General features: G+C 42.6%; 2 protein-coding genes across 2 annotated transcripts; one reads left to right on the top strand and one right to left on the bottom strand.

The window, feature by feature from the left end:
• Nucleotides 1–21,789: 21,789 nt before the first annotated feature.
• LOC127294751 (uncharacterized) lies at nt 21,790–22,451 on the top strand. Its single transcript, XM_051324631.2, has one exon. It carries the CDS (start codon nt 21,855–21,857, stop codon nt 22,266–22,268), a length of 414 nt encoding a protein of 137 aa, XP_051180591.1. The 5' UTR covers nt 21,790–21,854; the 3' UTR covers nt 22,269–22,451.
• Nucleotides 22,437–26,390, bottom strand: LOC127294750 (phosphatidylinositol 4-phosphate 5-kinase 4). The gene is made up of 8 exons (XM_051324630.1): nt 24,825–26,390; nt 24,537–24,704; nt 24,200–24,365; nt 23,984–24,100; nt 23,691–23,884; nt 23,435–23,520; nt 23,306–23,354; nt 22,437–22,992 (listed from the first exon to the last, which is right to left on the bottom strand). Exons 1-8 carry the CDS (start codon nt 26,195–26,197, stop codon nt 22,704–22,706), a joined length of 2,442 nt encoding a protein of 813 aa, XP_051180590.1. The 5' UTR covers nt 26,198–26,390; the 3' UTR covers nt 22,437–22,703.
• Nucleotides 26,391–72,089: the final 45,699 nt, after the last annotated feature.

Here is a 72,089-nt window from a genome sequence, read left to right as displayed (position 1 = left end):
TTTGCTACCTTAGGCGTCATGTGTTGCTACTGACGGAGTTGCTGCAACCTCAGACGTCGTTGCTGCCGGCTACAGGCGATGTCTCCGTTGATGCTTTAGAGGATTTGCAGCATATGAATAAAAAAAATTGCTACAATTTATTTGCGGTTTTGCTACATCTGCGTAATATGTTTGCTACGTGGTCTCCGGCGAGGTCTCCGGCGAGCCCATCCTTTTTATTTTCATTTCTGAACGAACCGTTTTTTGCTTCAGTCATTTGCTGCCGGGGATGATTTTTTACTGCCGGAGATGTTTTTTTGCTACATGCAAATCTAACCGTCAAAATGGTTGATCCGACGGCTGGAACCCGGGGGCTGGAAAATCAGATCCCGGGGGACGCGCAGCAGTTTCCAACAAAATAGTCTCGAACGCGTCAATCATAACGTGTTTCCGTCTCCATGTGACGTATCATTGTATCACTCTCCGCAAGTAGCCTTTCAGCTCAAATGTACCCCAGAAAAAAAAAATCAAAGCTAATGTAATTGTTGGGATTTGTATTTGAGTCTCTACGGCTAGCCAATATGGAAACGGAAATGTTGTTAAAATACTTTCTCTGCTGATATATAGAAATAGGAATATGATCAGGCAATCTTCTTGTCGATCTTTTTCCCAAAGTAGAAAAAAAATTCTTCTATTTTCATGCTAAGCTAACGACCGATTGCGAGATTAACATGGAGATTTTTTTTTTCTTTTCGAAATGGGGAGTTTAACCCCGACTTCTGCATCATGATGATGCACAGGACCTTTTATTAATCAAAAGTTTCATTCAGTCTTACATTCTAAAGAAAACAAACATCGCGTACAATTGATACAAGAATCAACCAGCGGAATAAAAAACTAGAAAAACTACACATCATTGTAGCCTTCTAGTATGACGACAACCAGCCTGGCACAAGATATCCTGAGCGACCGTCAGGAGACATGTGTGCAACAGAAACCATGGCATCCCTGAGCCCCTCCGGCGAAAGGAGAGCCCATAGCTGGACCCAGTGAGCCATCATGTGAATAACCTGCAAATAATGGAAAGAATGTTTTTTGTTAAAGATAAGATCATTGCGAACCCTCCAAATAGACCAACATAAAGCAGAATTCCCCACACGAACGAACGCTTTAGATTGTCTATCTACTCCATTTAACCAATTTCCAAACATATTTGTAACATTGGTTGGAGGTGAAACATGAAGATATAATAGAAGTATAATAAAATGGTCAAATGTGTAATGCTGTTACGTGCTCCCGTCTCCTTGTGACGTCTCACTCTCCCCAAGTGGCCTTTGAGCTCAAATATCTGCCCCGTGAAGGATTAAAGTTAAGTTGTCGATCGTGTTTTTGTTTGGAGTCTCTACATCTGGCCTACATAAAGTAGGAATATGTTTAAAACACTTGATCCATGGACATAATTTTTTTTTTAACAAAACACAGACACTCACAAATACTTTTGTACATACACTTACCCCTACGATCGCACGCATCACAGCATCACGCCCTATCTCTATGAGTACCTCTGAAAAACTGAGTCTAAATAACTGATTCAATGGATCTTGAAATTGACAAAGTCACGACAATCACCTTGCTGTCGACGAAAACGCCGACTTTCAATGAAAAATATTCCGATTTTGTGAGACACCGTATGTGTTAAACCTGGGTATAAAGTCACGCAATACACTTGTCTTTTTCAAAAAACAGTACTAAATGATTTTACTACCGATCTAACTAGCACGTGCCGAGTTAAGAGTTCAGAAAAAAATAGTCTCGACGGATCGACCGTAACTCATCTCATATATATACATTCCATTGACACTCTAATTCGCTCATCGGCATCACCGTCGATCTCATGAGATGTTTTTTGTCCGCAGGAGCCCGGGGCGAATCGAACTCGGCATGACCGTGATAGTGCCCGACTACGTGCTCGAGGAAGGGAGCTTGGAGGCTTTCATCGCCAGGGCGCGGCTGTATCTGGACACTGTCGCCGGCAGATTACTAGGCGGCGGCTTCTTCTCCGGCCTCGACCCAGCGTCGAGCGAGGCCATAGCTGGGCTTCACGTTCCGGCGGCAGGCGAGACGAGGGAGCAGGACTGCGCGGTATGCCTCGAGGACTTCGACGAGGATGGCGGCGACGCCGAGCTCAGGACAATGCGCTGCTCGCACTCCTTCCACCAGCGCTGCATCTTCCGGTGGCTCCGGGTCAGCCGGGTCTGCCCCTGCTGCCGCTTCTCGCTGTCCTCCGCCTACGACCAGCTCTTCCTGGCGGATCAGCAGCCAGCCAGCGACGGAGCTAGACTGCTGGACCTAGAACCAAGTGATGACTGATTCATTGATATTGCTACAGTTTGTTATATTGTAAAATTATAACCATGCTGGTTTGTACAAGGAAATTCAACTAGAATTTCTGTCGATGTTATCTGAAAGCGACGGAAGGATTATATTGGGCTAGCTGGTTTGGTTCAGTTCGAAGGCATGATGCGGTTTATTATACCGGTAATCCTGGACGTACGGAATTATTCCTACGGACGGACCTTACGGACAAACGTGTGATGAATTGGTTGGTGTAATTCCCGTCCCTCCCGTGATTATAGGGGCTGTAACCCCTTGGTTACCTTCCACGTCAGTCCGTAACACGGATTTCGTAGAAATGATTCCGTAACTGTAGCATTACTCGGAAATGCGATTATTATTCAGTTTCAAGTCAATGTTATCTCAGAACGATGGAATGATCAGCTTGGACTACAAATATAATACTATGGTGTGATGTGATACTTGGAAAGCTTCTTAGGTTGAGAGAAGTGACCCGCAAATTCAATTCGGCTCCCAGGTACACTACTAGAAAAAGGTGTAGCCGTATTAATACTAGCAGCGCACCATTTTACTGGTGTGCCATGCTTCACTGATAGATTTATTAGCAGTGGCTGATGAGCAGTGCGCCACCACTAAGGATTCGCCAAAGCTACCCCTCCCCCAGACTTACCAATTGCAGCATGCTTCCAATGTGTTGACATGATCATTGTAAAGGATAAATGTCCTATTCTCTAGTACACTAGCTCAAACAACCAAATTTTATATGTTAGCATTATACCACAGAAGAGAAAGTCCATCAGTCGCATATTTACCAAGTAAGCGCACATGAACCTTGCACAAACCATACATGCTATGTACAACCTGCTAATTAGGTAATCCATATCAGTGGAAGACTAGTTATCCATGTCATATCTATAAAAAAAAGACCCGTTCTCTCATCCAAGTACAATGTGTTCTGCTCAATTTTACGGAAGAAGGTGATGGATCTCAACACCGAAATCTTCCTCTGTTGATTTACATTGCGATGAATTGTACACATAGCTAGTTTTTCCCATAACCATAGCCTAGGGTTCAACTTTATGTGCATGCTGTTAGGATGATCTCCTCGCGTCCGAGCCCAACGGCTCGAACTCGGACCCTTGACCTAGTCTGCGCCCTGATCGGGGGCGCCCAACCGCATCTGGTTGGTGGGCCCCTGTCGCATGTGCTATAAATACAGTGGTGGGGGCGGTGGCACAGATCACGAGGTTGACCGGAGTGCCACTCGCCCCACCAACACACCTACCGATCTAGTTCTGCACAGTGCCGACGGGAAGCTCCACCGCCGCCGCCACTACATCACGCTCACTCCACCGCCGTCGCCATCAACGTCGGCGGGATCCTCCTTGCAGGGACAAGGTAAATGCTCACAGTACCACACAATATTTACAGAGATAGTCAGTACCCGTCACTTGATCTACCCTAGATGATCCTAGCATATTAACATTGGTATTAGAGCCACTAGGGCCTTAGATATTGTGACCGGGACAGTAAAGAAAAAGAAAAGGCAACCCTAATTCGTCCCCAAACCTATCCCTGGATCGAATCCGAGAGGGGAAAGGGAAATCCTTACAGGCCGGGGCCTTGGGCTCGCCGGCAAGAAAGAAAAGGGGCAGTGGGGTGCTGACGCGGGAGTTGACGTGGGATCAACGTCGCCAGAAAGTAGCTTCCTTGTGACGGTAAAGCACTCGTCCGTTGGGAACCCCAAGAGGAAGGTATGATGTGTACAGCAGCAAGTTTTCCCTCAGTAAGAAACCAAGGTTTATCGAACCAGTAGGAGTCAAGAAGCACGTTGAAGGTTGTTGGTGACGGAGTGTAGTGCGGCGCAACACCAGGGATTCCGGCGCCAACGTGGAACCTGCACAACACAACCAAAGTACTTTGTCCCAACGAAACAGTGAGGTTGTCAATCTCACCGGCTTGCTGTAGCAAAGGATTAGATGTATAGTGTGGATGATGATTGTTTGCAGAAAACAGTAAAACAAGTATTGCAGTAGATTGTATTCGATTAAAAGAATGGACCGGGGTCCACAGTTCACTAGAGGTGTCTCTCCCATAAGATAAATAGCATGTTGGGTGAATAAATTACAGTTGGGCAATTGACAAATAAAGAGAGCATGACAATGCACATACATGATATGATGAGTATTGTGAGATTCAATTGGGCATTACGACAAAGTACATAGACCGCTATCCAGCATGCATCTATGCCTAAAAAGTCCACCTTCAGGTTATCATCCGAACCCCTTCCAGTATTAAGTTGCGAACAACAGACAATTGCATTAAGTATGGTGCGTAATGTAATCAATAACTACATCCTCGGACATAGCATCAATGTTTTATCCCTAGTGGCAACAGCACATCCACAACCTTAGAACTTTCTGTCACTGTCCCAGATTTAATGGAGGCATGAACCCACTATCGAGCATAAATACTCCCTCTTGGAGTTAAGAGTAAAAACTTGGCCAGAGCCTCTACTAATAACGGAGAGCATGCAAGATCATAAACAACACATAGGTAATAGATTGATAATCAACATAACATAGTATTCTCTATCCATCGGATCCCAACAAACGCACATGTAGCTTTACAGATAGATGATCTTGATCATGATAGGCAGCTCACAAGATCAGACAATGATAGCACAATGGGGAGAAGACGACCATCTAGCTACTGCTATGGACCCATAGTCCAGGGGTGAACTACTCACTCATCAATCCGGAGGCGACCATGGCGGTGTAGAGTCCTCCGGGAGATGATTCCCCTCTCCGGCAGGGTGCCGGAGGCGATCTCCTGAATCCCCCGAGATGGGATTGGCGGCGGCAGCGTCTCTGGAAGGTTTTCCGTATCGTGGCTCTCGGTACTGGGGGTTTCGCGACGAAGGCTTTAAGTAGGCGGAAGGGCAACGCGGGGGGCCACACGAGGGCCCCACACGCCAGGGCCGCGCGGCCAAGGGCCAGGCCGCGCCGCCCTGTTGTGTCGGCGCCTCGTGGCCCCACTTCCTTTCCCCCTCGGTCTTCTGGAAGCTTCATGCAAAAATAGGCCCCTGGGCGTTGATTTCGTCCAATTCCGAGAATATTTCCTTACTAGGATTTCTGAAACCAAAAACAGCAGAAAACAAAGAATCGGCTCTTCGGCATCTCGTTAATAGGTTAGTGCCGGAAAATGCATAATAATGACATATAATGTGTATAAAACATGTGAGTATCATCATAAAAGTAGCATGGAACATAAGAAATTATAGATACGTTTGAGACGTATCAAACATCCCCAAGCTTAGTTCCTACTCGTCCCGAGTAGGTAAACGATAACAAAGATAATTTCTTAGTGACAATGCTACCAACATAATCTTGATCAATACTATTGTAAGCACATGTAATGAATGCAGCGATTTGAAACAATGGTAAATGACATGAGTAAACAATTGAATCATAAAGCAAAGACTTTTCATGAATAGTACTTCAAGACAAGCATCAATTAGTCTTGCATAAGAGTTAACTCATAAAGCAATAATTCAAAGTAAATGTATTGAAGCAACACAAAGGAAGATGAAGTTTCAGCGGTTGCTTTCAACTTGTAACATGTATATCTCATGGATATTGTAAATGTAAAGTAATATAACAAGTGCAATATGCAAGTATGTAGGAATCAATGCACAGTTCACACAAGTGTTTGCTTCTTGAGGTGGAGAGAGATAGGTGAACTGACTCAACATAAAAATAAAAGAAAGGTCCTTCAAAGAGGAAAGCATCGATTGCTATATTTGTGCTAGAGCTTTGGTTTTGAAAACAAGAAACAATTTTTTCAACGGTAGTAATAAAGCATATATATCATGTAAATTATATCCTACAAGTTGCAAGCCTCATGCATAGTATACTAATAGTACCCGCACCTTGTCCTAATTAGCTTGGATTACCGGGATTATCATCGCAATACACATGTTTTAACCAAGTGTCACAAAGGGGTACCTCTATGCCGCCTGTACAAAGGTCTAAGGAGAAAGTTCGCATTGGATTACTCCCTTTTGATTATTCTCAACTTAGACATCCATACCGGGACAACATAGACAACAGATAATGGACTCCTCTTTAATGCATAAGCATGTAGCAACAATTAATGTTCTCATATGAGATTGAGGATATATGTCCAAAACTGAAACTTCCACCATGATTCATGGCTTTAGTTACCGGTCCAATGTTCTTCTCTAACATTATGCATGCTCTAACCATTAAATGAGTGGTAAATCTCCCTTACTTCAGACAAGACGGACATGCATAGCAACTCACATGATATTCAAAAAAGAGTAGTTGATGGCGTCCCCAGAAACATGGTTATCGCACAACAAGCAACTTAATAAGAGATAAAGTGCATAAGTACATATTCAATACCACAATAGTTTTTAAGCTATTTGTCCCATGAGCTATATATTGTAAAGGTGAAGAATGGAAATTTTAAAGGTAGCACTCAAGCAATTTACTTTGGAATGACGGAGAAATACCATGTAGTAGGTAGGTATGGTGGACACAAATGGCATAGCGGTTGGCTCAAGGATTTTGGATGCATGAGAAGTATTCCCTCTCGATACAAGGCTTAGGCTAGCAAGGTTATTTGAAACAAACACAAGGATGAAGCGGTTCAGCAAAACTCACATAAAAGACATATTGTAAACATTATAAGACTCTATACCGTCTTCCTTGTTGTTCAAACTCAATACTAGAAATTATCTAGACCTTAGAGAGACCAAACATGCAAATCAGATTTTAGCATGCTCTATGTATTTCTTCATTAATAAGTGCAAAGTATATGATGCAAGAGTTTAAATATGAGCACAACAATTGCCAAGTATCACATTATTCAAGATATTATACCAATTACCACATATATCATTTTCCAATTCCAACCATATAACAATTTAACGAAGAAGAAACTTTCGCCATGAATACTATGAGTAAAGCCTAAGGACATATTTGTCCATATGCAACAGCGGAGCGTGTCTCTCTCCCACATATTGAATGCTAGGATCCATTTTATTCAAACAAAACAAAAACAAAAACAACAGACGCTCCAAGCAAAGTACATAAGATGTGATGGAATAAAAATATAGTTTCACTAGAGGAACCTGATAATGTTGTCGATGAAGAAGGGGATGCCCAAGGCATCCCCAAGCTTAGACGCTTGAGTCTTCTTGATATATGCAGGGGTGAACCACCGGGGCATCCCCAAGCTTAGAGCTTTCACTCTCCTTGATCATAGTGTATATCATCCTCCTCTCTTGATCCTTGAAAACTTCCTCCACACCAAACTCAAAACAAACTCATTAGAGGGTCAGTGCATAATCAAAATTCACATATTCAGAGGTGACACAATCATTCTTTATACTTCTGGACATTGCACAAAGCTACTGAAAGACAATGGAATCGAAAAATCCATCAAGCATGACAAAATAGGCAATGCGAAATAAAAGGCAGAATCTGTCAAAACAGAACAGTTCGTAAAGACGTATTTTTAACAGGCACCAGACTTGCTCAGATGAGAAAACTTAAAACTAATGAAAGTTGCGTACATATCTGAGGATCACTCACGTAAATTGGCATAATTTTCTGAGTTACCTACAGAGAATTAGACCCAGATTCGTGACAGCAAAGAAAACTGTTTCTGCGCAGTAATCCAAATCTAGTATCATCCTTCTATTAGAGACTTTACTTGGCACAACAATGCAATAAAACTAAGATAAGGAGAGGTTGCTACAGTAGTAAACAACTTCCAAGACTCAAATATAAAACAAAAAATACTGTAGTAAAAACATGGGTTGTCTCCCATAAGCGCTTTTCTTTAACGCCTTTCAGCTAGGCGCAGAAAGTGTGTATCAAGTATTATCAAGAGACGAAGTATCAACATCATAATTTGTTCTAATGATAGAATCAAAAGGTAACTTCATTCTCTTTCTAGGGAAGTGTTCCATACCTTTCTTGAGAGGAAATTGATATTTAATATTACCTTCCTTCATATCCATGATAGCACCAACAGTTCGAAGAAAAGGTCTTCCCAATATAATGGGACAAGATGCATTGCATTCAATATCCAAGATAACAAAATCAACGGGGACAAGGTTATTGTTAATGGTAATGCGAACATTATCAACTTTCCCCAAAGGTTTCTTCGTAGAATTATCAGCAAGATTAACATCCAAATAACAATTTTTCAATGGTGGCAAGTCAAGCATATTATAGATTTTCTTAGGCATAACGGAAATACTTGCACCAAGATCACATAAAGCATTACAATTAAAATCATTGACCCTCATATTAATGATGGGCTCCCAACCATCTTCCAACTTCCTAGGAATAGAAGTTTCGCGATTTAGTTTCTCTTCTCTAACTTTTATGAGAGCATTTGTAATATGTTTCGTGAAAGCCAAATTTATAGCACTAGCATTAGGACTCTTAGCAAGTTTTTGTAAGAACTTTATAACTTCAGAGATATGACAATCATCAAAATCCAAAACATTATAATCTAAAGCAATGGGATCATTATCCCCAATGTTGGAAAAAATTTCAGCAGTTTTATCACGAGCTTTAAGTAGTTTTAGCAGTTTCAGGCAGTTTTTCGCGCTTTGCATTAGAAGTGGAAACATTGCCAACACCAATTCTTTTAACATTATTAGTAGGAGGTGCATCAACATGTGTAGCATTAGCATTGCTAGTGGTAGTAATAGTCCAAACTTTAGCTATATTATTCTCCTTAGCTAGTTTTTCATTTTCTTCTCTTTCCCACCTAGCATGCAGTTCAGCCATTAATCTTATATTCTCATTAATTCTAACTTGGATGGCATTTTCTGTAGTAATAATTTTATTTTCATTATCCCTATTAGGCATAACTTTCGATTTCAAAAGATCAACATCAGCAGCAAGACTATCAACTTTAGAAGCAAGTATATCAATTTTCCCAAGCTTTTCTTCAACATATTTGTTAAAAGCAGTTTGTGTACTAATAAATTCTTTAAGCATAGCTTCAAGTCCAGGGGGTGTGTTCCTATTATTGTTGTAGGAATTCCCATAAGAATTACCATAGCCGTTGCCATTATTATAAGGATATGGCCTATAGTTGTTACTAGAATTGTTCCGGTAAGCATTGTTGTTGAAATTATTATTTTTAATGTAGTTTACATCAACATGTTCTTCTTGTGCAACCAATGAAGCTAACGGAACATTATTAGGATCAATATTTGTCCTATCATTCACAAGCATAGACATAATAGTATCAATCTTATCACTCAAGGAAGAGGTTTCTTCGACAGAATTTACCTTCTTACCTTGTGGAGCTCTTTCCGTGTGCCATTCAGAGTAATTAATCATCATATTATCAAGAAACTTTGTTGCTTCACCAAGAGTGATGGACATAAAGGTACCTCCAGCAGCTGAATCCAATAGGTTCCATGAAGAAAAATTCAGTCCTGCATAAAAGGTTTGGATGATCATCCAAGTAGTCAGTCCATGGGTTGGGCAATTTTTAACCAAAGATTTCATTCTTTCCCATGCTTGTGCAACATGCTCAGTATCCAATTGTTTAAAATTCATTATGCTACTCCTCAAAGATATAATTTTAGCAGGGGGATAATATCTACCAATAAAAGCATCATTGCATTTAGTCCATGAATCAATACTATTCTTAGGCAGAGATAGCAACCAATCTTTAGCTCTTCCTCTTAGTGAGAAAGGGAACAATTTTAATTTTATTATGTCACCATCTACATCTTTATACTTTTGCATTTCACAAAGTTCAACAAAATTATTGAGATGGGCAGCAGCATCATCAGAACTAACACCAGAAAATTGCTCTCGCATAACAAGATTCGATACGTTGAGGTTTAATTTCAAAGAATTCTGCTGTAGTAGCAGGTGGAGCAATAGGTGTGCATAAGAAATCATTATTATTTGTGGTTGTGAAGTCACACAACTTAGTATTTTCAGGAGTACCCATTTTAGCAATAGTAAATAAAGTAAACTAGATAAAGTAAATACAAGTAACTAATTTTTTGTGTTTTTGATATAGCAAACAAGATAGTAAATAAAGTAAAACTAGCAACTAATTTTTTTGTGTTTTGTTTTAGTGCAGCAAACAAAGTAGTAAATAAAATAAAGCAAGACAAAAACAAAGTAAAGAGATTGGATTGTGAAGACTCCCCTTGCAGCGTGTCTTGATCTCCCCGGCAACGGCGCCGAAAAGAGCTGCGACGTGGGAGTTGACGTGGGATCAACGTCGCCAGAAAGTAGCTTCCTTGTGACGGTAAAGCACTCGTCCGTTGGGAACCCCAAGAGGAAGGTATGATGTGTACAGCAGCAAGTTTTCCCTCAGTAAGAAACCAAGGTTTATCGAACCAGTAGGAGTCAAGAAGCACGTTAAAGGTTGTTGGTGACGGAGTGTAGTGCGGCGCAACACCAGGGATTCCGGCGCCAACGTGGAACCTGCACAACACAACCAAAGTACTTTGTCCCAACGAAACAGTGAGGTTGTCAATCTCACCGGCTTGCTGTAGCAAATGATTAGATGTATAGTGTGGATGATGATTGTTTGCAGAAAACAGTAAAACAAGTATTGCAGTAGATTGTATTCGATTAAAAGAATGGACCGGGGTCCACAGTTCACTAGAGGTGTCTCTCCCATAAGATAAATAGCATGTTGGGTGAACAAATTACAGTTGGGCAATTGACAAATAAAGAGAGCATGACAATGCACATACATGATATGATGAGTATTGTGAGATTCAATTGGGCATTATGACAAAGTACATAGACCGCTATCCAGCATGCATCTATGCCTAAAAAGTCCACCTTCAGGTTATCATCCGAACCCCTTCCAGTATTAAGTTGCGAACAACAGACAATTGCATTAAGTATGGTGCCTAATGTAATCAATAACTACATCCTCGGACATAGCATCAATGTTTTATCCCTAGTGGCAACAGCACATCCACAACCTTAGAACTTTCTGTCACTGTCCCAGATTTAATGGAGGCATGAACCCACTATCGAGCATAAATACTCCCTCTTGGAGTTAAGAGTAAAAACTTGGCCAGAGCCTCTACTAATAACGGAGAGCATGCAAGATCATAAACAACATATAGGTAATAGATTGATAATCAACATAACATAGTATTCTCTATCCATCGGATCCCAACAAACGCACATGTAGCTTTACAGATAGATGATCTTGATCATGATAGGCAGCTCACAAGATCAGACAATGATAGCACAATGGGGAGAAGACGACCATCTAGCTACTGCTATGGACCCATAGTCCAGGGGTGAACTACTCACTCATCAATCCGGAGGCGACCATGGCGGTGTAGAGTCCTCCGGGAGATGATTCCCCTCTCCGGCAGGGTGCCGGAGGCGATCTCCTGAATCCCCCGAGATGGGATTGGCGGCGGCGGCGTCTCTGGAAGGTTTTCCGTATCGTGGCTCTCGATGCGGGGGTTTCGCGACGAAGGCTTTAAGTAGGCGGAAGGGCAACGCGGGGGGCCACACGAGGGCCCCACACGCCAGGGCCGCGCGGCCAAGGGCCAGGCCGCGCCGCCCTGTTGTGTCGGCGCCTCGTGGCCCCACTTCCTTTCCCCCTCGGTCTTCTGGAAGCTTCATGCAAAAATAGGCCCCTGGGCATTGATTTCGTCCAATTCCGAGAATATTTCCTTACTAGGATTTCTGAAACCAAAAACAGCAGAAAACAGCAACTGGCTCTTCGGCATCTCGTTAATAGGTTAGTGCCGGAAAATGCATAATAATGACATATAATGTGTATAAAACATGTGAGTATCATCATAAAAGTAGCATGGAACATAAGAAATTATAGATACATTTGAGACGTATCATGGGGCCACAGCGCCACCACCGCCGAAAGTATATCGGCTGCTGCTGCTATTCCGCACGGCCGCCGGCAAAGAAAAGCGCCGCCTCTGCGCCGCTTGACGGCAACGCGCCCACCCTCGGGTGCACGCGCTGCCGCCAAGAGGTACAGGGGGGCGCCGCCGTTGCTTGTCTCCGACGCTCCTCCTCGCAGCTCGAGAAGCCGGGCTGCTGCTGCGTGGGGCCGCGGGACAGAGGTTGCTGCGGGAGGGGGGCGCGGGGCGCGGCTGCTGGCATGCCGTCACCGGCGAGCCGCCGGGCCACGCGCGCGGGCGGGAGGAGCAGCCTTCGCGCCGCCGCCAGATAGCCAGAGAGAAAGAAAGAGGACAGGTGTTGGAAGGCGGCCGTGGTGCCATGCTGCCGTGCTGAACTCGCCGGTCGCTGGCGGGAGGGCGCCGGCCGCCGCCACAGAGAGGAGAAGATACAGGTTAGGGAAAGAAATGAGCTAGGGTTAGGGTTCTGGCCAAAATGGCTCTTTATATGTGGGGCGAGATGGGTGCGTGACCGTCCGATGCAGATCAGACGGCCAGCGCGAGAAGCCACTCGCGGGGCGGGCCTGAGGCTGGTGGGCCGCGCTGGCAGGCCACTGGCAGGCCGTGAATAGGTCATCACGGGCTGAAATCTTAACGCGCCCGAGCGGCGTGTAAGGTTTTCCGCACGCGCGGGCTGTGGGCCGCACAGTATTTTTCGGCCAGAATAGTATTTAACAGCTTTTGTTGTTTTATTATTTTCCAGAGGCAGTTTTTAGGCATTTGGGGCTGTTTTTTAGCCTAATTTTGTCTAGATTTTTTCTGAATAAATAGAACCAACGTGATATTTGTTTAGGAATTAAAAGTGAAAGATATTCCTCTGGAGCAAAGGTTTCCGCTGCAATAGTAAAAGAAGCATTTTTGTCAAGTTTTTTCGGGAGCAAATTGAACCAACGAGATATTTGTTTTAGGAAATTAAAAAGTAACAGAGATGCTTCTGAAAGTTTTAAAGTTTAAAGTTTGACTTCAAAGTTTCCGCTGCAGATAGTTAAGATGCATTTTCAATTTGGAGAAAATGCAAAAGTGATGATTAAAATTTAAAAAGTTGCTTAAAAGTGATTGTTGAAACAATTATGATATGTCATTTTATGACCAGTGTTATTGATGGCATGATCATGTTTTGTAGTAATAACATGTGCAAAAGTGATAATCAAAGTGATTATTGTGACAATTATGGTTTTTAACCAACGTTATTAATGACATGATCATGATTTGTTGCAATAAGGTTTGCATTTATCTCTATTTTCTGCCCAACGGTGATATAGATTTAATTGCACAAACAGTTGTATGTTCTAATTTTGACCAACGTTGGATTATTGCATGCAATTGTTGTTATGATCTTATTTCATTATGGTTTAAAGGAGGGTACTACTTGATGAGCTGCATCAAGGATGTTCCAACCCTCAAAGGTGACAACTACACTGAATGGAGAAAAGAAGGTCGATTTATGCTGAGGTGGACTGGGTTCCCACAGCCGGTCAGACCAAAAGATCCAGTCAGAAATGACAAGGATGATGATGCTGCATGGTAGTATAAAAGGTGGCTAAGTGCCATTTATAAAGAATATAATTGAGAACGCTATTGTGAGCTCAATTGCAGAGTATACTTCCATAAGGGAGTATCTTGAAAGAATAAAGAGCCAGTTCACTGGTTCTTCAAAGATATGTGCGACCCAGCTGCTGAAGCAACTGGTGACAGAAAAGTACACATGGACATGAAGGACACGGCAAGTGTGCCATATGTTGTAATAATGCTTATGTGGGTCTTGTATGTGTGTAATGTGAGTGAAAGCATGTTGTTCGCGTCGGACGAAGAACAAAAGAAAAGAAAAGAAAAAGAACTGATGAATCATCGAAATTATGGCACTGTCGCTTAGGCCATATTTCGAGGGGGAGAATAGAAAGACTCTTTAAAAATGATTTTCTTCCTCCATTAGAATTCTCAGACATAGAACAGTGCATCGATTGCATTAAAGGAAAATTTGTAAAGCAAATTAAAAAGGGTACAGCTCGAAGCGCAACAACACTAGAAATAATTCACACCGATATATGTGGACCATTTCTTGTGAAAAGTGTGGATGGCTATGATTCGTTCATAACATTCACGGATGATTACTCCCAATATGGTTATATTTATCCAATAAAAGAAAGAACAGAAGCGTTGGATAAATTCAAAATATTCAAAGCTGAAGTTGAAAATCAGCATGATAAAAGAATAAAGATAGTCAGGTCTGATCGTGGAGGGGAGTACTACGGTCGACATACTCCATATGGCCAAGTCCCTAGACCTTTTGCAAGGTTCCTACAGGAGACTGGAATAGTCGCCCAGTACTCGATGTCGGGCGAACCTCAGCAGAATGGGGTAGCTGAAAGGCGCAACCGCACCCTTATGGATATGGTGCGCAGTATGATGAGCTATTCCACCCTACCATTGGGATTGTGGATTGAGGCGTTAAAAACCTCTATTCACATTCTAAACAGAGTTCCAAGCAAATCGGTGCCCAAAACGCCGTATGAGCTATGGACAGAGAGAGTGCCTTCTCTAAACCACCTGAAAGTGTGGGGGAGCCCTGCTGAGGCCAAAGTATTCAATCCAAATATCGCAAAGTTAGATACCAAAACAGTCAGTTGCCATTTTATTGGCTATCCTGAAAAGTCAAAAGGTTATCGTTTCTACTATCCAGAGAAATACATAAAGTTAGTGGAAACGAGACATGTTGTCTTCTTAGAGGACGAAATGATGAGGGGGAGCATGGTAGCTCAGAAAATTGATCTTGAGGAGAAGAGGGTGCATGCACCTAATCCGATGACCCAGGAGCCATTTTTTGCGCTACCATGTGCACCTGTACCAAAGATCCCTGCGATTATGGTGCAAGCGCCTGTTGTGACTCCACCCATGACAACGATGAGTGAAAATTCGGAACCTGTCCGTCAGGAGCCGAATGAACCATTTGTTGATCATGAAAGGGAGCAACAACAGCCACCTCCTGAAAAGTACAAAGCACGACTTGTGGCAAAGGGATTTACACAAAGAGAAGGGATAGATTACAATGAGACATTTTCTCATGTCTCATGTAAGGATTCCTTCAGAATCATCATGGCACTAGTTGCACATTTTGATTTAGAGTTGCATCAAATGGATGTAAAGACGGCATTTCTAAACGGGGATTTAGAAGAAAATGTCTATATCAAACAACCCAAGGGTTTTATCATGGATGGCAAGGAAGAAATGGGATGCCGACTAAAGAAATCCATTTATGGATTAAAGCAAGCCTCCAGACAGTGGTATCTAAAGTTCAATGAGACAATTAAGAGATTTGGATTTAAAGAAAATATTGAGGACAATTGCGTTTATGCAAAGTTTAAAAGTGGGAGATATATTTTCCTGATCTTGTATGTGGATGATATTCTGCTTGCCTGCAGTGATATTAGTCTACTGCAAGAGAAAAAGAAGTTCTTGTCCTCAAATTTTGATATGAAAGATCTTGGTGAAGTGTCATATGTTTTGGGCATAGAAATTCACCGAGATAGAAACAATGGAGTATTAGGACTATCGCAAAAGGCTTATTTAGAAAAGATTCTAAGTAAGTATAATATGCATAAGTGCAGTGCCACACCTGCCCCTATAGTCAAGGGCGACAATTTTGGGAAACATCAAAATCCCCAAAATCAATACGAACTCGATCAAATGAAAGCGGTTCCATATGCTTCGGCCATTGGAAGCCTACAGTATGCACAAGTGTGCACTCGCCCTGACTTAGCATTTATCACTCGGTAGATATCAAGAAAATCCAGGTTTTGAACACTGGAAAATGGTAAAGAAGGCATTGCGTTATGTGAAAGGCACAAAAAATTACATGCTAACATACAGAAGATCTGATTCCCTAGAAATAAGAGGGTATTCAGATGCTGATTTTGCGGGGGATAAAGATGATAGAAAATCCACATCTGGATATGTATTCACCCTCGCAGGGGGAGCTATTTCGTGGAGAATCTCCAAACAGACGATAGTTGCATCATCCACGATGTATGCAGAATTTATAGCATGTTATGAAGCCACGGGGCAGGCATTATGGTTAAAGAAATTTATACCCGACTTGAAAGTGGTAGATTGTATTGACAAACCACTAAAGATGTACTGCGACAATGAGCCTGCAGTATTTTATGCTCACAACAACAAGTCGAGTACAACTACGAAACCGATTGAGGTTAAGTATTATGTTGTGAAACACAAGGTCCAGGATCAAACAATAAGTCTCGAGCATATAAGGACAAAAGATATGCTCGCGGATCCGCTAACGAAAGGCTTACCACCCAGCGTGTTCAAGGAACACGTAGCCGGCATGGGTTTAAGGGAAAGTCTTACCTATCCTGGATCATAAGAGGCCCAAAAGTAAAAGAATTTTTTTCAAAACAGAGAAGTGCATTGTGGCTGTCCGATTCTATCGGCAATAGAGCTGTGACGTAGAAACATGCCCTATCTACTGATCCAAAATGAAACGAATAAAATGAAAGTATAAAGTTAAAAGAAAAGTTGAGATCAAGGGGGAGAATGTTAGGATGATCTCCTCGCGTCCGAGCCCAACGGTTCGAACTCGGACCCTTGACCTCGTCCGCGCCCTGATCGGGGGCATCCAACCGCATCTGGTTGGTGGCCCCTGTCGCCTGTGCTATAAATACAGTGGTGGAGGCCGTGGCACAGATCACGAGGTTGACCGGAGTGCCACTCGCCCCACCAACACACCTACCGATCTAGGTCTGCACAGTGCCGACGGGAAGCTCCACCGCCACCGCCACTACATCACGCTCACTCCACCACCGTTGCCATCAACGTTGGCGGGATCCTCCTCGCAGGGACAAGGTAAATGCTCACAGTACCATACATTATTTACAGAGATAGTCAGTACCCGTCACTTGATCTACCCTAGATGATCCTAGCATATTAACACATGCGACACAAGCCACATCACATTGCAATGGTGGCTTTAATTGTGAGGATGTGGGGACCACTGATATTAGTTATGTGACTTATAGGAACGTTTCACTAGTTAATGGAATACAATATACATTTTTATGTGTTTGAGAAATGCAATATACATTTTGGATGTGTTTATTACCAATGGTGTCTAAGTGTCTTTTACTCATAGATGATTAAATAGTGTAATACTTTGTGACACATCCGAGATTTTTCCTTATGCTGGAACTCCTCTCACATACTAATTATCCCTTTTTATTTGTTAGTCTTGTTCATCCTGCTTATTTTCTCCCTCTCTTATCACTCTACATTGCTCATTCTCTAAGGATGGTACCACGACCGTTGACATGCTTAGCCAACACCATTTGATGTGGTCGACATCGGCCATCCCTATGGGCTTGAGGATCATTGATTTCACGAGTCAGATGCATGTGATCTCCGTCTTTCTTCATCTTTCTTTCCGGTTCTTCTTATTTGCCTAAAATTTCTTTTCATCCATCTGTTTCCTCCTCGCCGTGCACTTCGATCAAACACATTCAACAACATGCTAAATTCTTGAACCATGTAAGTTAACAAATTTCGGTCGAAATTATTGACCATAGCTTGGGGACTAACCAACCAAGTTAAAGTTGACCATGTGTCACATAGTGCCAAAATAATAACATATATATGTCCTATTGCATGTGAGAAGGAATATCCAATCACATGCAACCAAGCCAATTCACTAGCCTTTTAACATATGAATTTATATCCTACCAAAGAGAGAGTAACATGCAACTACATTAAGATTCTTCTAATAAAAACATATATACATATAATGATTAAAAAAATGAAAACAACAATCAACATGCTTCGCGTTTGGTCAGATCGGTCGGCCATACAATGATGGTCATATCATAAACTTTCCCATATTAGTAGATCATCTCAAGAATCATCCTAGCACATTATATGTTCAATTCCAAGAACTCCAATCCCATCTCGAAGAGTGGCTGATACCTTTGATCTGGATTACGGGTCCAGTATAGTAGCGTTTTTCCTACAAGACCTAGGTTTGTCGAACCATGGGAAGCACTACATGCTATTGGTTAAGGAGTGTCTACATGACTTTCTTATTTTTTTTTTGAAGAGCCTTTCTTATTAATTTCACCTTCCGTTTACCGGACATTTCCAAATTATTTTGTATCTTGGGTTGTATCGATGGATGGAGATATGTCAGGGTTAAAGTTTCTCTGCAGCTATGCATACATATGTGATAAAGATAAATTTAAGCACATTAATTTGTAAATGATCTAACATGGTAGGATTTTTGGGGAGCAAGTCCTTAAATACTATAGCCCCTGCGACCTACATACATAGGATATAGTATCTTGGTCCAACCGTTATACCACGAAGCGTCGGGATATCAATGATTATTAAGTAAATACAGACCAAATCATTAAGATAAATGATGTTGATGTTGTTACCAAGTGGATCACTAATTGAATACTATACTCCCCTTCTTGTCACTTGGTTTCACGCGCACGCACCGTTTACCACACATCTCATCTCGAAACTTGATCAATCCTCAGGATCTTGGGTACCTGAAAAGTCCTCAGATTGAGGTAATAGACAATGATACAAATAAAAATCTCATATTGAAATCACCACACAATATTCCCATGTAATTAGATGCACATAATTAATGCGAGGGTAATCCTTAACCCGCAGCCCGTGAGGCCAATCGCGAGGAGATCTCAATTACAAGCTATGTCTATGGGAATGAGATGTGATGGAGATGGAGATGATGAACTATGGTGACGGTGAAGTGGTGGATCTTCTTTCGGGTGTGTTTCTGATGCAATCTTAGAATGGCAGCTCTATGTGCAGAGGATGAATTCTCTAAGTATATAGGCTTCTTCATGAAAGTTGCTCCATTTGACAAGTCCCAGTCAGTGCCAGGCGTTACGGGCATACAATACGTGCGAGCCCCGTCTGTACTAGTGCTGATTAAAACTTATGGAGGCGTCTTTTCAACCTAGTTGACTTTGTGAGTATTGACTGATACATTCGATCTGGATTATGGATTGTAGTATTGTAAGCTTTTTTTAGAAGACCTAGATTTAATCAAACCATGGGAAACACAGGAAACGTCTACAAGACTAGCTAATTAGTTTTATCTTATGTTTACTAAATCTTTCCAGTTTACTTTGTTTGGTGATGTGTTCAATGGATGGAAGATAGGCTAGGGTCAAAGATTCTCCTGCAGCTATGCATGCACAATATTATATAGCAAATACAATAGTGATAAGAGATTTGTGAGCAACACATCCGTAAATACTATTTCCCCTGAAAGCAGAGGTGACAATAGCCTCTTGATTCAACCATTGTCCCCACAACCGCGAGTAACAACAATTATTAAGTAAAACAGACCAAAGCATTAAGATAGATGATTATGCCATTTATTCCAAGCGAATCACTAAACATGTACCGTTACTTTCCCATTTCTGTCACTGAGGTTTTGAGATAGCACGCTGTTCTCCAGTCATCCGACCTCTTCCCTTGATCGATCCCGAGAGGTTTGGATACCTGCAAGTCCTAGAATCGAGGCAAATAGATAAGGATACAAGATTACAAATCTTCTATTCAATTTCTGCATAAAACTCATATGTAGATGCAGATAAGCGCTGCGAGGATTCACCCCAACCCGCAGTCCGTGAGGACTACTCACTCATGATAACAAGATCGAAGATAGAATCATTGTGGCAAATACTTAGATTGAATCAAATATTCTTACAATGGTTATCAATTCTCAAGGAGATCTCTATTACATGGTGATGGCTATGACTATGGAGGGGATTGAAGAGGAAATTGATGAACCTGGTGGTGAATCTCCTCCGGTGAGTTGCAGATAGATCTGGTGCATGGCGGCTCTGTTTAGCGATGAATGGCTCTCCTTCTAGACTGGCTCCCTTCATGAAAGTTATATGGTTTGACCTTGGAAATGCTCTGGCACCCAGTACGGGCGGACGGTACGGGAGGAGCTTACCCGTACCGGTTACCCACCCCAAAGTGGAGGTTGTAGTGTCCTATAGTTGTAAAATGGAGGACCATACTACTGTTTTTCTTTCAAAGGGACGCATAACACTATTACCTGGCCCGAAGTGGAGGTTGTAGTGTCCTATATTTGGTATATGGTGTTTTTTTGATACAGATTTGGTGCACATGAGTATTAGTGCTCTCGAATTTAAAATATTCAAAAGCTCTATTTTTGTATTTTAAAAAATCATAAAATTTATTCCATAAATACATACATATGTCATGAATACTCGTGCAAAGTTTCAGTAGAAATTATGTTTTATTTTGAGCTACAAAAAAAAACAAATTTGTGGTTGTGTATAGGGATAATTTTTATTATAAATTTGTCTTTTTATATAGTTCATAATACAACATATTTTCTTCCAAAATTTCTACAATACATTCATAAGATTTCTATGTACGTGCAGATTTAAGCCCAGATTTTTGGAAATCCTAGAAATATGTTTTTTTTTAAAAAAAACGGGAACAGTAGTGTTCACGTGCCAAAGTTGCTTTTCGGTTTTTTTTTTGTTGCTTTGTTTGATAATAAATGGCAGCGTCCGGAGGGAGTACATCGGGCGGGTTCTGCTTCTAGGGTTTGTAGCAGCGCTGGAGCAGCCCGCACGAGCCGCCCGAGTGCGTTTTTAACCGACGTACAACTAACCAAATCTCAGATGTCCTCTGCTTATATAGTCTGATCAGGCAATCATCTTGTCGTACAAATGAATTTTCTTCCCAAGAATTGTTGTACCGAGATCAAATCACTTTCTGGCTAAGCTAACGAACAATTGGGCAATTCAGAGATAAAACAAAATGGAGAATGCGTACTACTGTTTTTTTCTTTCAAAGGGACGCGTAACATTTGTTACCTGCCCCAAAGTGGAGGTTGTAGTGTCTATATTCGGTATAAATGGTGTTTTGTTTTGCTTTGTTTGATAACTTACAAAAAACTCATCGGTCATCTCGTATTTCTGTTTGTTCAAGTACTCTCCACACGAACTTTTCTTGTTGTTCGACGCTAAAGTTTTCAGTCTCTTGAAGTTATTATCTCCCTTCCAAAATGTAATATTTTAGAAAGCTAATTTAGTTTTCTAAAAAAACCGAAACAGAGGTAGTAGTACGCACCGGTACGGAAATGGTAATGCGTTTATAGCACTTCCTCTGCTTATATAGTCTGATCAGGCAATCCTCTTGTCGTTTTTCCAAACATAAAAAAGAAAGAATTTTCTTTCTAAGAATTGTGGCACCGAGATCAAATCACTTTCTGGCTTAGCTAACGAACAGTTGCGCAATTCAGAGATAAAACAAAATGGAGGACGCGTAATACTTTCGAAGAGACGCGTAATACTGTTACGTGCTCCCTTCTTCGTCTGACGTCTCACTCTGCCCCAGGTGGCACTTGAGCTCAAATATATACCCCATGAACGATCAAAGCTAATTCTCTCATCGGCATCGATCGCCATCGCCATCACTTTCGCCTGATCGCCTTCGTCCTCCGGGGCTAGCTAGCTCTTGGGGCAAAATGGCGTTCCCCCTGACCGTGATAGTGCCCAACTACGTGCCCGACGAGCGGAGCTTCCAAGACCACACCCGCCGGGACAGCACTAGACGTGGGTTCTTCGACAGGGTGCGGCCGGAGCGGGACGCTGCCGCCCAGGACGTGAGGGCTGGCGGCTGCTTCTCTTGCTTTGACCCGGCGTCGAGCGAGGCCATAGCTGGCCTGCGCGTGCCGGTGGCCGGCGAGACGAGGGAGGAGTGCTGCGCAGTGTGCCTTGAGGACTTCGAGGAGGAAGGCGGCGACGTCCACCTCAGGACAATGCCCTGCTCGCACTCCTTCCACGAGGGCTGCATCTTCCGGTGGCTCCGGGTCAGCCGGGTATGTCCCTGCTGCCGCTTCCCGCTGCCCTCCGCCGACGAGGAGTGCCTCCAGGACTAGCCGGCGCCGGCCGGAGCTGGAGATAGAACCAACTGACGAATGATTCATTGATCCTCTGCTATCGTTTGTTTGTTTGTTCTACTGTGTAATTCTAGTCATGCTGTTCTGAATTCCCTGTCGATTTTATCTGACGAACGACGATGTAATGCTCTGCTTGGACTGGTTCAGTTCAGCGATATGATGCGGTTTATTAAGAAATGAAGCAATGGTTACATGAATAACACTCTCTGTTCTACATCCTTTCCATGCCAATCTCAGCATGATCGCGGTTACGCTAGCTCTAATTAAATGAGGATATCATTTGTGAAATGTACAGAACCTATGAACAATTTCCAGCTGAACCAAAATTTGCCGTGCCGACACGTCGCCCGCCCATCTATGGTCGGAAGAATCAGATCTTTTTTTCCTTTTCTCAATGGAGCAAATGAGAAATCACTACACATCTTCAGTGAAAGCCCTGTATATGAAGTCTCTGAACCGCTTGCAGTACTGCTTGGGGTCGACGGCAGATATAGAGTTGGGGTCATAGAGTTGGGACTTGTAGGCGTGCTCCAGCTTCTTGCTGATGTCGTAGTCCTGCAGGATGTCAATGATGCCGAAGAAGAGGACCACCTCCCGAAATTCTCCGGTGGGATCGCCGATGAGAGGCGACTCGCTCTCGGGGTTCCGCACAACGTTCTCCACCCTCGACTGCATGGCGATCCCCAGTTTCAGTGGTAATTTCCTGCAAAGATCATACTATGTTGTGAGGCCTGCAAGTGTCTTCAGTTGAGAGTAGTGATCTTTCAGTTGGTAGTTTTTGTTTTGTTTGACAGCATGTTTGAGTTGGTAGTTAGTAAGCAGTTAAGCACTGCCTATTTCTTCAGGAACAGGGCGATACCATGTTCCACTGAAGAAGTGGATCACATTACTTGACCTTTCCAATGCAAGTCTAATTGTGTTGCATCGATAAGAAGTTAAGAACTGAAAACAGTATTGTCATGCATATTCTACAAATATTTGGTAGCGAATTGCTGTAAATTGCATTTGTGATATACCTATTTTGTTCAGAATCTTCAGCAGCACCGTTGTCAGCATTAGTACAATCTGTAACAGGAAAGGAGAGATTATTTTTCAGGGCATCTGAATTCAAAATACTATATTTTATGAGGTAATCATATGTTTACGTCGATCTTTGAAGTGAATGCCGACTAAAAGACTATAATCCATGATCCTCTCCTGCTCTAGCAACTCGCAATCTTTGTCCACTTGCCTGGTAATTAAGAAACATAAACGATAATACAAGGATGGTTAAGTGACTTTTAAACACACTTTTTTAGGAGTACCCGTTTTGGGTGATTAATTTAGGACATTTAGTACTAGCATTACAGCGTAACCAGATAAAATAAATCTTTTGCACACAATTGGCGGATGTAAACATACCTGCAGAAGTCCTGGAACCAAGTTCCTCCTAACCGGAAAATAAAATTGAGATCAAGATCCTTCAGAGTGGTGTGCTCATCAATTTGATCAAGGGGTTTGTCGGTCATGCGACCTTGCGAAGATCCTTTCAAATCAAAACGCCGATGAATCGCATAGTGAGAGCAGAAGAGGTTCCCCATTATGACAAACCGAACCTGAATGAAATAGCAACAAAACCTGAGCATATACTCAGGCGTATATCTTCCCTGATGGTCATTTTCAACGAACACACCAACTGTTCAACGCATCCTAACCTTTTTCTGAATACCTCCTGTGATTTTAACACAGTGCAGGCCAAAGAACTTGGTCACTAGAGTATGTTCGTAATTGCGTACATGTTTATAATAGGCTGGAAGCATCCTAAGAAGCACCTGTTCATAACACCAAAAACCACAAAATCAGATCTTGCAATGCCATATTTAATTTCTTTCAATAAAGGGAATATATTTATTTGTATCTTAATAGCTTACCTTAACTTCTGCTTTCTTCATTGTCTTGATCATGTACTTGTCATCGTTGGTGAGGTAGAAGAAGCTTCCACTTTTGCCAGGCGATGATAGCTCCCGGAGCGCATCATCGCCGCAAATGGAGATCATGTAGTCTGCTGGGTCAACGTCGAAGAGCTTGCGCAATGTCCTGGAGTAAGATCACACAAGATCAGTCATTTCAGTAGGTAGTGCAATATTCGCATTTTGCTCTTCAATTTTGGGTGATACATGAACTGTAGTCAATCAATAACTTTTATCAAATTTCTTCAGTTTTTGAAGGGACTGGTTCAATCCAAATAATGCAAAAAATATTTCGGACCTGAAGACCAAGGGGCAGTAGTCCTTCCACCGGAAATCGCAGGATTGGTGAGGCGGTGTGTGCTTTGATCCTTCAGGAGGAAACCTCGTCCACACCTTCTCATTGGGATCAAACGCCCTTGATTTCAGATCCAGCGTGTTTGGCGCAGAATGCCTCCCCACAGCATGCCTGCTCGAGCTCCAAACAAATTGAGTTCATGGTGATCGTTTCGTGTCAGTGCAATGGCAGCTGCCGGCAGAGACAGAGACAGATTCAAATTCATGGCAATTGTTTGGCCGGCGCGCGCACCTGATGCCAAGCTGGAGGTTGAGCATGAGCTCGTAGTTCTTGTGCCCCTTGGATATGGTCTCCCCCTGCTTCTTCGCCGGCTTCGGCGGGGCGCGCATGCACGACGTCGCTCGCAGCCACGCCCTCTCCACTGACGCCGCCCTGGCCTGCGCATCCTCGCTGCCGCCGGCCAGGAACTGGCCGGACTGCGTCTGGGCCGGGGCCGGGGCCTCCTCCGCTTCGGGAATGTTGTCCATGTCCGACACACTGCTCATCCTGTGCACGCTGGACCTCCTCCCTTGGATTTGCTCGGGCTCCGGCGGCCGCCACACCGGCTTCTTGAGCACGGCCTCTACCCCGGGCCACGTGACTATCTTCTGCGACGGCAGCAGCGACGCCACCTTCCCCTCCGTCACCTCCAGCTCCTCCAGCAGTTTGGTGATCGCCTCCCTGGGCTCCCGCGGCGGCATGGGCACGGCCGGCCCACCGGAAGGAGGGTAGTAGACGCCGCTCTTGGCGTTGGTCTCGCCAGACTCCTGCTCCTGCCACCAGACCCCGATGTACATGCTGCCGTCAGCCCACCGGAACGTGCCCTGGCCCTTTGGCTTGGCGTCCTCCCACGCGCCGTCGTACCGGTCGCCGTCCGCCCATATCACGGTGCCGCAGCCGTGCATCTCGCCGGCCTTCCACGTGCCGATGTACTCGTGCCCGTACCGCCAAATATAGCGGCCGTGCCCGTCCTGCCGCCCGTCGCGCCAGTGTCCGTCGTAGACGTCGCCGTTGGCGTACGCCTGCGTGCCGCGGCCGTGCCGGAAGTTGTTGGCCCAGTGTCCCGCGAACGTGTCCCCGAACTCGCCGATGTAGGTGCCGTGTCCGTGCATGTAGCCGCCGGCGAGGTCGCCCTCGTAGGTTGCGCCGGAGGGCCAGGAGAACTTGCCACGCCCGGACGCGCGCCCCCGGCGCCACGAGCCCTCGTACATGCTGCCGTCGGTCCACAAAAACTTGCCGGAGCCGTGCGGGAGGTCCTCGCTGACGCCACCCTGGTAGAAGTCGCCGCTGGGGAGCAGCTGCTCCGAGTGGGTGACCGAGACCGCTGACTCGTCGTCTTCCTCCTCGTCCTCGTCCTCCTCATCCTCGTCGTCCTCGTCTTCGTCATTCTCCTCGGTGGCAGCGCTGTCGGCGTCGTTTTCGACAACGTCATAGCCGTAGATGGTGTTGGAAGAGGCAACCACGGAGAGGGCGATGGCTGGGTCGCCGTCGATCACGGCGGGTCCGGTGGCTGGAAATACGGAGCTACCTCGGCGGATGGCCATGGTGGTGTTGAGCTTGCGGATCCCCGCCTCCCACAGCCGGCTGGCCGGAGCCGGGATCTGGTTCATCTTGCCCCCCGTCATGGTGGCGTGACGTGAACGTGATGGAGGCTGTCAGATAGATCGGTTAAAGAAAGAATGCCCGCGCGAGGCAACAAGCTAGGGGAGAAGGACGTCGACGGAGGAAGCCATGGCGTTGCGTTGCATGGCGCGCGAGAGTTTTGGGTGAGGACGCTGGAGAGGGAAATAAATGTTGGAGGATGAGAGGAGTTGTCGGGGAAGGAGCCCGCATGGAGGAGAGCTCGACATTTGGAGGGAGCCAGGGCGGTCGAATTTTCAAGCCTCTTGCACCCGTAGTCCCGTACCACCTTTCCCCCCGAACTTGCAAAAACCTTTTCTTTTCTTTTGGCAGCCACAATAACATTCAACTACCTCTCTAGCCCGAAATATTTGACGCAGCCCATTCACAAATTAAAATTGAAACAGGTTAAATCCAGCAATTATACAATATGCTGATGGTACAATTTTCATATTCGAAGATTGTTTAGAAAGTGCTAGGAATTTAAAATTTATCTTATGTATTTTTTAGCAACTTATGGGCTTGATTAAAATTTATCTTATGTATTTTTCCCGTCTAAGTATTTTGGGGTGCCTATGCATTACATGTGTTTGCGAGGAAAAGCACCGAGGATAAGATAGAGAATAATATTGCTAGGTGGAAAGGCAGTCTTACTTCGATAGGATCTAGGTTGATTTTAATTGAATCTTCTCTCAGCAATGTATCTAGTTTTATGATTTTGTTTTTCATTATGCCAAAAGGGTTCTTGAAAAGATATGACTTTGGGCTCGCATGCTTTGGCAAAATAAGCAAAACGTAAAGAAATACCGTTTAGTTAAACGGGTTGATGTATGTCGGCCAAAAAAAACACCAAGGAGGACTTGGGGTTATAAATTTGCGTCTTAAGAATATTAGTCTTCTCGATAAGTGGATTTAGAGGTTTGAGAATGAAGAGGGTATATGGCGGGATTTTGTTAGGGCAAAGTACCTCAGAAAAGGGACTTTTACTCAATGCAAGCCAAGCGATGCTCATTCACACTTTTGGTCAGGTTTGGTGTTCGTAAAAGATGTTTTGTATAGTTGTTGTAAAAGAGTAATCGGTGATGGCATCAAGACTCGATTTTGGGAGGATAGTTGAGTTCGACATAGGCCATTATGCCAAAGTTTCCCACGGTTGTATAATTTGTGCTGTAGACATAATGTTACTATTAATACGGTTTTCACTACACGGTTTGAGGTTTTTTGAGAAGTCATAAGGTTCTTACACAATGAAACTTAAGAGATGTGGTTACAACTTTTGGAAACTTGCATTCATGTTAGTTTGACTGAAGAGCGGGATAGGCTAGTGTGGTTATTGACTAAATCGGATGTTTTTATGTGAAATCAACATATTCCTTTCTAATTGCTACGAGAGTTAATTTTCCATATAAAGTTATGTGGACCCTTAAATTACCTTTGAGGATCGAAGCTTTTTTTTTTTGCTAAGACAATTTTTTTTACTCTTGAAAGTGCATGCTCTCATGTTGTTTTCAAGTATCTTAAGGTTATACTTAAGAAAAATCTATGACGTCCTTTACATGACAGAGTGAGTATAATTTTAAGGTTTGTGCCTCCTCATGCGGCGGCGTGCCGCACCAGGACGCCTAGCCGCCTGTGTCTTGGGCCACCCGTCTCCCCCTCCCCATCCCGCCGCCGTTGGCAACGTTGCCGGGCAAAGCCCGTGTGGCGGCGTCGGTGGATCTTCCTCGCCCGCGATCTGGAGGTTGGCGACGGACATCCGCTCCATCCTCAACGATGGTGATGCGGGCTGGCGGCGACCGGTCTTTGGCGTACTGTACGGTGGCAGGCGACTCAGGTTGTGTGGTGGCGTTGGGCCAATCTGGGCCCAAGGGTTTCGGATTGGACACTCCTCCCCCTGCACCACGACGTCTCCGTCGATGGCCCCTAGAGGCTAGGCTAGTCCCGCAACACAAGGATACCAAGGCGGTGGCGCCCTCCTTCTCCGCCGAAGGCGGTCGGCCTGGATGGTTTGTGGTGTTCATCCCACATTTGGCAGGTCGCCGGCGGGTGGCGTGGGGGCTGCTCGCACGACATGAATAAAGGTGGTGGTCCTAGGATCTCTGTCACGACATTAAGATGATCTGCTTGATGCATGTCTCCATTGATCTAGTCAGAGTGTCGAGTTTCGGAAGACTCAGCCGACGAACTTCAAATGGACAACATGCCTAGAGATTGTTGGATGGGATGGTATTCGGTCATGTGCAACCATGTTTTTCTGGCCATTTGGTTTCAGCGGGAGCGATTCGAAGCTCTGCAGGTTGTTTCCATCATGGGAACATGTCTTTAGTTCCAATCCATGGTGAAGTAGATCACGGAGAATGACACGGAAGCTGAGTTCTGAGGATTAGTAATGGTGGTTCAAGTACCGGTGGTGATGAGGAATTGTCTTTGGTGATTTGTGACTTGGAGAAGTGGTAATGGCAAGTGTGGCCGACAATACGGGAGAATTCAGATTCTAAACTTGCAGGGTGTAAATCTAAGGTCTGGCCTTAACTGGATGTACCTAGCAATAGCCTTGTTGGAGGCATTGTTTTGTGAGCGCGGACTTTCTCCAGGGTCAATAGCGACGGCGGCTCTTGTGTACTATTTCCTTCTTGGAGGCGTCGCTTTTGGAGAAGATGGAGTTCTGGTAGTGTACCCATGGTGTTTGGGTCGCTGCTACAAGGAATAGATCTCTGTACCGGGGTTTTCTAATATGTAATTTTTTTTGCTGTGTGCATCTATATTGTTATTAGGGCACTGTGTTGTTTTAGAGGATGGGTGTAATTAATATCTTTAAAAAAACACAGTACAAACATAGACGCTTACATACACGTGCATACACTCACCCCTATGAACGCGCACACACACTCTACCCCTATGAGCACCTCCGGTAGACTGAGCCGATGAATTGGATCTTGAAATTGACGAACCACCAATTAGTATCTTTTTTAATTAATATATATTTTTTTATAGAAAAATGGACCACCAAATCTCAAAACATTGTAAACCACCCCCAAGGGGTATCGTTTAATCTCAGCTATCCTACCAATAATCCCGAACATGTATCGATCAATCTCAGTCGTCCTTGTGTTTCACTCAGAAAACGTTTCGATATTTGAAATCTATGGAAGCACAAGCCATAATTTTAAAATTTCGATGTTGATAATCAGTGTACTAGCAGTATTTTCTATATGAATAGTCCATGTATCTGTGGCTAAATAAAGAACAATGAATATACTGCATACAATGATATTTCTAGTCCTGGGATAGCAACACGTGTCCTCCGATTTCTCAAAAGGACGTGTTTCCTGTTTGAAAGGCCGGCTCGTCCGATTTTGCAGCGACTTCTGATCAGAGAAGCGGACAAAGAATGCAAACATCCAAATAAGGTAACCATGCATGCATGCAGAACCGGCCAAAATGAGAAACCGTGCCAAATCGAGACTTTGACAACACATAGCGCCTGGTGGTGAACGATGTAGAAAGGTCTCGTTCTTGGACCCATTCTATCACAAGTTGAGAAAAGGGGACAAAATATTTATGTCGGTCTTGAGAGAGTATGATCTATGGAAGAGGCTATATTTTAACATATTTATATTTATATTTACTATATATCAAAGCTGAAGGTGTTTGTTGTTACCACAACGATTGAGCAACTGTTCACCTATAAGTTTTTTCCAATTAGCGTTTGACACGTTAACCTTATTACCACTGTAGATATCATGGTTTTGTTTGTAGTTTTTTTTTCTTGAGTGCCTATGCCCTGCCAGCCACTCTATTTATCCCTTCCTGCGGTCAAAACGGTGGAGGATAGCATTGGTAATTGGTCAAAGCGGTGCTGCAATGAACGTGGGCCCATAGAACAATCCAGGCAGCCCACGTCCCCTTTTCCCTATCTCACCTTTTTCTGTTCCAAGCGGCGATTTTGTAATAACTCAGAACATAGGAACAACGAATGGTAGATTTAGAAATGGGATGTGCATTTCATCGCAAAACGGGGGAAATTTTCGCGCCTTATTGCAACTAAACCTAAGAGGGATCGAGGTTCTCTCTCATTTTGCACTTAGGGTTAGGTAATGTGAGTTAGGGAAATTTCGACATGATCTCTTTTGTAACTTGTTACTTTGGGGAATGATTGCATTTGATAAGTGTTAAGCATTTAACTATACACATCACACAATATAAACAATGAATTTAAAATTCAAACACAAGATATAAATTCAAATCACTTTGAATTTCAAAGTGAATGTCAAATACAATATTTAATCAAGATTATAAACATTACATTATACAAAGCTCATAAACCAAAACTTGAGCTTTATTGATATACAACACAAATACAAAGTCTTTACAATATTCTTGATACAAGAATTGAGACATAATGATCAGAATAAAAGAAAAGGAAAATTACAAGCTTATTCCAAACTAAACCTAAACTAAGTGGCTTGAGGATGATCTTCTGGCCATAGTTCAAACCTGCCAAACAAAGAACAAATACTAGACAGAATATCAGTGTTAGCAAAGTTCAGTTTGGACAGTTAGTAAAAAATCACAGGAAATTCAGTTTGGACAGTGCAAACTGTCACAGCACACTTGTGCTTGTCCAAATTCCTGGACACCACAAGATAGACACAGGCAGACCAACACTGAGCGAGGCACAGGGGCTCAAGTTTCACCATATGAAGGCTGTTGCTAGCCAAGCAACAGCAAGGCAATGCAAGGGGTGAGTCATAAAGTAACCAAGCTTGTGTGTCATGGCCAGTGAAGAAGTAGAGGCCATATAAATAGCACACAAACCCTAGAACCATGACAGTCGACCAGATATGCAAATCATCAGGTAAGGGTGAAGCAAGAACCAGCACCAGTTCATCCAGTTCATAACCAAGAACAGAAACCAACACAACCACTTAGCTCCAGGAATCATGGTGACCTGAGAAGCTCAACCAGAAACTGGAGGTGAAGGGCTGTGCACAAAAACCCCAAGTCTGCATCAACCAAATATTTCACACTAGGAGCTGGAACAAGGTATACCAAGTTCCTGGACAGATCCAATGGATCTGATCCATCATATATGCATGAAATAAGCATGGGAATGAGCAGATGCTCATATGGGTAGATCATCACTTGGTTTTCACCAAGGATTACTGCCAGTCAAAAAGCTACTAAAAATAGAAAAGCATCTAGGTACAGATCTTGTACACAGAAACTAGCACACATGCACAAATGCACACAATAGCCAGATCAGATGCACAGATATCACCAGTAGATGAATTGCAAGGATTAGCAGCTAATAAGACTACACAGTAAATCCTAAGCTATGAACCATCAGTAAACCCTAGATTTTCATCAGGTAAACATATTGGCATTCATATCAAGTATGATTCCCAAATATGCAAGCAAAGGTTGAGTAGCCAGAAGATCCAATTAGATAGGTGAGCAACCAATCAGTAGCAAGGCCACTGAGGTCACATCACACTTAGCACCAATTAAAAGAAAGCCAAATATAGCACATCATTATCCAGGAATGGATTCAGATTCAATTGCTTGCTAGACAATCAAGAATAGCCAAATCATTTGCAAGCAAGTCATTTAAATCATTACTGCATAAGCAGTTCATCATAATTTAATTAATTCAAGCATGAATTTATCACAGATCCATGCTTAATACTGACAGCAACATAATATAAGGCAACACAGTTTAATCACTGCATCATAGCCACTGGAGCAAGTCCAGTAGCTTGAATAAGCAACAGCATAGTGATGCTGAGCATCAGCATCACAAGGAATTGAATCATTTGACCACAGAATTAATCAGTAAGCCATCACTGACATTGAATTGATCAAATGGATCAATTAAAGCAAGCCAAGCTACACAGGGAAGCTAGCCAACAAGCAAAGAATGATCCAATGGATCACTAGCTTGCATAGGAAGCACAGAGGCATATCATAGGCACCACTGGCACACACACAGGTGTCACTGATGCATCACAAGTACACCTAGACAAGCAAGCATGATATACCAGTAAGCACAAGCAAGCCATAATCAAGCATAGCATGGCATAGCAAGCTTTTGAGCAAGCACAATAGAGCATGGCAAGTACAGGGCATGCTAGGAACAGCAAGGTAAGCAAGCACAGCATGAATAGCAAGCAAAGCAACATTGGTCAGTACCAGTAACTGGTAATTTGGCCATGAGCTTGCAGTAACTAGAAGCATAGGAAGATTGAGAAGCTATGGCATAGCTCTGCGTGATCACAGGATCACCAGAGAGCAACAGAGCATGAGGAGGAAGAAGAACAGTAGCAAGGGAGGCGCACAGAAGAGAAGGAGGAGGTGAAGTACTTACTTGCGCACAGAGCGAAGCTAGGGCATGGCGAGGCAGTGCTCGCGCGGCCCTAACAGCTGCAAGTCCAGGGTAGGCGCCGACGTTACGCCGGCGAACCCAACACCACCGTAGCGAGCACCTGAGGCGACGGCACGAGTACTGCGAGCAGCACCCGCACCAAGTCAACCCCAGGAGCGCACCCATCGTCGGCGAGGACGAGAACTCGCCGGAGTTCGTCGAGGCGATTCTCCACGAGATCCAGAACGGAGGCGATTCGCCAGGAGAGGAAGAGAAGGGGAAAACCACGCGGACAGATCGATAGATCTGCACACGGCGGTTCTGGTTCGGTAGGTGGCTACGGCGGGGGAGCACGGAGCTGGCCGGAGCGAGGCGGCGGCCATGGCGGCAACGCCATCGCCACGGCGTCGCAGGAGGTTAGGGTTAGAGGTGAACGAGAGAGAGAGAGGGCCGAGTGAGTGAGAGAGAGGTGGGCCGTTCGGCGCCACTGACCCAAAAGGGAATAGCCTTATTGGGCTGTCCCTGGGCTTTAGGTAATTGGGCTGGGCCCAATAGGGGCCAGAGGGTTATTTTGGTCTTTTGACATTTAATAAAAGGCCAGAACTTTACCAATTTTTAATAAATCAAATACAACTCTAAAAATCCACTAAAAATTGGATTAATGAATGAAAAATAAATCTTAACAAGAATAAATTATGAAATGAAATTTATGAAACAAATTCAAAATTATGAATTTTAAGAATTTAAATAATAACTTGGAATTCTAAACTATTATTTCCTTGTATTTAAAATTCAAGGAAAAAATCTCAAATAAGTTCAAAGACTTATTTTCAAACATTTCAAAATGAAATTCTACTATTCCAAGTCATTTCTATTGGAAAAGGGTATTTTTCCAAGAAGAATACTATATTCCTTTTTATTCCAAAAACTATAGAGGTAATTCTATAATTTCAAATTATTTTTGGAATGATTAAGGGAATCATCAAGTAAAATAGTTTTACTTTGAATTGTTGTACTTTGTGTGAATTAAAATGATTTATACTTTTAAATCAATTGCAAGTTACTGTCAAAGACATAAATCTTAAACGCAACCCTAAATTGATACTACCTCCGATTCAAGGATTAAGGCACCCTCGTTTTACGTGATTTTTGTTTGACCAAGATTTGCTTTAAATATATAAAGATTGTTTGTATGAAATTAGCATCATTAGAAAGTGATTTTCAATACGAATCTAGCGATACTAATTACATAAAATATAATTAAGATTTTGCTGCTCAATTTTTATGGTCAAAGTTCGTCTTGGAACACGCGTGCGCCTTATTCCTTGGGACGGAGGTAGTATAACTCAACGGGGTAAAGGGATCCAACATAAAATAATACATCCATGATTGCATTATTTGGATTTTATAACATTGTCCTTACCGGACAATGATGCTTCTTATAGAACCCGAGGTCCAGGTTCCATCAACTGCATTGAACTGCACTATCTCGCAGTCCACAGGCAAGTTCACCCTTGCTCATGTCAACTTGAGTATTTTCTACTACTTTAATGCAAAGCTATATACTTATCATTCCTGCATCGCAAATGAAATGTTACTTTCCAACTATGAATATGACTATGTGGCTGGCAATGGAACCATGGTATGTGTTGATATGGTGGAGGTTCCATTGCAATGGGTTATATCACCCTAGGATTAATTACCAATGCCGTCCAGTGATTCTAGCGCGTACAAATCGCGTTGACCATTGATACGTCTCTGATGTATCGATAATTTCTTATGTTCCATGCCACATTATTGATGATATCTACATGTTTTATGCATACTTTATGTCATATTTATGCATTTTCCGGCACTAACCTATTAACGAGATGCCGAAGAGCCAGTTGCTGTTTTCTGCTGTTTTTGGTTTCAGAAATCCTAGTAAGGAAATATTCTCGGAATTGGACGAAATCAACGCCTAGAGTCTTAAAATTGGACGAAGCTTCCAGAACACCCGAGAGCCACTAGAGGGGGGCCACAGGCCCACCAGACACTAGGCTGGTGCGGCCAGGGGGTGGGCCGCGCCCCCCTGTTGTGTCACCGCCTCGTCGACCTTCCGACTCCGCCTCTTCGCCTATTTAAAGGTCCCTGACCTAAATCTTCGAGACGGAAAAGCCACGGTACGAGAAACCTTCCAGAGCCGCCGCCATCGCGAAGCCAAGATCTGGGGGACAGGAGTCTCTGTTCCGGCACGCCGCCGGGACGGGGAAGTGCCCCCGGAAGGCTTCTCCATCGACACCGCTGCCATCTCCACCGCCATCTTCATCACCGCTGCTGTCTCCCATGAGGAGGGAGTAGTTCTCCATCGAGGCTAAGGGCTGTACCGGTAGCTATGTGGTTCATCTCTCTCCTATGTACTTCAATACAATAATCTCATGAGCTGCCTTACATGATTGAGATTCATATGATGATGCTTGTAATCTAGATGTCATTATGCTAGTCAAGTGGATTTTACTTATGTGATCTCCGGAGACTCCTTGTCCCACGTGTGTAAAGGTGACAGTGTGTGCACCGTGTGGGTCTCTTAGGCTATATTTCACAGAATACTTATTCACTGTTATGAATGGCATAGTGAAGTGCTTATTTATATCTCTTTATGATTGCAATGTGTTTTGTATCACAATATATCTGTATGCTACTCTAGTGATGTTATTAAAGTAGTTTATTCCTCCTGCACGGTGTAATGGTGACAGTGTGTGCATCGCGTTAGTACTTGGCGTAGGCTATGATTGTGATCTCTTGTAGATTATGAAGTTAACTATTGCTATGATAGTATTGATGTGATCTATGACTCCTTTCGTAGCGTGAAGGTGACAGTGTGCATGCTATGTTAGTACTTGGTTTGGTTATGTTGATCTGTCATGCACTCTAAGGTTATTTAAATATGAACATCGAATATTGTGGAGCTTGTTAACTCCGGCATTGAGGGTTCGTGTAATCCTACACAGTTAGTGGTGTTCATCATCCAACAAGAGGGTGTAGAGTCTAGCATCTATCTATTTATTCTATTATGTGATCAATGTTGAGAGTGTCCACTAGTGAAAGTATGATCCCTAGGCCCTGTTCGCAAATACTGCTATCGCTGCTTGTTTACTGTTTTACCGCGTTTCTACTGTCTGCAATATTACCACCATCAACTACACGCCATCAAGCACTTTTCTGGTGCCGTTACTACTGCTCATACTTATTCATACCACCTGTATTTCACTATCTCTTCGCCGAACTAGTGCACCTATACATCTGACAAGTGTATTAGGTGTGTTGGGGACACAAGAGACTTCTTGCTTTGTGGTTGCAGGGTTGCATGAGAGGGATATCTTTGACCTCTTCCTCCCTAAGTTCGATAAACCTTGGGTGATCCACTTAAGGGAAAACTTGCTGTTGTTCTACAAACCTCTGCTCTTGGAGGCCCAACACTGTCTACAGGAAAAGGAGTGTGCGTAGACATCAAGCACTTTTCTGGCGCCGTTGCCGGGGAACGAAGGAAAGCTACACCATTTCCTCCCTCATCAACCACGCGCCAGTCCTGGGCATCAAGCACTTTTCTGGCGTCGTTGCCGGGGAGGCATAGCTCTACTCATAAGTTCACCTGGGGAGTACACTCTACCTCTCTCTCTGTTTTTATTTTGTTTTATTTTGTTTTGCTTAGTTTAATTTTGTCTAGTTTATTTGTGCTTAGTTTATTTCTGTCTAGTATTATTTTGCTTAGTTTACTTTTGCTTAATTTCTTTTTTTCTTGTTTTATTTTATACCCAAAAATCCATAAAAATTTGAAAAACCTAAAAATTAAAAACTGCTATTATGGGAGAACCTACAACCTACTTGGAGCTTATAGAATGTTATAATAATTATAGAGAATCAAGAACTGGTAAAGTAATGAGTGCTGTGATAGAAAAATTGAATACAATTGCTAAAATGTTGCTTAAACGCCATGATATAAACTGTTGCTCTCAACAGGATACTAAACATCTTAAATTTCAATGTGGCTTTAGTAAGGAATTTTTAATTAAGAGCTATAATCGGAATTGCTATATTCATTATGGGTTCGAAGAGGTAGAACAATTTGTCGTATTTATGGGAGCCTCTGAGATAGAATCCTTCATGGTTAAGAATTATGAAACTTGTGCTGTTTGTAAGGACCTTAAAGATTATGTCTCTTCTATCCTTAATTTTTTCAATGAAAGTTACAGTGATAATCCTTATATCATTGATTATAAAGAGAGACTCATTAATGCACAAGAATGCACTCACAATTTGCAGGAACCTGTGGAAGAAGAAATTGATGAAACTGAAAGCGCATTGGATGAAAAAGAGGAGGAAATTGATGAACCTGAGAGCTCATTGGATGAAAAAGAAGAGGAGAGTGATGAACAAAAGGAGGAAGAATGGATTAGCTACCCATGCCAACCTTCTAATGAGAGTAACTCTTTATCTCTTACACTATTTGATTGTCCTCCATGCTTACCGAAAGAGGTTGAATGTTATGTTCCTGTGGATTCTCTTGAAATATTACCTATGAGTAAAACTTGTGAGAATAATTATGCTACTGTTATTTATGATAATCCATGCTACTTTGATAAATCTTGTGATAATGCTTTGTTTGTGCCTGATGTCGAAATGCATTGTACTAAAGAATTTTGCTTAGCAAATGTTTATGATAAATCTTTAGATGATGGTCCTATGTTACTTGATAATATTAATTGTACTACTAATGAAAATGGGATTGGAGAGTTCTTGACTTTATCTATGAGTCCCATATCTCTTGAGATTGATCAATCGTCTTGTCATATTATTGATAAAAGTGAGTTTGAAAGTTTTAATTCCACTATTTTTGAGCTTGATAAAAATTATATGTTTGTGGATCATGAAAAGTATGCTGCATGTGATAGTTGTATTGTTGAGTTTATTCATGAAGCTACTGAAAATTATTATGAGAGAGGGAAATATGGTTGTAGAAATTTTCATGGTACTAATACACCTCTCTATATGCTAAAATTGTTGAAGTTACACTTGTTCTATCTTCCTATGCTTGTTACTTTGCTTCTCATGAACTTGTTTATTTACAAGATTCTTATGCATAGGAAGAGGGTTAGACTTAAATATGTTTTGGATTTGCTTCTTGATGCTCTCTTTTTCTTCAAATACTCTTTCTTGCGAGTGCATCATTAAAACTGCTAAGCCCATCTTAATGGCTATAAAGAAAGAACTTCTTGGGAGATAACCCATGTGTTATTTTGCTACAGTACTTTGTTTTATATTTGTGTCTTGGAAGTTGTTTACTACTGTAGCAACCTCTCCTTATCTTAGTTTTGTGTTTTGTTGTGCCAAGTGAAGCCTCTAATCGAAGGTTGATACTAGATTTGGATTTCTGCGCAGAAACAGATTTCTATCTGTCACGAATCTGGGCTATTTTCTCTGTAGGTAACTCATAAAAATATGCCAATTTACGTGCGTGTTCCTCAGATATGTACGCAACTTTCATTAGTTTTGAGTTTTCTGATTTGAGCAACAGAAGTATTTATTTAAAATTCGTCTTTACTAGCTGTTCTGTTTTGGCAGATTCTGTCTCTGTTTTTTTGCATTGTCTCTCGTGGACTTTAAGCAAGGCTTTCTACACGTGGAGAGCTGTAGCTAATGTTTTATTGAGTTCTTGCAATATGTCACTACAGGACCAAGGTGGATTCAAATTTTTTGAGTACTAACCCCTCTAATGAAGTTTATGAGAAGTTTGGTGTGAAGGAAGTTTTCAAGGGTCAAGAGAGGAGGATGATATATGATCGAGAAGAGTGAAAAGTCTAAGCTTGGGGATGCCCCCGTGGTTCATCCCTGCATATTTCAAGAAGACTCAAGCGTCTAAGCTTGGGGATGCCCAAGGCATCCCCTTCTTCATCGACAAATTATCAGGTTCCTCCCTTGAAACTATATTTTTATTCGGTCACATCTTATGTACTTTACTTGGAGCGTCTGTTTGTTTTGTTTTTGTTTTTGTTTGAATAAATGCTTGTGTGGGAGAGAGACACGCTCCGCTGGTTTGTATGAACATATGTGTTCTTAGCTTTTAATTTTCATGGCGAAGGTTGAAACTGCTTCGTTAATTGTTGTATGGTTGGAAACGGGAAATGCTACATGTAGTAATTGGTATGATGTCTTGAATAATGTGATACTTGGCAATTGTTGTGCTCATGATTAAGCTCTTGCATCATATACTTTGCACCTATTAGTGCAGAAATACATAGAGCTGGTTAAAATTTGGTTTGCATGATTGGTCTCTCTAAGGTCTAGATATTTTCTGGTAAAGGTGTTTGAACAACAAGGAAGACGGTGTAGAGTCTTATAATGCTTGCAATATGTCTTTTATGTGAGTTTTGCTGTACCGGTTCATACTTGTGTTTGCTTCAAATAACCTTGCTAGCCTAAGCCTTGTATTGAGAGGGATTACTTCTCATGCATCCAAAATCCTTGAGCCAAACACTATGCCATTTGTGTCCACCATACCTACCTACTACATGGTATTTCTCCGCCATTCCAAAGTAAATTGCTTGAGTGCTACATTTAAAACTTCCATTCTTCATCTTTACAATATATAGCTCATGGGACAAATAGCCTAAAAACTATTGTGGTATTGAATATGTACTTATGCACTTTATCTCTTATTAAGTTGCTTGTTGTGCGATAACCATGTTCCTGGGGACGCCATCAACTACTCTTTGTTGAATATCATGTGAGTTGCTATGCATGTCCGTCTTGTCTGAAGTAAGGGCGATTTACCATGAGTTGAATGGTTTGAGCATGCATACTGTTAGAGAAGAACATTGGGCCACTAACTAAAGCCATGATCCATGGTGGAAGTTTCAGTTTTGGACAAATATCCTCAATCTCATATGAGAAAATTAATAATTGTTGAATGCTTCTGCATTAAAGAGGAGTCCATTATCTGTTGTCTATGTTGTTCCGGTATGGATGTCTAAGTTGAGAATAATCAAAAGCGAGAAATCCAATGCGAGCTTTCTCCTTAGACCTTTGTACAGGCGGCATAGAGGTGAAGGAGATATGCCCTAGAGGCAATAATAAAGTGGTTATTATTTATATCTTTATGTTTATGATAAATGTTTATATATCATGCTATAATTGTATTAACCGAAACATTAGTACATGTGTGATATGTAGACAACAAGAAGTCCCTAGTATGCCTCTTAAACTAGCTTGTTGATTAATGGATGATTAGTTTCATAATCATGAACATTGGATGTTACTAATAACAAGGTTATATCATTATATGAATGATGTAATGGACACACCCAATTAAGCGTAGAATAAGATCTCGTCATTAAGTTATTTGCTATAAGCTTTCGATACATACTTACCTAGTCCTTATGACCATGAGATCATGTAAATCACTTATACCGGAAAGGTACTTTGATTACATCAAACGCCACTGCGTAAATGGGTGGTTATAAAGGTGGGATTAAGTATCCGGAAAGTATGAGTTGAGGCATATGGATCAATAGTGGGATTTGTCCATCCCGATGACAGATAGATATACTCTGGGCCCTCTCGGTGGAATGTTGTCTAATGTCTTGCAAGCATATGAATAAGTTCATAAGAGACCACATACCACAGTACGAGTAAAGAGTACTTGTCAGGAGACGAGGTTGAACAAGGTATGGAGTGATACCGAAGATCAAACCTTGGACAAGTAAAATATCGCGTGACAAAGGGAATTGGTATTGTATGTGAATGGTTCATTCGATCACTAAAGTCATCGTTGAATATGTGGGAGCCATTATGGATCTCCAGATCCCGCTATTGGTTATTGGTCGGAGTAAGTACTCAACCATGTCCGCATAGTTCACGAACCGTAGGGTGACACACTTAAAGTTGGATGTTGAAATGGTAGAACTTGAATATGGAATGGAGTTTGAATATTTGTTCGGAGTCCCGGATGAGATCCCGGACATCACGAGGAGTTCCGGAATGGTCCGGAGAATAAGATTCATATATAGGATGTCATTTTATGTGAATTAAAATGACGCGGAAGGTTCTATGGAAGGTTCTAGAAGGTTCTAGAAAAGTCCGGAAGAAACCACCAAGGAAGGTGGAGTCCACATGGGACTCCACCTCCATGGCCGGCCAACCCTAGTGGGGGTGGAGTCCCAAGTGGACTCCCCCTTAGGGGGCCGGCCACCCCCCATATGGGAGGTGGAACTCCCACCTCTAGTGGGAGTCCTAGCTTGGGTAGGTTTCCCCACCATATGGAAGGTTTTTGGTTCGGGTCTTATTCGAAGACTTGGAGACCAACACTTGGGGTTCCACCTATATAATGAGGGGCCAAGGGGAGGGGGCCGGCCACCTCAAGCACCACCAAGGTGGCCGCACCCCATAGTGGTCGGCGCCCCCCTCTCCCCATACCCTAGCCGCCCCGCTCCTCCACTTCCCGCACGCTTAGCGAAGCTCCACCGGACTTCTCCACCACCACCGACACCACGCCGTCGTGCTGTCGGATTCAAGAGGAGCTACTACTTCCGCTGCCCGCTGGAACGGGGAGGTGGACGTCGTCTTCATCAACAACCGAACGTGTGACCGAGTACGGAGGTGCTGCCCGTTCGTGGCGCCGGAAGCGATCGTGATCAAGATCTTCTACGCGCTTTTGCAAGCGGCAAGTGAACATCTACCGCAGCAACAAGAGCCTCATCTTGTAGGCTTTGGAATCTCTTCAAGGGTGAGACTCGATACCCCCTCGTTGCTACCGTCTTCTAGATTGCATCTTGGCTTGGATTGCGTGTTCGCGGTAGGAAATTTTTTGTTTTCTATGCAACGTTATCCTACAGTGGTATCAGAGCCGTGTCTATGCATAGATGGTTGCACGAGTAGAACACAATGGTTTTGTGGGCGTTGATGCTCTTGTTATCTTTAGTTTGAGTACTTTGCATCTTCGTGGCATAGTGGGATGAAGCGGCTCGGACTAACTTTACATGACCGCGTTCATGAGACTTGTTCCTCGTTCGACATGCAACTTGTATTGCATAAGAGGCTTTGTGGGTGTCTGTCTCTCCTACTATAGTGAAGATTCAATTTACTCTTCTATTGACAACACTAGTATCACCGTTGTGGTTCATGTTCGTAGGTAGATTAGATCTTACTCGAAAACCCTAAACCACGTAAAATATGCAAACCAAATTAGAGACGTCTAACTTGTTTTTGCAGGGTTTGGTGATGTGATATGGCCATAATGTGATGATGAATATGTATGAGATGATCATTATTGTATTGTGGCAACCGGCAGGAGCCTTATGGTTGTCTTTAAATTTCATGTTGAGTAGTATTTCAAAGTAGTTGTAATAGTTGCTACATGGAGGACAATCATGAAGACGGCGCCATTGACCTTGACGCTACGCCGACGATGATGGAGATCATGCCCGAAGATGATGGAGATCATGTCCGTGCTTTGGAGATGAAGATCAAAGGCGCAAAGACAAAAGGGCCATATCATATCACATATGAACTGCATGTGATGTTAATCCTTTTATGCATCTTATTTTGCTTAGATCGCGACGGTAGCATTATAAGATGATCCCTCACTAAAATCTCAAGATAATAAAGTGTTCATCCTTAGTAGCACCGTTGCCAAGACTTGTCGTTTCGAAGCATCTCGTGATGATCGGGTGTGATAGAATCAACAAGTTCATACAACGGGTGCAAGACAGTTTTTGCACATGCGGATACTAAGGTGGCCTTGACGAGCCTAGCATGTACAGACATGGTCTCGGAACACGTGATACCAAAAGGTAGAGCATGAATCATATGGTTGATATGATGAACACTTTGAGTGTTCGCCATTGAAATCACACCTTGTCTTCTGATGATCGGACATAGGTGCGGTGGATTTGGTTCGTGTGATCACTAAGACAATGCGAGGGATATTGTTTTGAGTGGGAGTTCACCTAGATTTTTAATTATGTTGAATTAAAATTTGAACTCAATTTGTCATAAACTTAGTCTAAACTTTTGCAAATATATGTTGTAGAGATGGCGTCCCCAATCAATTTTAACCAGTTCCTAGAGAAAGAAAAACTTAAGAGCAACGGTAGCAACTTCACCGACTGGTTCCGTCATGTGAGGATCTTCCTCTCTGGCGGAAATCTGCAATATGTGCTTGATGCACCGCTAGGTGACCCTCCTGCAGAAACTGAAACCGATGAAGTAAAAGCTGTTTACGAGACTCGGAAAACTCGGTACTCTCAAGTTCAGTGTGCCATCCTGTGCAGTCTGGAATCCGATCTTCAAAAACGTTTTGAGCACCATGATCCTCATGAGTTGATGAATGAGCTGAAAGCTATATTCGAGACTCATGCGGCCGTGGAATGCTATGAAGCATCGAAACATTTCTTCAGCTGTATGATGGAAGAAGGCAGCTCCGTTAGTGAGCACATGCTCGCCATGACCGGGCATGCGAAGAAACTCGATGACTTGGGAATAGTGATTCCTAAACAGACCGGGATTAATCGTGTCCTTCAATCACCGCCACCAAGTTACAAGAACTTTGTGATGAACTACAATATGCGTAACATGAACAAGGAGTTACCTGAACTTTTTGGCATGCTAAAAGCTGCTGAGATTGAGATCAAGAAAGAGCACCAAGTGTTGATGGTCAACAAGACCACCAGTTTCAAGAAACAGGGCAAGTCTAAGGGAAAATTCAAGAAGGGTGGCAAGAAAGCTGCCACGCCTCCTATGAAACCTAAGAACGGCCCTAAGCCTGATGCTGAGTGCTATTACTGCAAGGAGAAGGGACAACTGGAAGCGTAATTGCTCCAAGTATCCGGCTGATCTCGAAGAGCGGCCTTGTCAAGAAGAAGAAAGAAGGTATATCTGATATACATGTTATAGATGTTTATCTCACCGGTTCTCGTTCTAGTACACTGGTATTTGATACTGGTTCGGTTGCTCATATCTGTAACTCGAAACAGGAACTAAAGAATAAACGAAGACTACTGAAAGATGAAGTGACGATGCACGTTGGAAATGGATCCAAAGTCGATGTGATCGCTGTCGGCACACTTCCTCTACATCTACCTTCGGGATTAGTTTTAAGCCTAAATAATTGTTATTTTGTACCCGCATTGAGCATGAACATTATATCTGGATCTTGTTTAATGCAAGACGGTTATTCATTCAAGTATGAGAATAATGGTTGTTCTATTTTTATGAATAATATCTTTTATGGTCGAGCACCACAAAAGAATGGCTTATTTCTGTTAGATCTCGATAGTAGTGATACGCATATACATAACATTGATGCTAAGCGAATTAAATTGAATGATAATTCTACTTATATGTGGCACTGTCGTCTTGGTCATATTGGAGTGAAACGCATGAAGAAACTCCATACTAATGGATTACTTGAATCACTTGACTTTGAGTCACTTGATAGATGCGAAGCATGTTTAATGGGAAAAATGACTAAGACTCCATTTTCTGGTATGATGGAGCGAGCTACTGACTTATTGGAAATCATACATACTGATGTGTGCTGACCAATGAGCGTAGCATCGTGCGGTGGTTATCGTTATGTTCTAACCTTCACAGATGATCTGAGTAGATATGGGTATATCTATTTCATGAAACATAAATCCGAAACTTTCGAGAAGTTTAAGGAATTCCAAAGTGAAGTAGAAAATCAACTTAACAAGAAGATCAAATTTCTACGATCTGATCGTGGAGGTGAATATCTGAGTTATGAGTTTGGCATGCATTTAAAGAAATGCGGAATACTTTCACAATTGACACCGCCGGGAACACCTCAACGAAACGGTGTGTCCGAACGTCGTAATCGAACTCTCTTAGATATGGTTCGTTCTATGATGTCTCTTACTGATTTGCCGTTATCATTTTGGAGTTATGCATTAGAGACAGCCGCATTCACTTTAAATAGAGCACTGATGGCGTGTATTTCACACGTTCGTTGGGCAACCCCAAGAGGAAGGTATGATGCGCACAGCAGCAAGTTTTCCCTCAGAAAGAAACCAAGGTTTATCGAACCAGGAGGAGCCAAGAAGCACGTTGAAGGTTGATGGCGGCGAGATGTAGTGCGGCGCAACACCAGGGATTCCGGCGCCAACGTGGAACCTGCACAACACAACCAAAGTACTTTGCCCCAACGAAACAGTGAGGTTGTCAATCTCACCGGCTTGCTGTAACAAAGGATTAACCGTATTGTGTGGAAGATGATTGTTTGCGAGAAACAAGAGAACAAGTATTGCAGTAGATTGTATTTCAGTAAAGAGAATTGGACCGGGGTCCACAGTTCACTAGAGGTGTCTCTCCCATAAGATAAACAGCATGTTGGGTGAACAAATTACAGTTGGGCAATTGACAAATAAAGAGAGCATGACAATGCACATACATATCATGATGAGTATAGTGAGATTTAATTGGGCATTACGACAAAGTACATAGACCGCCATCCAACTGCATCTATGCCTAAAAAGTCCACCTTCGGGTTATCATCCGAACCCCTCCGTATTAAGTTGCAAAGCAACAGACAATTGCATTAAGTATGGTGCGTAATGTAATCAACAACTACATCCTTAGACATAGCATCAATGTTTTATCCCTAGTGGCAACAGCACAACACAACCTTAGAACTTTCTGTCACATCGTCCCAGTGTCAATGTAGGCATGAACCCACTATCGAGCATAAGTACTCCCTCTTGGAGTTACAAGCATCTACTTGGCCAGAGCATCTACTAGTAACGGAAAGCATGCAAGATCATAAACAACACATAAGCATAACTTTGATAATCAACATAACAAGTATTCTCTATTCATCGGATCCCAACAAACGCAACATATAGAATTACAGATAGATGATCTTGATCATGATAGGCAGCTCACAAGATCCGACAATGATAGCACAATGGGGAGAAGACAACCCTCTAGCTACTGCTATGGACCCATAGTCCAGGGGTAGACTACTCACACATCACACCGGAGGCGACCATGGCGGCGTAGAGTCCTCCGGAGATGATTCCCCTCTCCGGCAGGTGCCGGAGAGGCGATCTCTGGATCCCCCGAGATGGGATCGGCGGCGGCGGCGTCTCGGAAGGTTTTCCGTATCGTGGTTCTCGGTGCGGGGTTTTCGTCACGGAGGCTATTTGTAGGCGGAAGGGCGAGTCGGGGCCGCACGAGGGGGCCACACCATAGGCGGCGCGGGCCCCCTGGCCGCGCCGCCTTGTGGTGTCGCCACCTCGTGGCCCCACTTCGTGTGTTCTTCGGTCTTCTGGAAGCTCCGTGGAAAAATAGGCCCCTGGGCTTTGATTTCGTCCAATTCCGAGAATATTTCCTTACTAGGATTTCTGAAACCAAAAACAGCAGAAAATAGCAAGCGGCACTTCGGCATCTTGTTAATAGGTTAGTTCCGTAAAATGCACGAATATGACATAAAGTGTGCATAAAACATGTAGATAACATCAATAATGTGGCATGGAACATAAGAAATTATCGATACGTCGGAGACGTATCAGCATCCCCAAGCTTAGTTCTGCTCGTCCCGAGCAGGTAAAACGAAAACACAGATAATTAATGAATTTACATGCCAAAATAATCTTGATAATACTATTTGTAAAGCATATGTAGTGAATGCAGCGATCAAAACAATGTGTATGACATGAGTAAACAAGTGAATCATATAGCAAAGACTTTTCATGAATAGCACTTCAAGACAAGCATCAATAAGTCTTGCATAAGAGTTAACTCATAAAGCAATAATTCAAAGTAAAGGCATTGAAGCAACACAAAAGAAGATTAAGTTTCAGCGGTTGCTTTCAACTTGTAACATGCATATCTCATGGATATTGTCAACATAGAGTAATATAATAAGTGCAATAAGCAAGTATGTAGGAATCAATGCACAGTTCACACAAGTGTTTGCTTCTTGAGGTGGAGAGAAATAGGTGAACTGACTCAACATTGAAAGTAAAAGAATGGTCCTTCATAGAGGAAAAGCATCGATTGCTATATTTGTGCTAGAGCTTTGATTTTGAAAACATGAAACAATTTTGTCAACGGTAGTAATAAAGCATATGCATCATGTAAATTATATCTTATAAGTTGCAAGCCTCATGCATAGTGTACTAATAGTGCCCGCACCTTGTCCTAATTAGCTTGGACTACCTGGATTATCACCGCAATACATATGCTTTAACCAAGTATCACAAAGGGGTACCTCTATGCACTTTGTACAAAGGTCTAAGGAGAAAGCTCGCATTTGGATTTCTCGCTTTTGATTATTCTCAACTTAGACATCCATACCGGGACAACATAGACAACAGATAATGGACTCCTCTTTTAATGCTTTAAGCATTCAACAACAATTAATTCTTTTCTCATTAGAGATTTGAGGATGTTTGTCCAAAACTGAAACTTCCACCATGGAGCATGGCTTTAGTTAGCGGCCCAATGTTCTTCTCTCACAATATGCATGCTCAAACCATTCAACTCAGTGTAGATCGCCCTTACTTCAGACAAGACGAACATGCATAGCAACTCACATGAAATTCAACAATGAAAAGTTGATGGCGTTCCCCAGTAAACATGGTTATCGCACAACAAGCAACTTAATAAGAGATAAAGTGCATAATTACATATTCAATACCACAATAGTTTTTAAGCTATTTGTCCCATGAGCTATATATTGCAAAGGTGAATGACGGAATTTTAAAGGTAGCACTCAAGCAATTTACTTTGGAATGGCTGGAAAATACCATGTAGTAGGTAGGTATGGTGGACACAAATGGCATAGTGGTTGGCTCAAGTATTTTGGATGCATGAGAAGTATTCCCTCTCGATACAAGGTTTAGGCTAGCAAGGCTTATTTGAAACAAACACAAGGATGAACCGGTGCAGCAAAACTCACATAAAAGACATATTGAAAACATTATAAGACTCTACACCGTCTTCCTTGTTGTTCAAACTCAATACTAGAAATTATCTAGACCTTAGAGAAACCAAATATGCAAACCAAATTTTAGCATGCTCTATGTATTTCTTCATTAATGGGTGCAAAGCATATGATGCAAGAGCTTAAACATGAGCACAACAATTGCCAAGTATCACATTACCCAAGACATTAATAGCAATTACTACATGTATCATTTTCCAATTCCAACCGTATAACAATTTAACGAAGGAGAAACTTCGCCTTGAATACTATGAGTAGAAACCAAGGACATACTTGTCCATATGCTACAGCGGAGCGTGTATCTCTCCCATAAAGTGAATGCTAGGATCCATTTTATTCAAACAAAACAAAAAACAAAAACAAACCGACGCTCCAAGAAAAAGCACATAAGATGTGATGGAATAAAAATATAGTTTCAGGGGAGGAACCTGATAATGTTGTTGATGAAGAAGGGGATGCCTTGGGCATCCCCAAGCTTAGACGCTTGAGTCTTCTTGATATATGCAGGGGTGAACCACCGGGTGCATCCCCAAGCTTAGAGCTTTCACTCTCCTTGATCATGTTGCATCATACTCCTCTCTTGATCCTTGAAAACTTCCTCCACACCAAACTCGAAACAACTCATTAGAGGGTTAGTGCACAATATAAATTGACATATTCAGAGGTGACACAATCATTCTTAACACTTCTGGACATTGCATAATGCTACTGGACATTAATGGATCAAAGAAATTCATCCAACATAGCGAAAGAGGCAATGCGAAATAAAAGGCAGAATCTGTCAAAACAGAACAGTTCGTATTGACGAATTTTAAAATGGCACCAGACTTGCTCAAATGAAAATGCTCAAATTGAATGAAAGTTGCATACATATCTGAGGATCATGCACGTAAATTGGCTTAATTTTCTGAGCTACCTACAGGGAGGTGGACCCAGATTCGTGACAGCAAAGAAATCTGGAACTGTGCAGTAATCCAAATCTAGTACTTACTTTTCTATCAACGGCTTAACTTGGCACAACAAAACACAAAACTAAGATAAGGAGAGGTTGCTACAGTAGTAAACAACTTCCAAGACACAAAATAAAAACAAAGTACTGTAGGTAAAAACATGGGTTGTCTCCCATAAGCGCTTTTCTTTAACGCCTTTCAGCTAGGCGCAGAAAGTGTGTATCAAGTATTATCAAGAGACGAAGTGTCAACATCATAATTTGTTCTCATAATAGAATCAAAAGGTACCTTCATTCTCTTTCTAGGGAAGTGTTCCATACCTTTCTTGAGAGGAAATTGATATTTTATATTACCTTCCTTCATATCAATGATAGCACCAACAGTTCGAAGAAAAGGTCTTCCCAATATAATGGGACAAGATGCATTGCATTCAATATCCAAGACAACAAAATCAACGGGAATCAGGTTATTGTTAACGGTAATGCGAACATTATCAACTTTACCCAAAGGTTTCTTTGTAGAATGATCAGCAAGATTAACATCCAAATAACAATTTTTCAGCGGTGGCAAGTCAAGCATATTATAAATTTTCTTAGGCATAACAGAAATACTTGCACCAAGATCACATAAAGCATTACAATCAAAATCTTTAACCTTCATCTTAATGATGGGCTCCCAACCATCCTCTAACTTTTTAGGAATAGAGGCTTCACGCTCTAGTTTCTCTTCTCTAGCTTTTATGAGAGCATTTGTAATATGATGCGTGAAAGCCAAATTTATAGCACTAGCATTAGGACTTTTAGCAAGTTTTTGCAAGAACTTTATAACTTCAGAGATGTGGCAATCATCAAAATTCAAACCATTATAATCTAAAGCAATGGGATCATCATCCCCAATGTTGGAAAAATTTCAGCAGCTTTATCACAAGCAGTTTCAAGCAGTTTTAGCATTTCAGCAGTTTTTCGCTTTGCATTCGAAGTGGAAACATTGCTAACACCAATTCTTTTATTAGTATGAGTAGAAGGTGCAGCAACATGTGTAGCATTAGCATTACTAGTGGTGGTAATAGTCCAAACTTTAGCTATATTCTTCTCTTTAGCTAGTTTTTCATTTTCTTCTCTATCCCACCTAGCACGCAGCTCAGCCATTAATCTTATATTCTCATTAATTCTAACTTGAATGGCATTTGCTGTAGTAACAATCTTATTATGATGATTTTCATTAGGCAAAACTTTCGATTTCAAAAGATCAACATCAGCGACAAGACTATCGACTTTAGAAGCAAGTATATCAATTTTCCCAAGCTTTTCTTCAACAGATTTGTTAAAAGCAGTTTGTGTACTAATAAATTCTTTAAGCATGGCTTCAAGTCCAGGGGTGAACTCCTATTATTGTTGTAAGAATTTCCATAAGAATTACCATAGCCGTTGCCATTATTATAAGGATATGGCCTATAGTTGTTACTAGAATTGTTCCGGTAAGCATTGTTGTTGAAATTATTATTTTTAATGAAGTTTACATCAACATGTTCTTCTTGTGTAACCAATGAAGCTAATGGAACATTATTAGGATCAATATTAGTCCTATCATTCACAAGCATAGACATAATAGCATCAATCTTATCACTCAAGGTAGAGGTTTCTTCGACGATTTACCTTCTTACCTTGTGGAGCTCTTTCCGTGTGCCATTCAGAGTAGTTGATCATCATATTATCAAGAAGCTTTGTTGCTTCACCAAGAGTGATGGACATAAAGGTACCTCCAGCAGCTGAATCCAATAAATTCCGTGAAGAAAAATTTAGTCCTGCATAGAAGGTTTGGATGATCATCCAAGTAGTCAGTCCATGGGTTGGGCAATTTTTAACCAAAGATTTCATTCTTTCCCAAGCTTGAGCAACATGTTCAGTATCTAATTGTTTAAAATTCATTATGCTACTCCTCAAAGATATAATTTTAGCAGGGGGATAATATCTACCAATAAAAGCATCCTTGCATTTAGTCCATGAATCAATACTATTCTTAGGCGAGAGATAGCAACCAATCTTTAGCTCTTCCTCTTAATGAGAAAGGGAACAATTTTAGTTTAATAATATCACCATCTACATCTTTATATTTTTGCATTTCACATAGTTCAACAAAATTATTAAGATGGGCAGCAGCATCATCAGAACTAATTCCAGAAAATTGATCTTTCATGACAAGATTCAGTAAAGCAGGTTTAATTTCAAAGAATTCTGCTGTAGTAGCAGGTGGAGCAATAGGTGTGCATAAGAAATCATTATTATTTGTGGTTGTGAAGTCACACAACTTAGTATTTTCAGCGTTGGCCATTTTAGCAACAGTAAATAAAACAAACTAGATAAAGTAAATGCAAGTAAACTAATTTTTTTGTGTTTTCGATATAGCAAACAAGATAGCAAATAAAGTAAAACTAGCAACTAATTTTTTTGTATTTTGATTTAGTGCAGCAAACAAAGTAGTAAATAAAACTAAGCAAGACAAAAACAAAGTAAAGAGATTGAGAAGTGGAGACTCCCCTTGCAGCGTGTCTTGAACTCCCCGGCAACGGCGCCAGAAAATATGCTTGATGGCGTGTATTTCACACGTTCGTTGGGCAACCCCAAGAGGAAGGTATGATGCGCACAGCAGCAAGTTTTCCCTCAGAAAGAAACCAAGGTTTATCGAACCAGGAGGAGCCAAGAAGCACGTTGAAGGTTGATGGCGGCGAGATGTAGTGCGGCGCAACACCAGGGATTCCGGCGCCAACGTGGAACCCGCACAACACAACCAAAGTACTTTGCCCCAACGAAAGCAGTGAGGTTGTCAATCTCACCGGCTTGCTGTAACAAAGGATTAACCGTATTGTGTGGAAGATGATTGTTTGCAGAAAACAGTAGAACAAGTATTGCAGTAGATTGTATTTCAGTAAAGAGAATTGGACCGGGGTCCACAGTTCACTAGAGGTGTCTCTCCCATAAGATAAACAGCATGTTGGGTGAACAAATTACAGTTGGGCAATTGACAAATAAAGAGAGCATGACAATGCACATACATATCATGATGAGTATAGTGAGATTTAATTGGGCATTACGACAAAGTACATAGACCGCCATCCAACTGCATCTATGCCTAAAAAGTCCACCTTCAAAGTTATCATCCGAACCCTCCAGTATTAAGTTGGATAGCAAGAGACTATTGCATTAAGTATTGTGCGTATTGTTATCAACAACTAGATCCTTAGTCATTGCATCATTGTTTTATCCCTAGTGGCTACAGCACAACACAACCTTAGAACTTTCTCACACGTCCTGTGTCAATGCAGGCATGAACCCACTATCGAGCATAAGTACTCCCTCTTGGAGTTACAAGCATCTACTTGGCCAGAGCATCTACTAGTAACGGAAAGCATGGAAGATCATAAACAACACATAAGCATAACTTTGATAATCAACATAACAAGTATTCTCTATTCATCGGATCCCAACAAACGCAACATATAGAATTACAGATAGATGATCTTGATCATGATAGGCAGCTCACAAGATCCGACAATGATAGCACAATGGGGAGAAGACAACCATCTAGCTACTGCTATGGACCCATAGTCCAGGGGTAGACTACTCACACATCACACCGGAGGCGACCATGGCGGCGTAGAGTCCTCCGGGAGATGATTCCCCTCTCCGGCAGGGTGCCGGAGGCGATCTCCTGGATCCCCCGAGATGGGATCGGCGGCGGCGGCGTCTCTGGAAGGTTTTCCGTATCGTGGTTCTCGATCGGGGTTTCGTCACGGAGGCTATTTGTAGGCGGAAGGGCAGAGTCGGGGGCCAGACGAGGGGGCCACACCATAGGGCGGCGCGGGCCCCCCCTAGGCCGCGCCGCCTTGTGGTGTCGCCACCTCGTGGCCCCACTTCGTGTGTTCTTCGGTCTTCTGGAAGCTCCGTGGAAAAATAGGCCCCTGGGCTTTGATTTCGTCCAATTCCGAGAATATTTCCTTACTAGGATTTCTGAAACCAAAAACAGCAGAAAACAGCAACTGGCACTTCGGCATCTTGTTAATAGGTTAGTTCCAGAAAATGCACGAATATGACATAAAGTGTGCATAAAACATGTAGATAACATCAATAATGTGGCATGGAACATAAGAAATTATCGATACATCGGAGACGTATCAAGCACCATCAAAATCCGTAGAAACGACACCGTATGAATTATGGTTTAATAAGAAACCTAAGCTGTCGTTCCTGAAAGTTTGGGGTTGCGAAGCCTATGTAAAGAAGTTACAACCGGACAAGCTAGAACCCAAAGCGGAGAAATGCATCTTCATAGGATACCCTAAGGAAACTATAGGGTATACTTTCTATCACAAATCTGAAGGCAAAATCTTTGTTGCTAAGAACGGAACCTTTCTTGAGAAAGAATTTCTCACTAAAGAAGTGACTGAAAGAAAAGTAGAACTCGATGAGATTGATGAATCTATACTCGTTGATCAGAGTAGCGCAGTACCGGAAGTTGTACCTGTACCGCCTACACCAGCAACAGAGGAAGCTAATGATAATGATCATGAAACTTCGAACGAGGAAACTACTGAACCTCGCAGATCGACAAGGGAACGTACCACTCCTGATTGGTATGATCCTTGTCTAAATGTCATGATTGTGGATAACAATGATGAGGACCCTGCGACGTATGAAGAAGCGATGATGAGCCCAGATTCCAACAAATGGCAAGAAGCCATGAAATCCGAAATGGGATCCATGTATGATAACAAAGTATGGACTTTGGTAGACTTACCTGATAGCCGAAAGGCTGTCGAGAATAAATGGATCTTTAAGAGAAAAATAGATGCTGATGGTAATATTACTGTCTATAAAGCTCGACTTGTCGCAAAGGGTTTCCGACAAATTCAAGGAGTTGACTACGATGAGACTTTCTCACCTGTAGCGAAGCTAAAATCTGTGAGGATTTTGTTAGCAATAGCTGCATTTTTCGATTATGAGATTTGGCAGATGGATGTCAAAACGGCGTTCCTTAATGGAGACATTGAGGAAGAGTTGTATATGGTACAACCCAAAGGTTTTGTCGATCCTAAAAATGCTGACAAAGTATGCAAACTTCAGCGTTCAATCTATGGACTGAAGCAAGCATCGGGAAGTTGGAACCGACGCTTTGATAAGGTGATCAAAGACTTCGGGTTTATATAGTGTCATGGAGAGGCCTGTATTTACAAGAAAGTGAGTGGGAGCTCTGTAGCATTCCTGATATTATATGTAGATGACATATTATTGATCGGGAATGATATAGAACTATTAAGCAGTGTTAAAGGTTATTTGAATAATAGTTTTTCAATGAAAGACCTTGGTGAAGCATCGTATATATTAGGCATTAAGATTTATAGAGATAGATCAAGACGCCTAATAGGGCTATCACAGAGTACATATCTGGACAAGATTCTAAAGAAGTTTAGAATGGACGAAAGTAAGAAAGGGTTCTTACCTATGTTACCAGGCAAGGTCTTGAGTAAGACTCAAGGACCGGCTACGGCAGAAGAAAGAGAAAGGATGAGTAATATCCCCTATGCCTCGGCAGTAGGATCTATCATGTATGCCATGCTATGTACTAGACCGGATATAACACATGCTGTTAGTTTGACTAGCAGATATCAAAGTGATCCAGGAATGGAACACTGGACAGCGGTCAAGAATATCCTGAAGTACTTGAAAAGAACTAAGGATATGTTTCTTTGTTATGGAGGTGACCAAGAGCTCGTTGTAAACTGTTACACCGATGCAAGTTGGAACACTGATCCTGATGACTCTAAGTCACAATCTGGGTACGTGTTTATATTGAATGGTGCTGCAGTAAGCTGGGCAAGCTTGAAGCAGTGCACGGTGGCGAAGTCTTCAACAGAATCAGAGTACATAGCGGCTTCAGAGGCTTCATCAGAAGCGGTATGGATGAAGAGGTTCATTGTAGAGCTCGGTGTGGTTCCTAGTGCATTGGACCCATTAATCATATACTGTGATAACATGGGTGCCATCGCCAATGCACAAGAGCCAAGGTCACACAAGAGGCTGAAGCATATCAAGCTGCATTATCACTCGATTCGCGAGTACATCGAAGATGGAGAAGTAAATATTTGCAAAGTACACACTGATCTGAATGTAGCAGATCCGTTGACTAAAGCTCTCCCTAGGGCAAAGCATGACCAACACCAGAATGCCATGGGTGTTAGGTATATTACAATGTAATCTAGATTATTGACTCTAGTGCAAGTGGGAGACTGAAGGAGATATGCCCTAGAGGCAATAATAAAGTGGTTATTATTTATATCTTTATGTTTATGATAAATGTTTATATATCATGCTATAATTGTATTAACCGAAACATTAGTTGTAACATCCCAAGTTTCAACAAAATGAACAAGAGAGATTTCAAGAATCCAAAATGTGAGGCCAACAAAAACTTTTTCTCATCATATAGGTCTATGCATATAGATCACCTTGTTAATTATTTTTGAGTGTGCATTTGCCATGATGCTTGCTTATGTGTTCTCTCTCACTCTAAAACCCTAGCAATGATCACTTGATCACCCAAAGTCAAATAAAAAGAAAATAGAAAAGAAATAATAAAACTCAACTTTACACACACATAAGGCCTATGCCATTTTTGCAAATCTTAACCTAGACCACTTTGGCTTGTACCATTGGTTGAAGAGGGTTACTAAACACTTTTAAATACTTTTGGAAGTGAAGAAACTCAACTCAAACCAAAATCAAATTCAAATTCCAACATACATGCAATATGGTCACTTGTGCCATTTTTAGTCTGATGCTCACTTTGAGCCCCTGTTTCTTTTCTTTCCACTTCTAAACTTTGTCAAATTTCTTTCACCTCATCCAAGACAACATCAAGCACTACAACTTTGCCCAAAACCACCCCCTCAAATTCATCACCAATTTCAAATGGGAAGCAAGCAAAGTTGGAACTTTCTCACAAAAACAAGATCATATGCAAAATGTGATTTTGCATATCAAATCCATTTTGACCACCACCACCACCAAAATGCTCCACTTGATATTTGTTTTCAACCCACCAAAAAGATTTCCAAAATTCGAAAATAATTTTCTTGCGGGCATTCTGTCGAGCACCTTGCAGGCAGGGTATTAACTTAAGCCCATACCTCATTTTTCTACTTGGACTTGGTCCAATCTTGCTCTCTCTGCACCCTGGAGTCCCCCTCTCACTTCACTACATCAACCTCACCACTTGCACTGGACTTGGTTTGGATTAAACAACCCAAACCATGCCATGCCGTGGCATGGCATGCCACTTCATGCCATCTCCTCTTCTGGTCCAATCCAGCCTGCATCACCTTGTCTTTCACCTCCCTCTCACTCACCTGAGCACGACCCAACACTGCCTCGACAAAAATTTTTACCGCAGCTAGTAGAAAACGTCGAGCCCAGACGCGCCCAGGCACGCCCATGCCGCGCCGGAGCGCGCATGGCGCCAGCGGGCCACGCGCTGTAGCGTCAGCCGCCCCGCGCCCCTGCGTCACCTCCGCCTTCACGCTCACCGCCAGTAGACGCACCACGGTGCCCTGCATCGCCTGGACATGCGCACGAGGCCGCGGGAACGCCGTGGACGACGACCGCGTCGACGACCGTCCGCCACAGTGCCCACGGACGCGTGACGCGCGCCACTGTGCTTGACCACCGAACCCTGTTTGGAGCTCGCCGTGACGTTCCCTGAGGTTGCCTGGACCCGCCCTGGCTCGGAGCCGCTATAAAAGGGGCACTCCGCGCCCCAAATTGAGCACGCCACCCACCTTCCCTCACCTCACAGCTTCTCCTCGCCGCCTCAATTCCATCGATTAGCCACTGCCTCGCCCCAATTGCTAGCTCGCCGCCGCATACCGTAGCCGAAGCCCGCCGGAGAAGGAGGCCGCCCCAGGACGCGCCGCTGCTTCCAGGCGCCTCCCCATCATCGACAACGACGCGGCGCACCACTCCGACGACCGCCGGAGCTCCGACGACGGCTCCGACCCCTGCTGCCGCGCGCTGCCATCGCCTCTCGCCGTCGACGACGACAACCCTGGGCCGTTAGATCACCGCCTGATCCAACGCCTCTCTTTCCCCCGTACCGGTTCGGTAAGTAACCCCCGCTGACGTGTGGGTCCCGCCGTCAGACGGCCTGCTCGCGCTGGACGCGAAGTGGGCCGGCCCAACTCTTTTTCCCGCGCGAGCCCACCAATTCAAATTCGAATTTCCAGAGTTTATGAAATATACAATCTGATGCAAACTTTGAAATTCAATTGTGACAAATCTACTTGGCCAAATTTTACAAACTTTATATTTTTGGAAACCTTATGAAATGGTCTACACTTTGCCACTGACTAGAACCCTAGATCTTTTGTAGAAATGAAATGACAAAATAAACAAGGCAGGGACTTTTCTGCCTTATAATAATTCTTAAAAATCAACCATAAAGGCTTTTCAGTAAATTCCACCTCCAATAATTCACTTTTCACTTATACTAATTGTTTCTACAAGAAAATGCTATGCTTACTTTGAATGATCAGGGTTTAGTTGTTTTAAATGCCTTTATGGCTATTTTTCTAGTCAAAGATATTGTCCAAAACTATTACTAAATCTTATGTGGGATTTTCCCTCATTTAAATCTTGTCACCACAATTTCCAAATGAAGTGGAGACTCTGGTTATTTAGGTCCCATAGGAATTGTGGTGATATTAAATCTTTGTTATGCTAGAATTAAATAGTATGAGGTGCTCACCTCATTTAAATCTTTTTCTCCAAATGCTAAGTGTGAAGAGGTTGACTTGGGTCAACCTAGGTCACACATTATGCATAAGAGAAATTAAATCTTAATAAGATAAGGAGAGGAAATTATTTCTCTAATTAATTCAAAGTAACATTTAAGTTAGTATGAGAGGAAATTATTTTTCTGAAATAATAAGAAAAACACATCCACCAACTTAATAGTAATTAGTGATGCTAGTTTAAATGTGTGAACCATGCTTGTGCATTAGTTTAGTAGATTAGTTTGGTGTGATGATTGTGTACCCCGTATTCGTATTTTAGACGCTAGTACCGAGGAGTACCAGGAGGAGGAGGAGGTCTACTTCCAGGAAGAAGAAGACCACTTTGACCAGTTTTCCAACCAAGGCAAGATAATACTCTTGCAAAGTGCAAAGCTCACCATGAGCAAGGCATTACCCCATTTACTTTATGTTTATGATCCTATTTCCCAGTTTTACTTTACAAGCTTTATTTACCTTTGTTTTATCAAAGTACCTTTGATTTATGATTTACTAGATTAGTATGGAGTTAGTACAAGAGTATCAAACTTAGCCTAGAAGTAAATACTTAGCACCCCTCTCACATAGTGGCTAGTGCTAATTTTAAAATGACTACTCTAGATGGGAACATGTGTTGGTGAAATGATGATGGTAAAAACCTTGGAATGATTAGTCATTTCCATTGAAAGATTTTGAAGGTGAATATGACACTGAAGTTGACTTGGTGACTTTGGCTAAAAACTGATGATTGATTGGATGCGATACCATTCCAATTTTTGAGTACCCCCACAATACCTGATTATGGGTAGGGCTTAGCTGGAAATTTATGTGTCTTAGTATGGGTTCCCTCTAAACAAGCGTCATCGGGGTTATGCCGAAAGCTGCCTCTACAACAAAAGAGATGATATGATATGACGTGAATATGAGGTGAATGTCCGGCCCAAGCCCTGTGCAGTTCCCGGGTTAACAGTTGGTTTTCACCGGGAGGCCAAGCTCATGGGGAGAGGTGCCTATACTAGGGTGTGTAAGTGAAAGGTTAATGGTTGATGATCCGCGTACTGAGTTACGATTATTCAGGGTTTTACCCCTGACGGATGTAATCAAATGTTGTGGCACAAGTGTGCGACCTCTGCAGAGTGTAGAACTATTCGAATAGCCGCGTCCGCGGATATGGACAATTGGAAAGGCCATTCTGTTTCCGTCATCAGAATTTATATGTTTTTGAACTTAAATTTGAAAGGTGACTTTGACTTTGAATCACAACAGAGTTGTGGGAATGACACTAATGTTCCCACTTGAGTTAGTTAGCACTTGAGGAGTTGTTTACAAAAGTGTTTATGAAATAAAATTGGCTTTATGCAAATAAACTTAGAGCTTAGAACACCTTTATGACAATGCTAGTACTTACTTTAGTATTAGTTTGCGAGTACTTAAAGTACTCACGGCTTTGTCCCTGGCTATTCAAATGGCCAGAATATGAAGCCGAGCAGCAGTACGAGGAGGACGATCAGCAGGACGTCTACCACAACTAGGAGCTTCTAACGTCAAGCGTTGGCCTGTGGACTAGAGAGTCCTTGTATCTTACGCTTCCGCTATGAACTTGTGTTTGTTCGTTGATCAATAGATCAACTATTTGTGTAATATGGATCATGTGATTCCAAGTTGTAAGACATTATGGTTTGTAATGAAGGATGACTGTGATACTTAACTATTATGCCTCGCAACAACAATTTCCTGGGATTGCGATGTATGACATAATAGGCATCCGGACTTAAAAATCCGGGTGTTGACATTAGTACATGTGTGATATGTAGACAACAAGAAGTCCCTAGTATGCCTCTTAAACTAGCTTGTTGATTAATGGATGATTAGTTTCATAATCATGAACATTGGATGTTATTAATAACAAGGTTATATCATTATATGAATGATGTAATGGACACACCCAATTAAGCGTAGCATAAGATCTCGTCATTAAGTTATTTGCTATAAGCTTTCGATACATAGTTACCTAGTCCTTATGACCATGAGATCATGTAAATCACTTATACCGGAAAGGTACTTTGATTACATCAAACGCCACTGCGTAAATGGGTGGTTATAAAGGTGGGATTAAGTATCCGGAAAATATGAGTTGAGGCATATGGATCAATAGTGGGATTTGTCCATCCCGATGATGGATAGATATACTCTGGGCCCTCTCGGTGGAATGTCGTCTAATGTCTTGCAAGCATATGAATAAGTTCATAAGAGACCACATACCAAAGTATGAGTAAAGAGTACTTGTCAGGAGACGAGGTTGAACAAGGTATGGAGTGATACCGAAGATCAAACCTCGGACAAGTAAAATATCGCGTGACAAAGGGAATTGGTATTGTATGTGAATGGTTCATTCGATCACTAAAGTCATCGTTGAATATGTGGGAGCCATTATGGATCTCCAGATCCCGCTATTGGTTATTGGTCGGAGTAAGTACTCAACCATGTCTGCATAGTTCGCGAACCGTAGGGTGACACACTTAAAGTTGGATGTTGAAATGGTAGAACTTGAATATGGAATGGAGTTCGAATATTTGTTCGGAGTCCCGGATGAGATCCCGGACATCACGAGGAGTTCCGGAATGGTCCGGAGAATAAGATTCATATATAGGATGTCATTTTATGTGAATTAAAATGACGCGGAAGGTTCTATGGAAGGTTCTAGAAGGTTCTAGAAAAGTCCGGAAGAAACCACCAAGGAAGGTGGAGTCCACATGGGACTCCACCTCCATGGCCGGCCAACCCTAGTGGGGGTGGAGTCCCAAGTGGACTCCCCCTTAGGGGGCCGGCCACCCCCCCCCCCCCCATATGGGAGGTGGAACTCCCACCTCTAGTGGGAGTCCTAGCTTGGGTAGGTTTCCCCACCATATGGAAGGTTTTTGGTTCGGGTCTTATTCGAAGACTTGGAGACCAACACTTGGGGTTCCACCTATATAATGAGGGGCCAAGGGGAGGGGGCCGGCCACCTCAAGCACCACCAAGGTGGCCGCACCCCATAGTGGTCGGCGCCCCCCTCTCCCCATACCCTAGCCGCCCCGCTCCTCCACTTCCCGCACGCTTAGCGAAGCTCCACCGGACTTCTCCACCACCACCGACACCACGCCGTCGTGCTGTCGGATTCAAGAGGAGCTACTACTTCCGCTGCCCGCTGGAACGGGGAGGTGGACGTCGTCTTCATCAACAACCGAACGTGTGACCGAGTACGGAGGTGCTGCCCGTTCGTGGCGCCGGAAGCGATCGTGATCAAGATCTTCTACGCGCTTTTGCAAGCGGCAAGTGAACATCTACCGCAGCAACAAGAGCCTCATCTTGTAGGCTTTGGAATCTCTTCAAGGGTGAGACTCGATACCCCCTCGTTGCTACCGTCTTCTAGATTGCATCTTGGCTTGGATTGCGTGTTCGCGGTAGGAAATTTTTTGTTTTCTATGCAACGTTATCCTACAAGAGGTACCCCTTTGTGACACTTGGTTAAAACATATGTATTGCGGTGATAATCCAGGTAATCCGAGCTAATTAGGACAAGGTGCGGGCACTATTAGTATACTATGCATGAGGCTTGCAACTTGTAGGATATAATTTACATGATGCATATGCTTTATTACTACCGTTGACAAAATTGTTTCTTGTTTTCAAAACCAAAGCTCTAGCACAAATATAGCAATCAATGCTTCCCTCTGCGAAGGGCCCTTCTTTTACTTTTTATGTTGAGTCAGTTCACCTATCTCTCTCCACCTCAAGAAGCAAACACTTGTGTGAACTATGCATTGATTCCTACATACTTGCATATTGCACTTGTTATATTGCTTTGCATTGACAACTATCCATGAGATATACATGTTACAAGTTGAAAGCAACCGCTGAAACTTAATCTTCCATTGTGTTGCTTCAATGCCTTTACTTTGAATTTATTGTTTTATGAGTTAACTCTTATGCAAGACTTATTGATGCTTGTCTTGAAAGTACTATTCATGAAAAGTCTTTGCTTTATGATTCATTTGTTTACTCATTGCATTACCATTGTTTTGATCACTGCATTCATTACATATGCTTACAATAGTATGATCAAGGTTATGATGGCATGTCACTCCAGAAATTATCTTTGTTATCGTTTACCTTTGGACGACGTAAACTAAGCTTGGGGATGCTGATACATCTCCGACGTATCGATAATTTCTTATGTTCCATGCCACATTATTGATGATATCTACATGTTTTATGCATACTTTATGTCATATTTATGCATTTTCCGGCACTAACCTATTAACGAGATGCCAAAGAGCCAGTTGCTGTTTTCTGCTGTTTTTGGTTTCAGAAATCCTAGTAAGGAAATATTCTCGAAATTGGACGAAATCAACGCCTAGAGTCTTAAAATTGGACGAAGCTTCCAGAACACCCGAGAGCCGCTAGAGGGGGGCCACAGGCCCACCAGACACTAGGCTAGCGCGGCCAGGGGGTGGGCCGCGCCCCCTATTGTGTCGCCGCCTCGTCGACCTTCCGACTCCGCCTCTTTGCCTATTTAAAGGTCCCTGACCTAAATCTTCGAGACGGAAAAGCCACGGTACAAGAAACCTTCCAGAGCCGCCGCCATCGCGAAGCCAAGATCTGGGGGACAGGAGTCTCTGTTCCGGCACGCCGCCGGGACGGGGAAGTGCCCCCGGAAGGCTTCTCCATCGACACCGCTGCCATCTCCACCGCCATCTTCATCACCGCTGCTGTCTCCCATGAGGAGGGAGTAGTTCTCCATCGAGGCTAAGGGCTGTACCGGTAGCTATGTGGTTCATCTCTCTCCTATGTACTTCAATACAATAATCTCATGAGCTGCCTTACATGATTGAGATTCATATGATGATGCTTGTAATCTAGATGTCATTATGCTAGTGAAGTGGATTTTACTTATGTGATCTCCGGAGACTCCTTGTCCCACGTGTGTAAAGGTGACAGTGTGTGCACCGTGTGGGTCTCTTAGGCTATATTTCACAGAATACTTATTCACTGTTATGAATGGCATGGTGAAGTGCTTATTTATATCTCTTTATGATTGCAATGTGTTTTGTATCACAATATATCTGTATGCTACTCTAGTGATGTTATTAAAGTAGTTTATTCCTCCTGCACGGTGTAATGGTGACAGTGTGTGCATCGTGTTAGTACTTGGCGTAGGCTATGATTGTGATCTCTTGTAGATTATGAAGTTAACTATTGCTATGATAGTATTGATGTGATCTATGCCTTCTTTCGTAGCGTGAAGGTGACAGTGTGCATGCTATGTTAGTACTTGGTTTGGTTATGTTGATCTGTCATGCACTCTAAGGTTATTTAAATATGAACATCGAATATTGTGGAGCTTGTTAACTCCGGCATTGAGGGTTCGTGTAATCCTACACAGTTAGTGGTGTTCATCATCCAACAAGAGGGTGTAGAGTCTAGCATCTATCTATTTATTCTATTATGTGATCAATGTTGAGAGTGTCCACTAGTGAAAGTATGATCCCTAGGCCTTGTTCGCAAATACTGCTATCGCTGCTTGTTTACTGTTTTACCGCGTTTCTACTGTCTGTAATATTACCACCATCAACTACACGCCAGCAAGCACTTTTCTGGTGCCGTTACTACTGCTCATACTTATTCATACCACCTGTATTTCACTATCTCTTCGCCGAACTAGTGCACCTATACATCTGACAAGTGTATTAGGTGTGTTGGGGACACAAGAGACTTCTTGCTTTGTGGTTGCAGGGTTGCATGAGAGGGATATCTATGACCTCTTCCTCCCTGAGTTCGATAAACCTTGGGTGATCCACTTAAGGGAAAACTTGCTGCTGTTCTACAAACCTCTGCTCTTGGAGGCCCAACACTGTCTACAGGAAAAGGAGTGTGCGTAGACATCAAGCACTTTTCTGGCGCCGTTGCCGGGGAACGAAGGAAAGCTACACCATTTCCTCCCTCGTCAACCACGCGCTAGTCCTGGGCATCAACCATGAGATCTATAATGGCTCTGGGGAAGCCAGCTGTATCTTTTCCCTTCTGCACGCCAACGGATTGGTAGAGCCGGTGGGGTGTTGGAGGCACTTCCGCAATAGGTTGGGATATCCTTTTAAATCCCCATCCATTAGTGATGATAAGCTCTACCATCTATGAAGGATTGTCCGGAGTACACCGTGAGTAAAGCCATATTATCGGGGGAAGTCTACTGGGGGTGTACGGTTGGACAAAAGGGTGGGTTTGCAGTCGCGGAGAAGGCGGTGTGGGCTTGGATCTTTATACCTAGCCTCACACCAAAGGAAGTGTGAACGGGGGCAAGTCCCTGTGGATGGCAAAAAGGGTGAGATCTCTTGTGGGAAAAGTAACGCACCTCTGTAGAGTGTATCAAATTGTGGCTGTCACTCCTTGTTCTGGGAAGGGAACTGCGAACGCGGCAGGAAAGGAACTCCACGAAGTTCTAATCAACCTGTGAAGACTGACGGGCATAGTTTTCATAATAAAAGCAACCTTTTGAAGAAATGATTTCAAAACATGCATTGACCTGTGATTTCCTGATCAATGGTCGTAGCTAGTGCATCAAACACATTTTTACTCTTTTAGAACTTGCTGAGTACCCCTGTACTCACTTTCTTTCGACACCCTTGCTAGACTGTGATCCGGAAGTGGAGGCCATCAACGATGGAGCACCAGAAGGAAGTTACGAGCTGGTCTACGAAGAACCTGATCTTACCGGCGGAGTGGAAGGCGTAGACTATGGGATAGTCTACGGACCAGATGACACGGAGGTGGAGGAGTAGTGACATACCCTAGCATCATAGAGCCGAGCAACGTAGAACTTACCTAAATAAGTTGTTGAGCTCTCTTTATATTTGTTATAAGTTGTAATCGTACTTAAGTAGTATCTTAGGGTGTTCTCATAGGACCTGTGAGAATACCAACTTGTTAAGACAATGTTTGTAATAAAGTATGGAGTGTTATGACCTGCGAAATTTCTGTTGTACCACTCTGAGGGATATGGCAAATTGTGAAGAAGTCCCTTCGCAAAGATCATATCAACGACTTGTATACTACAACATGCAGTGGTATGCTGGGTCACCGCAGCTGGTATCAGAGCAAATGTTGCGACCTTAGGTTGGACAAACCTAGTATAGGGAAGAAACCTGTAGGAGTCTAGTAGAAATAGTAAATGATTCTCTAGAAATATGGTGATTATTCACTTGAGAATAGCAAAACCATATATTTTAGTGCGATAATTCTTTATTATAGCTATTATGATGCATTATCACTACTAATATTCTGCTTTTGTATACAGCCATAATGGCGAACACTTTTCCTAAGAGGACTTTGAGGAAGGTTGAGGGATGGCTCGGTGATTATGATGGACCAATAACAGCTCTCCTGTGTGGGATGCTGAAGGAACTTCATTGTGATCCACGGATACCTGTTATCAAGTATACCTACTATGATGGGGAAATCCTAGCCAAGTGCAGAGTATCGGTCCAACTACCGACAAAACTGCCGATGAGTCGTGTAATGCCATACGGAGAAGCCAAAACTATCACCACAGCCTACCACATGGGCCTATTCAAGGCAATCCTTGAGATAAGGCAGCACAAGTCAGTAGAACTGCTATGTTCAGAGTTTTCTCATACACCTCATGCCGAGGAAGATGAGGATCCCACTCTGAATCATTTGGTGTTAGCACACAGAAGTCATGAAGCTGCAGCACAGCACATGGATAGCTGTAAGTCTTTATTGACCACGATGTACCTTTTACACATGAAGATGAGAGGTGAGATTGACCACATGCTAGCTGAGTTCACGGACCCTGATAAAGTCCAAACTCGGATGCGTGATTTAAGGGCACAACCACAACATACTACACCTTTCTTTAGCTTAGATAGCTATGTAGATTTGAGTGACCAGTTATCCCATAAAGATCCACTCACACCCAACTTTGTCCCACATTATCCACATGTGTTAGCATCATATGAGTCTGGATATGGGGGAGATGATTCTAGGAACCTAAACTGCTCGGAGTCACCAATCGAGAATTCGACTGGTTGGCGTTTCGGGGAACCATTTGGAGATGAAGGAGAACCCATCACTTGTGAGTCAGAGGATGAAGGAGGCGCGGTTAACCAGAATGTTAACCAAAGCTTTGGGCAGGAAGAGAAAGATACCAACTCCATTTCTTTAGATCTGGAGATGGGATTACCTAAAACATCCCAGTACGTCGTAGGTGAGAGTTCTGGAACCAAGAAAAAGAAGAAGAAGAAGATGAGGGGTCAAGTGAATAGGAATCCTCCATGGATGGCAGAAGAAGATGAGCTGTATCCCACTGGGGATACATATGAGTCTTTATCCAGTTACTTTGGCATGACAAATCTCTGTCTCGGCACTTCGTCCGATTCAGACTACATACCTACGGGAAGGACCTTCATTCCGGACGGGGTTCGGAAGACAAACCGCTGTACCGGATGGACCCCAGGGATGTACGCGGAGGCGAGTTATGATGCCGAGGAGTAGAGCTCCAAGGAAGAATAAAGTAATCTAGGTGGTATTGTAATAGAACGTATTTTAAATTCCCGTTGGCTTGGGCTTTGAGCCAAATAAGTGGTTTATATGTACCACATGTAATATAAGTTTGTGAGTGTGTTATGTATTATACAAAGTATATGCATAATAAATGTTTGTTTTGTATTTGCTTCTTGATTTCATTGTGTGACTAGTTCTGGGCATTGAGTTGAGCTCAGAAAGCATTTGCATGGTGTAATTATGAGTAATCGCTCTTTGTTACAGGACTAGGGGGAAATGGCGTTAGTAGAAACCGAAGAGGCTCGCAGAGAGCGGGAAGCAAGAGAAAAAGAGGAGGCAGATGCAGCAGCTAGAGCAGAGAATGCACCACCACCACCACACCCAATGATGCACCCAGACTTCCAACAGTATATGAGAGCAATGGAGGAAGATAGGAGGCGTTACCAGGAAAGCCAGAGCAAGAACATGCAAGATTTCTTTACCCACGTCATTAATGATAGGGGTAATGAAGGCAAGGGAGTAACTCTATCGGACTTCCAAAATGCAAGACCACTACCATTTACATCAGCTCCAGAACCAATGGACGCTGAAGATTGGCTTATGGATACGGAACGGAAGCTGAAGACCGTTGGTTGCAACGATGAGGAGAAGATTAGATACACAACTTATCTGTTGTCAGGACCAACAGCGTCATGGTGGGAGAATCTTGTAGCAGTACACCCTCCAGATAAGGTGTTCACCTGGGAGGAGTTCAAGAAGAAGTTCCGGGATGCTCATGTTCCGGACAGCGTGGTGGAGTTGAAGAAGAGGGAGTTTGACGAACTACGACAGAATACTGCACCTATCATGCAGTGTGTTCGGGATTTCAACAGGCTATCCAGGTATGCACCTGAGGATGTAGATACAGAGGAGAAGAGAAAGAAGCGGTTCATGAAAGGCATGAATCCATACATGAAGATGCAACTGAGGTTGGCACGGACTGCCGAATTCCAGGAACTGATTGACTCGGCAATCACTTTCGAGGATGATTATCGGCAAGTCCGGGAGGACAGAAGGAAGAGGGCTCGTATCGAGCCAAGGAAGTACCCAATTAGTAAACCAACACCTGATTGGAGTTTCAAACCCCGATATCGACCTACTACTGGTAATCAATACAACCGGGGAGGTCAGAGTCAGAATCCAATCAACCAGATCATCTGCAACAATTGTGGCCTGAGACATCATTTGCAGAAGGATTGTCAGAAACCCAGAATCATCTGTTATGGTTGTGGGAAGGAAGGACATATCAAGCCGGATTGTCCAAACAAGGCGTCTTGGAGCGGACAGAGCTCTGGAGGACGAGGTGGAAACAACAACAACAACAACCGCAACAACAACAACAACAACAACAGCAACCGCAACTACAACAACAACAACAAGAAGAGGGGAAAGCCTTATGGAAAGCTGAACTGCACATCTTTGGAACAAGCGGAAGAGTCGGATCAAATAGTCTTAGGTACGCTAAGCATTCTTACTCATCCTGGCAAAGTATTATTTGATACTGGAGCAACCACATCATTTCTTGCATTGGAGTTTGTGGAAAAATTCGGGCTTAGATGTTCTAAGTTAGAAACTCCTATAACTGTTCTATCCACGGGGGGAACGATCTTAGTAACCCACGTGAAAGAAGCACAAGTCCTAACCATATGTCACTATGTGTATTTCGCGGACCTATTCATCATACCCATGAAGGACATATCAGTCATCCTAGGGATGGATTGGTTGACAGAAAATGGAGCGGTGATTAACTGTGGAGACAAAACAGTATCACTTCGCAACTCCATCGGAGGTCGTATAGTGTTCCAAGGAGATAAGTACAGTGAGTTGGAGATCGGATTGGAACTCAATAGTCTGAAGGAGGTGAGAATTGAAGATATTCCTGTAGTGAATGAGTTTCAGGATGTATTCCCTAAGGAACTACCGGGGATGCCACCCGATAGGGAGATAGAATTCACAATCGATCTGATTCCAGGCACAGCACCAATAGCACAACCACCATATAAGATGGGGCCAAAGGAATTAGTGGAACTGAAAGCTCAGATTGATGAGTTAGAACATAAGGGATTCATTCAAGAAAGTGTGTCACCATGGGGTACACCAGTTATTTTTGTGGATAAAAGAGATGGAGGAAAGAGAATGTGTGGAGATTACATAAATTTGAACAATGTAACTATCAAGAACAAGTATCCTTTACCTAGAATCCAAGACCTTTTTGATCAAGTTCAAGGAGCTGGAGTCTTCTCGAAGATAGATTTAAGGTCAGGATACCATCAAATCAAGATCAAGAAGGAGGATGTACCAAAAACGGCGTTCGTATCAAGGTATGGACACCATGAATATTTGGTTGTACCATTTGGACTAACAAATGCACCAGCAATTTTCATGAATTTGATGAACAAGATATTCATGAAGTACTTGGACAAGTTTGTGATAGTGTTCATAGATGATATTTTAATCTATTCCAAAGATAAAGAAGAACATGCCAAGCATTTGAAGATAGTTCTGCAAACTTTGAGGGAACATCAGCTATATGCGAAGTTTAGCAAGTGCAAATTTTGGTTAGATAGTGTGGAATTTCTTGGACATGTCATAACCAAAGAAGGCATAGCGGTGAATCCAAGCAAGGTTCAGTCCATATTGGAATGGAAATCACCTAAAAATGCTAAGGAGATCCGAGGATTTCTTGGTATGGCAGGCTATTATCGGAGATTCATAGAGGGATTTTCGAAGATTGCAGGACCAATGACCAAGTTACTCAAGAAAAATACTCCATTTGAGTGGACTGATGAGTGTGAAGCCAGCTTCCAAACACTCAAAGATAAGTGAACCACAGCACCAGTGTTAGCAGTTCCTGAACCAGGAAAGGATTACATGGTGTATTGTGATGCTTCCAAGAATGGACTTGGATGTGTTCTGATGCAAGATCGGAAGGTGATAGCTTATGGATCAAGACAATTGAAACCACATGAACACAACTACCCAGTACATGATCTAGAGTTAGCGGCAGTTGTGTATGCTTTGAAGAGTTGGAGACAATTTCTATATGGATCCAAGTGTGAGTTATACACCGATCATAAAAGTTTGAAATATTTCTTCACCCAGAAGGAATTAAACATGAGGCACAAGTGTAGGATAACGTTGCATAGAAAACAAAAAATTTCCTACCGCGAACACGCAATCCAAGCCAAGATGCAATCTAGAAGACAGTAGCAACGAGGGGGTATCGAGTCTCACCCTTGAAGAGATTCCAAAGCCTACAAGATGAGGCTCTTGTTGCTGCGGTAGACGTTCACTTGCCGCTTGCAAAAGCGTGTAGAAGATCTTGATCATGATCGGTTCCGGCGCCACGAACGGGCAGCACCTCCGTACTCGGTCACACGTTCGGTTTTTGATGAAGACGACGTCCACCTCCCCGTTCCAGCGGGCAGCGGAAGTAGTAGCTCCTCTTGAATCCGACAGCATGACGGCGTGGTGTCGGTGGCGGTGGAGAACTCCGGCGGAGCTTCGCTAAAGCTACGCGGGAGATATGGAGGAGAGGGGGGCGGCTAGGGTTTGGGAGGGGGTGGCCGGCCTCAAGGGGGTGCGGCCAACTTGTGGCTTTGTGGTGGCCGGCCCCCTCCCCTATGCCCCTCATTATATAGGTGGAACCCCAAGTGTTGGTATCCAAGTCTTCGAATAAGACCCGAACCAAAAACCTTCCATATGGAGGGGAAACCTAGCCAAGCTAGGACTCCCACTAGAGGTGGGAGTTCCACCTCCCATATGGGGGGGTGGCCGGCCCCCTAAGGGGGAGTCCACTTGGGACTCCACCCCCACTAGGGTTGGCCGGCCATGGAGGTGGAGTCCCATGTGGACTCCACCTTCCTTGGTGGTTTCTTCCGGACTTTTCTAGAACCTTCTAGAACCTTCCATAGAACCTTCCGCGACATTTTAATTCACATAAAATGACATCCTATATATGAATCTTATTCTCCGGACCATTCCGGAACTCCTCGTGATGTCCGAGATCTCATCCGGGACTTCGAACAAATATTCGAACTCCATTCCATATTCAAGTTCTACCATTTCAACATCCAACTTTAAGTGTGTCACCCTATGGTTCGTGAACTATGCGGACATGGTTGAGTACTCACTCCGACCAATAACCAATAGCGGGATCTGGAGATCCATAATGGCTCCCACATATTCAACGATGACTTTAGTGATCGAATGAACCATTTACATACAATACCAATTCCCTTTGTCACGCGATATTTTACTTGTCTGAGGTTTGATCTTCGGTATCACTCTATACCTTGTTCAACCTCGTCTCCTGACAAGTACTCTTTACTCGTACTGTGGTATGTGGTCTCTTATGAACTCATTCATATGCTTGCAAGACATTAGACGACATTCCACCGAGAGGGCCCAGAGTATATCTATCTGTCATCGGGATGGACAAATCCCACTGTTGATCCATATGCCTCAACTCATACTTTCTGGATACTTAATCCCACCTTTATAACCACCCATTTACGCAGTGGCGTTTGATGTAATCAAAGTACCTTTCCGGTATAAGTGATTTACATGATCTCATGGTCATAAGGACTAGGTAACTATGTATCGAAAGCTTATAGCAAATAACTTAATGATGAGATCTTATGCTACGCTTAATTGGGTGTGTCCATTACATCATTCATATAATGATATAACCTTGTTATTAATAACATCCAATGTTCATGATTATGAAACTAATCATCCATTAATCAACAAGCTAGTTTAAGAGGCATACTAGGGACTTCTTTGTTGTCTACATATCACACATGTATTAATGTTTCGGTTAATACAATTATAGCATGATATATAAACATTTATCATAAACATAAAGATATAAATAATAATCACTTTATTATTGCCTCTAGGGCATATCTCCTTCAGTCTCCCACTTGCACTAGAGTCAATAATCTAGTTTACATTTGTAAAGATATAACACCTTGGCCTTCTGGTGCTTTATCATGTTTTGCTCACAGGAGAGGTTTTAGTCAACGGATCTGACATGCTCAGAACCGTATGTATTTTGTAATTCATTTGCGTCTCAACGCATTACTCATTTCCAAATGAGTCGGCATTAAATATGTTTGGTCTTCTGGTGGAACCTTAATTCCGCGGTCTGAAATATGTCACTAATATTGTCACACACAATATAGCTTCAAAGTTCTGACTTTGTCGGAAATACACCAAGTTCTCAAAGAACCTCTTGACTTAACATCCTTTGTCATTGTCAAAATAATGGCATACTCTGCCTTCTTTTGTAGATTCCGTCACAATATTTAGAACTCTTCTAAATCTAGCATAGACAACTTCTAGCTCATTGTGCTACCTTTTAAACAACACTTAGTCTAATTTGAGATTGAAATTATATTTTATATGTGACAAAACCAATATCGGTGTAACACCTTACAGCGATTTGTTTGTCATTTCTTCATACAAAAATATATATATATCCTTAGTTCTTCTAAAGTACTCAAGGATATTCTTACTATCGTCCAATGATCATCATATGAATCATTCTGGTATATGCTCATAACACTTTATAGCACATGATATCTGATTGTGTACATATTATTCGTGATCTATAATCACTCATGTGTTTTTACTCATTGAGTGTCAGATACACTCAAGTCTTGTTAAAACTTTAACATGACAAGAATATTTTCTTAATATTTCTATATTGAACTATTTCAATATCTATTCTATGTACTTTGACTTAAACTTATTTATGTGTTTCAATCTATCTTCATAGATCTTGACACTAAATTTGTTTCAGTCCATATCCTTTCATTGAAGTTAATTTCTCAATGAATCCTTTTAGTCAAGTATATAATTACATCATTTATAACCAACTATATGTCACCTACATAAAGTATTATAAATATGTCTTAGCGCTCCCACTTAATTTCTTGCAAATGCAAGCCTCTTCATCGTCTCTGATGAAATCAAAAAACTCTTTGACTATTTCATCTGGTGAAGATTCCTACTCCGCGATACTTACTTCATCCAATTGAAGTTCGTATACCTATCTAGTATTCCACAGACCAGCAAAACTCTTGGTTGTATCTTGTATACACCTTTAATACATACTTCTGATAAGTAATGTATTTTGCCATCCTACTAGCATATCTCA

Source organism: Lolium perenne, chromosome 4 (genome assembly GCF_019359855.2).
Source record: "Lolium perenne isolate Kyuss_39 chromosome 4, Kyuss_2.0, whole genome shotgun sequence".
Taxonomy (NCBI): Eukaryota; Viridiplantae; Streptophyta; class Magnoliopsida; order Poales; family Poaceae; genus Lolium; species Lolium perenne.
The sequence above is the reverse complement of the archived record's forward strand: the minus strand, read 5'-3'. Positions and strand labels throughout refer to the sequence as shown.

Excerpts from the sequence above, each read along its gene's own strand:
- LOC127294751 (XM_051324631.2), top strand. The coding sequence starts at position 21,855 with ATGGCGTTCCCCCTGACCGTGATAGTGCCCAACTACGTGCCCGACGAG.
- LOC127294750 (XM_051324630.1), bottom strand. The coding sequence starts at position 26,197 with ATGACGGGGGGCAAGATGAACCAGATCCCGGCTCCGGCCAGCCGGCTG. Across the intron at positions 23,885-23,983 it reads CAGGAGGTATTCAGAAAAAG|GTTCGGTTTGTCATAATGGG; the intron begins GTTAGGATGCGT and ends TATTTCATTCAG. Across the intron at positions 22,993-23,305 it reads GAAGATTCTGAACAAAATAG|GAAATTACCACTGAAACTGG; the intron begins GTATATCACAAA and ends TGATCTTTGCAG.